Here is a 72089-nt window from a genome sequence, read left to right as displayed (position 1 = left end):
TCTCATGGTCTGAAGGTGGACTACTCCAGGATGAAGCACAGACATTGGACCAGTTGCTGCTATAGTGACATTGGGGACTGAAATGTATCTTCCCCAAATTCATATGTTAAAACCATTATCTCCAAAGTGACTGTATTTGGAGACTTGGCTTGTTGGACATGATTAAGGTTAAATAAAACATAAAGCTTTGTCTGAGCCATACTGGTTTTGCAAGCTTACATGCACAGGCTAACAAGGTACATGTGAGGATGTAGTAAGGAGATAGCCATCCACAAATAAAGCAGAGTCATCAACACAAACAGCTGCATTGATTGTATGCTACAAAACCTTCAAAACATCCAAAAATGTTTCTATTATTTAAAAATAAAACAATAAATGGTATCTTATTATGACAGTTTCCAATGACTAGGACAAAATTATTAAAGTTGCAATCACATGCTCTTATTATTTTGAGTAGAAGCATGAATGAGATAAGCAATTGTGTCATGAGGAGAAATGAGCAATAATGTGGAGAAAGTGGGCAGATATTTTTGCTGCTCCATGCCTCACTCCCTGGGCCTCTCAGGTTCCCTGGCAAAATCCTCTTTCTAGTGTCTACTCCTTCTCACCACTTTCTACCCTGTATTTATCTCAAAGATGATAAAGGCTCAGACAGAACTAATGAGGTAGGTTTAGCAATGACTAGGAGGAAAATGATGCTTTTGGGCAAAACCTTACCAAGAGACAAATGCTTCAGACTCTTGACCTTCTATAGGAGCAATTCTAAGGCACATGTAATGGATCCTCACAAAGCCCATGACACAAAAGCAAAGTTACCTACTACTTGATTAACTACCTGAGTAAAGCATCCACTGTTATCTTCTTCCTTGTTATACACTCCATCTTCACACCTGTAAAAAAGCAAGCGCACAAACAATAACAAGAACTTACCTGCTTTTGCCTCCCACTGGTAAGAGTAACAAGTAAATATACTTACATCTGATAATTATTTTAAGCCTGAACATGTAAACTTAAAGGATACTCCACCAATGGCACTTTGGAAAAGGAAATGAAAGCAACCTGTAATTTGACTTTATAACTTCATCATTCCCTACTAATCTGAGCTCCACCAACTTTGGAGGAAGATTCCAATTGCTTGGTTGTGGTAGAAGTGGAGTTGAGGGCTTCTTTTAGAGCTTGGAGAATGCCAGAGAAGCCCTGCCATCACCAGAGACTGGGTATGTCTTCTTTCTTTGGAAGAAGGGCTGTAGTACCTCACTTGTTTAAACAATATGCAGATCTCTTTTTGGCTATGGCATCTAGCAGAAAGATTATAATTTTTAATAGTTGCCTAGGTAACCTGCATTTCTGTTCCCTACTCTGACCCCTCAGTTTCACAGCATGGCCATCAACACCTGACAAAAGGACTCAGCACTAGTTCTGCTTCTGTGGTATGGGAGAACTCTGATGTTTTCAGAAGATGTGTAAATATCTAACATAAAAACGCTATATATTATGTTGAGATTACAAGCATCACTAACATTCTTCTAACTCTTCAAGCTGAAATTGACAAAAACAAATTTGAATTAAAGGAATTTGTTTCTGTGCATCTCTGGTTGTCAACAAAGTAGCCTCTAATAAATTGATATCCCTTAGAAGTAATGCTAAAGTTTCCGTCTGTGCTAAACTGTCAGCCTTTTGATGACTTTGAATATGCATTATCATGGGAATATCCTTATCATTCCAAGTGTATTATCTGTAACTGATAGAAACAAAAAGTATTATCCAAATAGTCCCTTATTTTCTCATACACATATTTTATCTACTCTTGTCTAACAAAGATGTAAGTACAGTTAAATACTTGGCTCAAGTTGTCCTTTTGTAAAGATCCAACAGATACAATTTTGATATAGTAGTACCATTAGCCCGATTGACAACCTATACCTTACTTGATATCCAAAAACCAAAAGTCATCATTACATAAATATGCATGTCTTACAATGTCATGATCAGGACAAATGGGGATTTTTCAATCTCTCCTCTCTGGAAAGAAAACTGAAATTCAAAGATCACTGATAAAAACTGGGTCATTTTTAAAAGTTTCAGTTGACATCACTTTTTGCACATGTCATTTTTATTCTTTTTATGTTGTATGCTTAAGATATACTGAAAGCTTTTAATGACTATAGTTAAGCAAGCGTTGATTATGCTGTATCCCTTTCAAAAACATTGATTGTATAGGATTGTACATATGACATTGATTGCAGGTAAAATATTCATAACCATCAAGTAAATATAAATAGATAGATAGACATACAGACAGACAGATGATAGATAGAGAGATAGAGAGATACAGATAGATAGAGAGATAGATATAGATAGATAGATAGATAGATAGATAGATAGATAGATAGATAGATAGATAGCAGGCAGACAGACAGGCAGACAGAGAGAGAGAGAGAGAGAGAGAGAGAGAGAGAGAGAGAGAGAGAGAAATAGACTCTTTTTAAAAAGTAAAAGTATTGATTTTTGGCTGATAGAAAATTTCAGCTGTAGTTATTCCTATTGATCTTGCTATTATTCTTTGACATATTGGTCATACATGACTTTTATTTTTAGTCCTACCTAAATCATGGTCATGTGGGAAACACAAATAAAAGTTCCAAAAGCACTCAATAATCTCTTTGGAATTTCTTTAGTCATGGTGGACAATCCCCAATATTTCTTTCCAGCATTTACCCTAGCAATGATTATTCTAGGATGGGCCTCACAGAGTTCCACCCTGTGTAATTACAGCCTAGCCCTCACCCAAAGAAGGACCTGTGGGGATCCACACATCAGCTTCTAGGCTCTTGTTCTTCTTGCAATTTTCTTCTTCCATACTTCTACTCCAGAAATCTAACCTCTTCTTCAACTTAAATATTGATTCTCTGTCTCTTTGTTAAGAAGTTGGAGTCTTATAAGCCTCTTGAATTCATATCAATGCCCATGAAGGTAGCCTCAGAAAACATATGGTTTAGCACAGTTTTCTCTTCCCAGTCAAATGTTGTGTCCTGTTTCCAAATGAGAGAAAAAGAGTTGCCTTGTGAATGTTTTCTTCCACTTTTACCTAGTCATGTGAAGTGAAGTTGGTCATCCATAGTTCTTTCATTGAGAGTAACATGAATCACAAATATGATTTATTGGCATACAATTTTTCTCAAAACTAGAATTGGCTATTTAGTATTTGGTTAGAGTATCAATTTCTATGCTTTATGTTACTATTTGGAATCTTCACTCATTTGCTAGAAATTCATTTTGTCTAATACAGTACAAGGATAAGATTTAAATAACTTTGATGCTATGTTAACAATTTCCTCTCCCTTACTTACTCTTTCCTATATGGAGATCCTCCAGCTGTAATATGTCAGAATTTCTGCACCACCTTTGTTCTTTTTATCTTTCTTCTCCAAATATTTTTCTTGTCTTAGAGTCTCCCCACCTAAGTAAGTTCCTACAAAATGCAGTGAGAGTCAACTCAAGAAACCCTGTTCTGTTACGTTCCCATCCACAACCATAAATTTACTGAACATATTTTTGCTAGTTACTGCAGTTCATAGCAAAACTAATTAGCCATTATATGTGTGCACTGTAATTCAACCTCTAATACTAACTTTTCTTGTGATCATCCATCCTGAATACCAAAGTCATATAATTCATTCTTTCTTGTTGTCATTTCAGTCTCCCACTTCTAAGCGGTGTCAATAAGATTTATAATAGGATGTTTCTTTAGCACAGAAACCCAGAAATTCTTTTATCTAACAATAAAGTTTTCCTTTATCCAGTGTGTTCCAGCTCATGTTAGCTCCAGCATTTATCTGTGACAACTGCATTTTGATGTACCAAAGAGATGAGTGAGAAGGTAAAAGTCATACAATGGTTCCTTAAACTTCTGCTTAGAAGTAACAAAAGTCAAATATCCTTGCATTTGATCTTCTAAATCAAATGATATGACCAAGTCTGATATAAGTAGGATGAAAAGTGCAATCCAGACACAGCAGGGACCCTGAGGTGAAGGGCCTTGAGGGAAGGGCCCATACAGTAAGGCAATGTGTATTTCAGACATTACTTCAATGCATCACATCAGATTTCAGACTCAAAAGCATTTCTTTGATGTTTTAAGAACATACTTTAAAAAGCCAAAATAGAAGCAAGGGACTCTATTGAAAGAATATTTCAATAATCCAGGTTAAGAGACAATGGTGTCTTGAAAAAGAGCTGTGACAGGAACTAAAGCAGAGGTGACTTTGGGAGGCATCAGTAGGATGGACTGACTGACTGATAACATATAGGACATGAGAGACAAACAGATGTATTGACTTCAAGGTCTTTGCTTAAGACTGGGCTTCATAGCATGTAACATTAGCTGAACTGTGCTTTTTAGAGCACAGCTCTCAGGACTTCCCTCACTCTTCTATTAGCTGAAGTCTCTGGGGATAACAGCAAGGACTCACAGTCCTCCCTGGGAACTTACTGTATACACAGTGCTAGTTTGTTATACAGAAAAGAGACAGATCAAAATCAGGCAAATGGAAGAATTAGGACAGAAGAGGGGCATCCCAAACAACACTGTCATCCTCTTCTGTGGAGTTAGAATGTTATATTGCTAGCTAGAACAGGGAACAGCCAAAGGGACTGTTCTCCAGTGAGGAGGCTCATCTCAGCACTGGTACTCAGTGTTTTCCATTGAGTTGGTTTGGTGGAGGCCCTGTGTTCCTGCACATTTGACATGCATTTCTAACAACATATGAACAAAACCCTCCTGATTTTTTTTGTAGGTGGGACAGCCTTTCACTGTGCAGAAATACCATTGAAAATGACATAGCTTTCCTCATAGAAGCAAAGGATAAAGAGAAGACTGCTTTTCTTATAGATATGTATATATCCAAACCAACCATGAATATCAGGCAGATCAGATTATTCTGTACTTTAAAGCACTCATCCTCAAGGCAGAATGCACTGATTTTGTAAACAAAGTGCAAACTCAAACTAACCCTGCGATTCATCTTTTTAAGCTAAGTCCCAAAAATGCCTTCCCCCTACCCCTAGAAGGGATGTTTGAGTCCTGAAAATGAAAAGTGATGACAAGCTAGATTAAATATGTGGAAATGGATGGTTTATAATAAAACATGGCTACTCTTGCTGGAGTGCAGTCAACTAGGATTGAGTGTGTGAGATCTGAATGGAAACACACATGAAGAGTGGATAGTGAGGATTTGTACAGACATGACAAATGGCTGTATGTTTAACACTGATATGTTGTGGAATATTACTCTAACTAGACAAAGATGTGTTACATCTATTTATGCTGCGTTTGTTTAACTATGTAAAGATGTGCCGTTGTTTTACAATTTCTTTGTAATAGTTCTTATCAAAAAATCTCAACACTGTGTTCTATAAGATGTTCTTCTAAGAATTTGTTCAAAAATAACTAGGACACATTCAAACTTTTGCCTTGAGATGGTAAAACTTGAGGTTTACCTTAGCAAATGTTAAATCGAATTTGGAAGATATCATGATGTGATTCCTAGTTGTCATTTTATGTCAATAATGGCACGAATACCCACCCCTAACTCCATGCCTGAACCTCATAGGAATTATGACAAAATTGGAGTCAGAAATATTCAACTTAAAGCAGTCCTGGAAGAAAGAAATTATCAGGAAGCAAAGGGTCTTTGCTGATTATAAATTCCTGATGTTAATGCTGATGATGTTTCTTGAAGCTACATTCTTAAGCATTCTCATTTCTAACTACAATACAATGTGGATGAGGTCAGAAGACAAAGTTTTTGAAGGGTAGTTAAAACACTAATTGGCTATTGGCAATAGAGTTAACTATAAAAAATTGCAATGTTTGATTCCTCCTTAATTCAACATATGCTTCTAAAAATTGAAAGCATTAGTGAGTCTGTGGAGAATCAGTGAATGTGAGCTCTTCTTACTCAGACTTATCTTCTTGAAATAATCACTATGTAGCTCATATCTGAAAGCCACAGAGTTTGTGTTAGGTTTTAATTATTTGCTCTCAAATTGCCTTCATGTCTAAGCAAATAATAAAAGCTTTTAATGCACAAATATTTGCTAAACTGTTAAATTCTAGATATTCTTTGTCTTGTTCAACACTTAATAAATATTTATTGTGTGTTGTGTATACTTCTCTCAACAACTTGCAATTAAATTATTATTGTGAGACTAAACAAATTATTTTGACATACAGTTAATCTTTAAATTATTAAATACTTTGTTTCTGCTGCATATATAATTTATAGCTATGATTAAATATATTTGAACAAATAAAGCCATGGCAAACTGTTAATATTTCTAATGGCCACATCTTTTTCCTACACATATTGGTTGACAATGAATGGTTCCAGCATCATTTGTGCTCTCTGAATTAACATACAGAATCTCATTTAAATGAATCAATTTTATAGGTAAATGACTAATTTCTGGTTAATCCCACATAGGAGGGAAAATTTTAAAAGATTTGAAAAATTACATCTTCTCTTAAAGAGATTTCTATAGATCAGTTGTAGATAATTATTCCACATAAAATGCTCTTTTAAAAAAATGTATGTGTTCAACTGGACCCCTGATGCTCTCCCTCTCCCTCCCTCCCCAACTCAACCATCCCAATCCCTCATGTTCCCATCCCCAACCCTCCCCTGTCCCAGTTTACCCAGGAAATCTCATCTATTTCCCCTTCTCAGAGCAATCCATGTGTCCTTCTTAGGGTCCTCCTTGTTACCTAGCCACTCTAGGGCTGTGGATTGTAGCTGGATTAACCTTTGCTAAGTTTGTCTGTCTGGGTCAGGGTTACCTCACTCAGGATGATTTTTTCTAGTTCCATCTATTTGCCTACAAATTTCATGATGCCATTGTTCTTTGCAGCTGAATAATACTCCATTGTGTAAATGTACCACATTTTCTTTACCCATTCTTCCGTTAAGGGGCATCTCAGTGGTTTCAGGTTCTGGCTATTACAAATAATACTGCTATGAACACAGTTGAGCAAGTGTCCTTGTGGTATGATTGAGCATCGTTTGGATATAGGCCAAGAGAGGTATTGCTAGGTCTTGAGGTAGATTGATTTCCAATTTTCTGAGAAATCATCATACAAGTAGTTATACAAGTTTGCACTCACATTAACAGTGGAGGAGTGTTCCCCTTAATCCACATCCTCTCCAACATAATCTGACAACACTGTTTTTGATCTTAGCCATTCTGACAGGTGTAAGATGGAATCTCAGAGTCATTTTGATTTGAGTTTCCCTGATAACTAAGGATGTTGAGCAATCCTTAAATGTCTTTCATCAATTTGATAGTCTTCTGTTAAGAATTCTATGTTTAGATCTGTACCCCATTTGTTAATTGGATTATTTGGTATTTTGATGTCTAGTTTCTTGAGTTCTTTATATATTCTGGATATCAGCCCTCTGTCAGATGTGGAGCTGGTGAAGATCTTTCCCCATTCTACATCCTGGCATTTTGTCTTATTGACCTTTGCTTTACAGAAGCTTTTCAGTTTCAGGAGGTTACATTTATTAATTGTTGCTCTCATTATCTGTGCTACTGGTATTATATTCAGGAAGTCGTCTCCTTTGCCAATGCATTCAAAGCTACTCTCACTTTCTCTTCTATCAGGTTCAGTGTAACTGGATTTATGTTGAGGTCTTTGATCTACTTAGATTGAGTTTTCTGTGCGTGATAGATATGGATCTATTTGCAGTATTCTAAATGTCAACATCCAGTTATGCCAGCACCATTTTTTTGGAGATGTTCTCTTTTTTTCCATTGTACAGTTGAAGAGAAGGAGGAGGGATTATATAAACAATGGTGGTCAAGATCATGAAGGGCAACACACAGAGACAGATGTCCTGAATTCGTGGGAGCTCACAGACTCTAGACTGACAGCAAAGCAATCTGCATGGACCAACTTAAGCCATCTGCAAGTGAGTGACAGTTGTGTAGCTTAGGCTACTTGTGGGGCCACTAGCAGTGAGACCAGGTTCTGTCCCTGGCACATGAGCTGGCTTTTTGGAACCTATTCCCCATGGTAGGATGCCTCGCTCAGCCTTGATGCAGGAGGAGGAGCTTAGTCCTGACTCAACTTGATATGCCGTGCTTTGTTGACTCCCATAGGAGACCTTACCCTTTCTGAGGAGTGGATGGGGGTGGGGTAGAAAGTAAGTGGGGGAGGGAACAGGAGGAGAAGACAGAGGGGAAAGTGGTTGGTATGTAAAATAAATTTTAAAATTTTAATAATAAAAAACAGAAAACAAAAAGCAAACAGAAAATTATGTGTGAAAGTGTGTGTGTGTGTGTGTGTGTGTGTGTGTGTGTGTGTGTGTGTGTGAGAGAGAGAGAGAGAGAGAGAGAGAGAGTAGCACATGCACTATATACATGTGTGGGTATACATGCAGAGGCCAGAGACCTCTGAGTCAAATGTCTTACTCTACCACTTTCTGCCTTATTCATTTGAGGCAAAGCCTCTCCCTGAACCTGAATCAAGGCAGGCCTCCACAATCCTCTTAGTCCCTTGCCCTACATTGCTGGGATTTTGCAATGAAGCATACTCCTAGGCATGCCTAGACTTTTACAGTGGGTCTTAAGATCTGAAATCATGTCTTCTTGCAAATGTTTTGACAGCATGAGTGGGGGGTCACTTATAGGAGTACAAATGGCCAAAAGGCACCTGTATCACCAAAAATCCCACTTCAGCATCATCGTAAATCATGGGAGCTTCATCCTTCGTCCGCCCTGAATGAACTGCAGGCAGCTTGGTTGTTGGAAGAGTGTGCTCTCTCTAATAATTCTGTGCTGCCCACGTAACCTTACTGAAGTGCTTTCTGGGTGGTAAATATTGTTTTCTAATTGAGACTCATGGGCCTACCTTTAGGAGAGAAAGTTCAAGTTAGAAGAAATTACAACAAAACTTCCCTGATTTCTTAGCTGTTCCTGTTGTCTTGCTATATCACTACCCTGGAAGAAGGACAGTAATTTTACTTCACTATATTTTTTAACCCCACTATTAAGTTTCACTAAACATTAAACACTACATTTTGCTGTTAGCAATTATGCCTCTCCTTTACCCTAAATATTGAATCACTCTTTCCTGGAGTACAATAAACTGTGAAGTTTTTAATATTCAAGCAAGTTAATTATGTAGTCTACTGATCAATTCAGAATTACCTGATGCCCCTTCATGTTTTATGGCAGGTTGTATTTTATGAGTCTCCTGGAAGTGAGGCTGTGTTCCTTTGTGTCATTGTATCTTCATGAAGAGGAGAAATCAAATTGAGTATCTGCTGATGGTTCTAGTTTATTTGACTAAGGTGATGTCTATAAGACTGTCCAACTAGAAAGTGACTTTTGTTTTCTAGTGATAAGTAATAAATATTTTTGCAAAGAGATTGAAGTCAGGCAACCATTCCTGGCCAAACTTGCTTCATTTTTTTGTTCAATATAGACTAACATCCTATATCTCTTTTTAAAAATGAATTATGATCTAATATTATTTCAGTTAACTTGTTGCTTACACTGACCCAGTTAGGGATGAATCAGAACCTGTTCATATTGCTTCTGTAAACTATTTTTAATGCTTCCATTACTCCGAGCTCCCTCAGGCTTTCTTCCATGAGTCTAGGCTATTCTTATAACTTGTTTTGCTTTAATGTATATTTGAAAGCAAGATTGGGGTAGTAAATGTATTTATGGTTGTGAGATTGGTATTGCTTACATATCATTTTAGTAAAGAATTAAGGAATTTTTTATACCTATGGACATGTGTTGATATATTGACACTAATGCTTCCAATTTCAATCCAGCATTACAAAGTTAATTCAACTTCAGTTTTCCTGTTAATTACCTTCAATATTCTTAATTAATTGGATATTTTTAACCATGATCTATTTCTACCACAATTCTGTCTCTAGGAAATATCCCTATAACACACTAGGGTTTATTCATTATACATCAGTCCACCAGTTTCATTAGGGTAATCCACACCTCCTTTTCAGCTCTGACACTACAGTTAGGGTAACCATCTACATGGACACTCTACAGACCAGATCAAACTGTGAAAGCTTAGGCAAGTACAACTTCACAAGCAGCATTCACTTTTTTAGCACAGCTCTAAGAAACGATACAAGAGGACCCACAGGAGATAACCCCTCTGTTCTGTTTGGACTCCAAAGTTCCATGAGATTGATTCTTGCTCATAGACATCACATTTGTACACCTTAAATTCTAACATCTCACACTCATATTACTTATTGTCCCAAATCACCATACAAGAAATGACTATTTTCTTAATTGTCCCCAGTCACCCATACAATGAACGATTATCTTCTTTGCGGTGTTTGGGTTCTATAGGCTGTGCTGCCTAATCTTTACCCTGAACACCTTCCTTGCTCCACACAACCAGTACCTAACATTCCAGACAAGGGGACTGTCTTGTCAGGTACAAGGATTCTGACTTAGAACTGAATTACTCAGAAACAAACAAACATGTAAGTAAGAGCCAAGTATAACAGTCTGCAATTTCATGGATCCAGGAACAATCTACAAGACAGTAATGTATTGATTTACACATTAGTGAAAACCAATCATACAAAATAGAACAATAACATTTATACTGTTTATGATGATAGAAACAAAAAAAAGTACATAGGAAAAAGAAAAATCTAATAAGATAGTGTGATGTTCTTGAGGAATGCATAAAATTATATGGGGGGGCTAAAATATTGAAACAATTTTGTAGATAATTACTATTAAAAAACAAGGAAATGGAATTTGTCTTTTCATACATCAGCAAATGTTCTTTTCGGTAATTATTGCAATGGTGTCATTCTAGTTCAGTGATGCCTATATTTATTGTTGGACTTGAAGTGAAGGCTCAGAAACAGTCTACTCATTTCAGTCAATTTTATATATGCATAGGAAATAATAGAGGAGGATTTTATGCATTTGTCTAGGAAATATGAAGTAAGATTTACTGAATAAGATGCAAAAAAAGCATTAACAAAACAGAAAATAATTGACATATTTCTTCATTTAAAACTATAATCTATATAATAAAAGTCACTAACACAGACAAAAGATGATTAATAAAATGGGAAAAGATATTTTATTTACAATAATTAACAAAAGGTTAATATTGATAGGAAAAACCTCTTTCAAATATGTAAGAAAATTACAAATATACCATTGCAATAAATGAGCAAAATATATACTTTGGCAAGGTACACACAGGCAAACCTGAAGTTAGATAAATAAATATTTGTTTAACCTGATTACTAATGAGAAGGGGAGGGATTGGGAGCTGTGAAAGCACACATCCCGACTTTAAAAACTGCTGTCACTTCCTAGATTTGGAACTTTATGCTAAGAATTTTAATGATCTAGACTTCCTTAACCAAAGAGAAAGTGACAATACCACCTAACCTATAAATTTATTGTGAAAGTTAAGTGGTTTAATACTCATAGATGTTTTGAACAGCACTTAACATGAAGATAAAGTGCAGTAAGAGGTATGTTATCATTAAATAATGTCAGGCAGGTTCCAGGTAAGAGCACAAGGAACAGATTCTTGCTGACTTGAGACAATGCGATTCCCCAAAACTCTATTTTATGCTAGGTTTGAAGCAGTAATATCCAGGAAGAATTCCAAACAGTACATAAATTTAGAATTCATACATTTTGAAAATACATTAAAGTAGGTTTTGTTATATTATGTTTATAGCATATGTTGGTTATAAATTTACATTAGGAAACATATGTGCCAACTTCAAGACAAAAGTCAATGGGAGAGTATAGGGACAGAATAGGAGATGAACTCATTGGGTTTAGCATTACAACTCTTAATATAAACAAAAGGGCTTATGATAATTAAGTCGTGTCAACATTTATTAAAACCAGATGATATACACATGAATATCTATCATTCACCATATATCCTAAATATTTCATAAATTTGGACTTGTGAGAAGTATTTCTGATTTATTTTATGGCTTTGCATCTACATATTTTCTCTCTGATACTAAATAATTTCTTGAGTACACAAGTAAATCCATTTCTAAATTTTTAATCCCTCAAAATGTATGAATTCTAAATTTATGTACTGTTTGGAATTCTTCCTGGATATTACTGCTTCAAACCTAGCATAAAATAGAGTTTTGGGGAATCGCATGTATCAAGAATGTGATGACATTGTGATGAATGAATAAATGAACAGTTTGCTGTGTACCCTGTCATTTTAAAAATTCAATCCATATATCTAAATTATTTGTAGAAACACCTGCAAAAGAAATAAGCATTTTAGACTATTGAATAGCTAGTTAAAATATTCACAGAAATCATTTGTTGTGTATCTTAAATAGATTTCCAATATTTTCCCTTGCCTGTTTTTTACTTCAAAGTAAAAATTCTTTTTAAACTTACCCATTTAACTTTGTATCAGACTGAATTTTATATCATAAAACCACTTACAGAAATATAGGTAAGTACTCCGAATTTCTTCAACTTAGCTCCCTATCTAGAAATGAATATTGCAGAAAGAGAGTCAAGGGTCAGGAGCAACAAAAGGACTTTTAGTTAATTAGTGAATGATTCATCTTCTCAAGAAAAAAAATAGTGTGAGGTGCTGCACATTGAATCAGACAGCTGATTATTTCTCATTAAAAACATTTTAGTCTTCTTTTTTATTCTGTGTGCAAAGCTTCTCTTCATTTTATCCTCTTTCTCTCATGGTAGCATCAAATAAAACTAATCACAATGAATAGGTCTTCCAAAATGATGCTGACCTGGACCAAGGGCAATGCATGCACTCAATTGTTTCATATATATATATATGTGTGTGTGTGTGTGTGTGTGTGTGTGTGTGTGTGTGTGTGTGTTTCATATATAAAAATTATTGTATTATAGACATATAATTATATATTAGAATCAATATTAAAATGTATATATTAATTATATACAATTAATATATATATATATAAAACGTGTTTACAAATGTTGTAGCACACAAGGCATGGGATAAACCCTGACTACCATGTAGTTTCAGAAAGTAAGGTGGTTGCTAATGCAGTATTATGTTAAAGGGTCAGAGAATCTGTCTGATGGAGTTTCCAACATCCAAGTCAATGGTAAAAAAAAAAAGTATTAAATTATCAACACCAGAGTATAAAACAAATAAATATAACTCCTCACATCAAAAGACTAATAGAGGAAACAAGATTCTGCAGGGGAGAAAAGGAAAGACAAAATCTTAACATTTTCAATATACACCCTTCCTTAAAGGAAAACATTTCACTCAAATATGTATAATGACTGCCTTCCAGAGTGGAAGGAGGGAAGATAACCATCGCAGGAGAGAAAACAACCTTCAGCAAGGACTCAAAGGTAAGTGTGACATGCCATGCTGAGAGCATGCACCACTGATACGCCTTGGTGAGTGTTTGTGTCTTGAGTGAAGGGTATTGTCTAGGGGTACTGCTGAGTTAGATCTGTGGGATGGACAAAGATTTGTTCATCCTGGAGGAAGACTACTTAGACAGTTACGAGAAGTGTAGAGAGTGAGAGGCCACTGACAGACCATGACTGACACCATGACTGACTGATACCTGAGGCAGAAATGAAACCAGCAATGGGTGGCTGAAGAGCCCTTACAGAAAGTAACAGTTACGGATCTGCTGCAAGAATAAAATGGCGTCACCACTGCCCTGGGAGTAGAAACCCGGGGATCCCATGGATAAAGCAATGTTTGGGATGGAGAGAGAGAGGGAGGGAGGGAGGGAGAGAGAGAGAGAGAGAGAGAGAGAGAGAGAGAGAGAGAGAGAGAGAGAGAGAGAGAGAGAGAGCGCGAGCCAAAACCTAACAGAACAAACAGCATTAAATTTCATCTTCCTCCTGATTGGTCCACCACCACCATCACCACCACCACCCCCATCACAATCCCCACCACACCCCCATCCTCCACCCCCTCAGTCTCTTCTCCCTCAGTCTACTGTTTTATAACAGTTGCAGTCTCCTAGGCAAGGGTAGGATTCAACCCAGGACAAAGAACAGTCTTTCTAAGAACAGTCATTTCCTCTTTTCCAGATTAGCCCAAGTTCCTCTGTCACTTCTATAGTGAGGAGGTGGCTTACTATAGAAGATTTCTTCCCCCAAAACAAACTGTATCAGACAAATCCTAAATGAGGGGCTTTCTATAAACTGCATGACCAGAATCTCTCAAGACTGGGTAATCATAAGAATATTATAAGGAAGCTTTCCAGTCCAGAGCAGCTCAGAAAAAAAGGACTACAAAATGTAACATGACATTCTCCATGGAACCCTCCACTGGTAAGATGATAGCAGGAAAAGAAAACAAAGACTACCTGGGCCAAACACACCTTCACTTCAAATAGGAAATCTCAGCCTTTGAGATGCTCAATGGGTAGAGTACCTCCTGCCAAACCTGACTACTTGTTTCGAACCCAGCACCCACACTGTGGAAGGATGGATAGAACCAAATCCCATAGGCTGTTTACTAACCTCACATGAGCCCATGGCACACAAATGCACTCCAGAGAAGAAATAAAGAGGCCGCAATTTTTTTTAAAGGATCTGTTTTCATTCACTAATTGTAACAAATATATCATGGCAATACAAAATATTAATACTAGTGAAAATTGTGTATAAGAGAAAATATCATATTATCTACATTTCCATCTAAATCTCCAAATGCTCTTAAAGAAAGCATACACCCTCCTTTCTAAGAAAACACTCCATTTGAATGGGAGCTGAGCATAGTGACTGCCTTCTAGAGTATGGAAGTAAACACCATAGCAGTGAAGAAAGCACCCCTTCATGAATAAATAGTACACACTGTGGGTGGTACTCTTCCATGGTGGAGCACCCATTCATGAATAAATAGTACACACTGTGGGTAGTACTCTTCCATGGTGGAGCATCCCTTCATGAATAAATAGTACATGATGTGGGCAGGATTCTTCCATGGTGGATCTGTGCAGGGGACTGCTTGGTGCTAGAGCTCCTGATGAATCACTCTAATATTATGAATAATCCCCAGAACTCACTGGTTAATAATTCACTTGTGTTTCAACTAGTGCTGAACTGATGTGGGCATTTGTAATTATTGACTCTGATTCCCAACATCATCCAGGCTTGAATAGAAAAAGGGTGGAGGGCATTTTTCTTTTCTTTTCTGGAAAATGTGTCTTGATTTATTTCAAGGAGAATCTACACATACATGAAATTATAAGGTGCTGGGTCCTGCCCAACTCTCAGACAGTTTTGAATGGAGGAGTGAGGATTAAGAAATAATACATATGAAAAATAGAGACATAGATGATGTAAATGAAAAAGAGACACAGAATAGCATGAGGATGGCTCTAGGTCAATACCATAGTCACCCTGTGTTTATTTCTCAGAGCCTTTTTATATCCAAAGCAGGTTAGGCAAAAGACCTCCCCTTCTCAAGGACATCATGGTTCAAGGTACAAACAAGTGTAAACACCTCCATAATGCTCAAGATACCTGGTAACCATTCCTTTGGCCAAACATCCTGTAATCTAGCCTTAAAGAGCAAAGAGAAGTTTGAACTCTCTGACCTTGAGTCAAAATGGAATCAAGCCACAGACTGGAGTCCTTTGTGGGCTCCCACAGTGAGGATTAAATAAGGGCTCAGGAACTGTTTTAAAGGGACACAAGAAATTGGCTGTTCCTGAAAGAAAAGGGTTGGATAAGATGGGAGACAGGGTATCCGTGGTACAGAAGAAAATCCAGCAAAGCTGAGTATTGAAAAAAAAATGTCCTTTTTTAAAACCAGTCAGTTCCACCTACTCTTAACAATATCTTCTACTTCAGAACCACCCCTACCATCACTATGCTGCAGGATGAAGTACTGAAGCAATAAGATTCTAAGATACCTGTCTACTCGGGACAACCTAGATTCCAAGACCAGTCAGTTTTGTCCCAGGCATCACACTGTGAAATGCCAATGCCATCATTTTCTATACTGCCATCTGTGGAAAGACTGAAGAAGGAGATCTTTCTTGGGACAATGGGCTCATTAGAGTTGGTGTTTAACCTGGGGGTGATTCAGTCATAGTTTCATGCTGAGGAAAAATTATCCCTTGTCATAGCTGAATTACTATTTTATCAATTAATTAAACCCCACATCCATGTTAAAACCTACAGAGAATATATTTGCTAGCCATATCTCAAACTTAAGACAAATTTCAATTCATATAAGGGTGTTTATCTTTATGAATGAAAGGAATAACTTTTATTAGTATTGTATATTTTCATACAATATGATGTAATTGACAGAATCTTGGTAGACTGTATACCTAAGGCTCTCCTTGCAAATGAAATATTAGGGGTGTGTGTGTGTGTGTGTCCATGTATGTTTAAAATTTGTCTCTAACACAGATGCTTATTCTTCAAACTTGCCATGCTGCAAAGTCCACAGGCTTTTGAGTACTTCAGTCATCCAAAATAAGTGTCTGCCATCTGGAGATAGGCTGTAAGAGGTTGCTCATAATATGAGATTAGCTATGGGGTCTTGATTTCAGGGCCGTAATGAAATAGATTCTCTGGAGTCCAAGTTAACAAAAAAGAATTTAAGAATCCAGCAGTTCTTGAGTTCTGGAATAAACATACAATAGGCTAGACAGAAATTGTCAGGCTGTCATTATAACACAGGCTGTTAACAACCACAATTAAGGCAGACTACATATCAATTATTATTTGTCTGGAACATCAGCTTCCCTAAGCATAAAAGGAAGTGAGGCAGCCTGTGTTGCTGTCTCCTCTCCTTGGCTAATTAGTACTGTTTTTAATGGCTTCATCTGCCCAGGATCAATTGTCTAATAGGAACAGGGCTCTGTCAGTTAATAAGGTGAGGAACTACAGAATGCAATTATGTCTGGCTCCAAAATAGTGCTTCAAACACACTGAAACAATCCTGTGACAGAATAAACAAACTAATAGGCCAAGGCAGGATCCTTTGTCTAATGTCCATGCACAGTGTTCCAGGAACATTTATGGGAAAAATTAAGAAGGGGAAAATGAGAAGGAAAAAAAATAAAAACAAATGGAGACTTAAAGACAGTCACAGAAACATTCTTCTCCCCCCACCACACACACACACACTCTGGAGACTTCAGTTAAAGAAAAGCCCAACATAATTATGAATTATGCATGGATGCTTAATGAATATTAGCATAGAAAATGTTGATGTGACAATGAACTCTATTCTCCCAAAAATGGTTTCTGAAAAAAATAAACTATGTTGTCGTTTCCTGGTTGTAATATCAGCTGTGCTCATTTTCCAGTCACAGAATAAATCCAGTTTAAAAAAAAAAAATGAGTACTGGGAGAGTCATTTGTATTCAACTGGCTTTTAGCAACTGTTATCAAATTTTTATAGCACCTCTGATCTGAGTAAATGTGCTAAACGTTAGCCTGCCTGGCAACGAGTTAGCACTCATGGATTCACACTTTGCTTACTAAACTGAGATGGAACTGGGCTTGTGAAATGAGTCAAGAAACAGTGAATCACTGACAAGGACAAAAAGCAGTTGTTTGGAGAGGTCATATGAGGCAATTCGGAAGAGGCATGGGCTCGAGTTCAGGGGCTGAGTCCTGTCCATGGATTCCAGCATCAACTCTCGATAGCTTTTATAACAAGGACAATGTACTTTACATTGTTCACTTTTCCTTGTCTGTAAAATGGGGGCAATAAATAGTTACTACACTCGCAAAGAAAACTATTCTGCTAGAAATGAAGAACAGTCAAATTATGGAAAATAGGATTTTAGTGCCATGCATCCATCATATAGAAACAATTTCTACTTTGAAACGTTATATGGGATGCTGATGATGTAAAGCATGAGCTAGTTCAGAGGCTTTTGGGGTCCAGCTTTTTCCTTTTGTTAATTCCCCATTGTTAGTCACTAGTTCCCTAATTACATCAAAGTTTAACTCTCTGAAGCTTTTGTGAAGATATTTGACATTGCTTTTAGTGGAGTACAATGTAATACACAAGTGTTCATGATAATAAATAGTGTATTTGTTGACTCCATCTCCCTTGCAGAATTACTTTAAAAACAAAAAACAAAGAGAATTTCCTTTAAAATATGAAATTCAAATTGTCCTTTAAAAGTCTTTAACTTGACTTTATGCTCCCTACCACGCATTATCACCAATGATCTGTCTTGCAGAGATATAAAGAGGCAGGTCTCTGGGGTTCTCAGCCTTTGTAGCTTGGACACTGCATTGTCCTACTGCACTGAAAGACAAGTCTGGCACAAAATCCCTCAGTAAATACCAAGACTCTTCCAAACCGTCTGTCTTTTCTGTTCCTCCTGTAGTGAAATACTACAATCTACCCCAGCAGAAAATTTCAAACAGCTTATTAGGCAAGAACAAAGAAATATAAAGCCAATAATCTATGCACTGCGCTGCCTTCGTTCCCTTCTCAAAACTCAGCTGAGAAAGCAGTTATATCTCTGTAGAACACGGTAGGCCTAGCAGAGAGGAGAGGCCAGTGTAAAGCTGGAAGTGCTTTCTGCCTCTGGACCAACTGTGAGAGTTAGTGTGTTAAAGTGAAAGCCTCGTTGTGACCCCTTCCAAGCTGGAATTTTAAAAATTAGGTCATTGTAAAAAATACATCAAATCAAAGGTGTTAAATGTAATGTACAGAATAGGCTATTTCAAGGGATTCCCAGCCCCAAAAGAGGGTTATTTTCTAGAAATAGCAGTTTAGTTATCTCTGGAAACTTTGGTTTTATGCCTAGTCAAGCTGTGCGTGGCTTTGTGGATTTGAGTTAGTCATTTAACCTCTCAGGTCCTTCGGGTACTTTTCCACAAAATGAGGAGGCTGGGCTCTGGCCCCTTCCAGCTCTCAAAGCCTATTCTGTGGTTCCAGGATGCTGGGGCAGACAATTCATTTCAGGGTTTTGTATAAATGGCATCCAGTGTCATGAAATAATGTATCAAGAGCAGCTGCAGGGTCTTTCTATCCTGCATCTGGTTTGAAGCCAGCAGATAAGGTTGCTTGAATTCATTTCTGTTTCTTTGGTGAGGGGATAGGTTTGACGACCTAATGGGCCTTTTCCATCTCTTATATCTTTGATGAGGCCACAGGCCTCTGAGTTGAGAACTGTAAAGAGTTACTGTAGAGAATTCCCCTTTGTAGTGATTTCCCCTTTTTGATCATATTTGACAGTTTTGCAATTGTGCTTTGATTCAGTTTTGTCTACCACATAGCTCAGTGTGATAGTGAGCACTGACTCTGGTAAGATACAGGCACACATGCAGAAATTAAATGCAAGACACGGCATCACTGATATATATGTATAAGTATTATTTTATATATATTCAAAATAAACACACACACACCACACACACACACACACACACACACACACACACATATATATATATATATATATATATATATATGATAGGTGGTTGTATCCCAGTTAAGATCCATAATTATCAAATGGACTTCAACAAAAAATATATGTATGTATATTTTCCATATAGTAAGCTTACTTGGAATGACTGAAATATTCTATTTTATACAACTGTGCTTGTGTTCAAAATGAAAACTTAATTATTCTATAAAAATGGTTCAAGATAAAAAGCAACAAAATTTGTTTTATGTATTTCATTATTAGAAATAATCTCATGGCCTAACTCAGATGATGTCCAGACCCTGGAAAGAGACCTAGCTTCCTCCACTTCAACTCTGCCCTCTCTGGCCTGAGAACCTCCCTGTAAGCACCTAGCCCTGTGGCCTATGGCTCTCAATTAGAGACCTGATTCTCCTATTTTGGCCTCAACTACTCCACCCTGGGACAATTGCCTCAGGTATCCTGTCAAAAGCTCCATATGGAGACTATTTCTAGCCAATCCAGGTTACAGAATATTAGGACATAAAGCAAAATATAGGATCCCATCATTTAGTCAGTGGAGATGAGAAGCTAAAACCTCATGAACACAAAATGCAGATATATCAGGACACCACAACAAGATTACATTTATGAATTATGTGCATATAAAGAGACAAATTCCAGCCAGAGGCACAGAACATGCCTTCAATAAATTCATAGAAGAATGCTTCCCAAATCCAGAGAAAGAAATGTCCATTCAGGTATAAGAGACACATAGAACACCAAATAAACAGGACCAGAATAGAAACTGCTGTGGCATATTATATAGTTAAAGCACAAAAAATGAAGAACAAGCCGGGCAGTGGTGGTGCATGCCTTTAATCCCAGGACTTGAGAGGCAGAGGCAGGCAGATCTCTGTGAGTTCGAGGCCTGGGCTACAGAGTGAGTTCCAGGAAAGACGCCAAAAGCTACACAGGGAAACCCTGTCTCGAAAAAAAAAAAAAAAAAAAAAAAAAAACCCTGAAAAACAAAGGAAGGATACTGAAAGCTAAAAGGGGAAAGACTCAACCATATATAAAGGTGGGCTCAGAAGTATCACAACTGATTTCTTAATGGAAAGATTAAAAACAAAAAGAGCTTGGAGAGCTTGGAGCAATATATTTTGGGTTCTGAAAGAAAAAATATATCAACACAGACTAATTAACCTGCACAGCTATTAACAATAATTGAAGGAGAAAGAAAATTTTCCACAATAAACAGGCACCAAATCAGCCATACAAACTAGTAGAAGGAATATTTCAAACGGAAAAGAAGGATAAGCATTCCAAGCAGCCATGAAGACTGTGAGATAAATAGTAATGATGCTAGAATAGCAAATATACAAAATAGGAGTAAGAAAAACAAACACCACAGAAAAACAAAATGACAGGAATTAATACAAGTTTTAATTTGAATATTAATGACAGTAATTCCACAGTTAGAAGACACAGTCAATATGATTGGAATAGAAAACAGGATTCACCTTTTTGTTGCCTACCAAAAAAACACATCTCACTCTCAAGGATAGGCATTATCTCAGAGTAAAGGGATCAAAAATCTTTTCCAAGAAAATGAGACCAGAAAACAAGCAGGTGTCACTATTTTAAACACAAAAGAGCCTTCAAGCCAAAACTAACTAGAAAAGATAAAGAGGGTCACTTCATTCTGATGAATACAGTAGTCCACCAAGAGGAGAGTACAGTTCTCAACATCTACGTGCCCAACAGTTAAACACATCTTCATAAAGCCAACACTACTAGATGTTAAGCTACAGATAAACTCCAATACAGTAATACTAAGTGACTTCAATATCCCAGCAAAGTATGGGTCACTAAAGAAAAAAAATAAATAGAGCACCATAAGAGCTAAACCTTACAGACATTTACAGAATATTCATTCCAAGCACCAAGAATGTACATTCTTCTCAGAAGCATATGCATATTTACCTAAAATATACTACATATTAGACCACAAAGTAAACCAGCAGATTGAAGAAAATTGAAATAATCCCATGTACTCTTTCTGATAACATTGGAATAAAACCTGAAATCAATAATAAAAGAATCCACCGAAAATACACAAATTGTTAAGATTAAACAACACTCTTTTGGAAGAAAAATGAATCACTGAAGACATAAAGAACTCAAAAACCAAAGGATCAAGTAAACAAGCAACTCAATTAAAAACAAATGGGCTAGAGATACAGATGGAGGGTTCTCAAAAGAAGAAATATAAATGGTTAACAAACACTTCACACAGTGTTCAACATTAGCAGCCACTAAAGATGCAAATTAGGTGCTTTGAGATTCCATCCAATTGAAGTAAGAATGGTTATCACTAAGAGATTAGATAAAAACAAATGCTGGCAAGGATGTGGGGAAAGAGAAACCCTCAGGAACTCTTTGGGGGAGTATAAACTGGTGCAGACACTAGGGAAGGCGGTGTGGAGAGTCCTTGAAAAGCTAGTGATAAAATCCATCTACCACTACCAGGTTTATTTGGTTTACAATTACAGTCCATCATTAAGGCTAGCCAACACAGGAATTCAATGCAGGAATTCGGAGACAGGAACTGCAGCAGAGACACAGAGAAATGCTACTGGCTGTCCTCCTCTCCATAACTTGCTCAGCCTGCTTTCTTATTTTACCCAGGACCACCTGCACAGGCAACCTCACAGTGGGATGGTTCCACCCAAATCATAATTAGTCAAGAAAATGCTCCACAGATATGCTAACCATCTAATCTGGTGGAGAAAATGCCTCAGTTGAGGTTCCCACTTCCCAGCTAACTCTAGTTTGTGTCAAGTTGACAAAAACTAACCAGCACAACTATGAACCGAAAAATAGATGTTGCATGTTTTCCTGAATATGAAGTCCTTACCTTTGAATCTCTCATCATGTGTGCTCAACTTGGAGTTCCTATAAAATCTAGAAATCTAGAAAGAGGCCAGTGAGATATGGATGCTTTAAAACAGAGAATGTAGGTTATATGAAACTAGAAAGAGGTTGGAATGCACAAGCAGGTAGACAGTAGCCCATGTGGGACAAAGAGTTACCCAAAATGAACAGGGTGTGAAAAAGCCATAAGAGAAGTGCTGTGGGATGTTCTGTATGTCAAATGTGTTGCTGATTAGTCAATAATTAAAACACTGATTGGCCATTGGCTAGGCAGGAAGTGTAGGCGGGACAAGGAGGAGAATAAAGCTGGGAAGTGGAAGGCTGAGTCAGAGAGACGCTGCCAGCCGCCACGATGAGAAACAGAATGTGAAGATACCGGTAAGCCACGAGCCATGTGGCAAGGTATAGATTAATGGAAATGGATTAATTTAAGCTATAAGAACAGTTAGCAAGAAGCCTGCCACGGCCATACAGTTTGTAACCGACATAAGTCTCTGTGTTTACTTGGTTGGGTCTGACGGCTGTGGGACTGGCAGGTGACAGAGATTTGTCCTGACTGTGGGCCAGGCAGGAAAACTCTAGCGATAAATGGCGCCCAACGTGGTGGCAAGAGTTTCCACCAAAAACCTGAGAAAAGATTCTAAAACGGAGCTAAAAACAGTTCCTAATTGTCTCTCTCAAATGAGTGGCAGCTGCTGGTTTGAGCTACTGGTGGATTCCTAGCGTGCGTGCTCGACCTGCCTGTGGCGGGAATGAGGCCTTTGCAAGTGGCACTTTGAGCTGCATGGTGGATTTAGCCTTTGCTAGTGCAAAACAAAAAAGGGTTTCTGGGCTACTTGCTGCTTGGATAAAAGCATAGACCCAAGATAGCTCCCAGAGCTGGCGGTAAACCACTGCCATGTTGGGAAGTTGAGGTGGGTTGAGCCAGCAGCCACAGCTGCTGCAGTTTAAAGCAAGAGATTCACAATAAGACAGATTCAGATGTAATAGTTTGCAATGTGTGTAAAAGATACGTAGGCTTGAAAGAGACAAAAAAGATGATATATAGAGTTATAGAAACAAATACATAGTTTTAAAAAATAAAGTCTTTAAAGAGACAGTAAAGGTAGTATAAAAAATAAGCCACGTAAAAATGGATATTACACAGAGAATCTGCATTGTGTTGTCTTTGGGACTTTTAACTGCAGAAAAACATTTGATTGTAAAAGCTGTTGAGTTATGCCAAAATGTATATTTTAAAGGTACCTTGACTTCAAAATTTGGATATAAGGATATGTTACTTTGGAAAGGAGACTCTGCTTTTGTTTCCACAGAAAGCCAGAGGCTATGGATTTGTTCCAGATTAAGACACATCAGTTTTGACCAGCCAAGACCCCCTGAAAGGTCTCCGATGACACCATGGCCCAGATGATCCAACATCCAGAATGGTTTGAAGGCAACTGACTCAGACGATACACCCTCATGGACTATTCCATAATCCTAAAATTTTCTGTTTCCCCATAAGATACAGCGCCCCCCTCCAGCAGGAAGTAGTAAGAGAAGCTACGCCCAAATTCCCAAATTGTATGTAATTTTACTTTGTTAAGGTTAAAACCTTCCTTTTTTTTAAAAAAAAAAAAGGGGGGGAAGTGCTGTGGGATGTTCTGTATGGCAAATGTGTTGCTGATTAGTCAATAATTAAAACACTGATTGGCCATTGGCTAGGCAGGAAGTGTAGGCGGGACAAGGAGGAGAATAAAGCTGGGAAGTGGAAGGCTGAGTCAGAGAGACGCTGCCAGCCGCCACGATGAGAAACAGAATGTGAAGATACCGGTAAGCCACGAGCCATGTGGCAAGCTATAGATTAATGGAAATGGATTAATTTAAGCTATAAGAACAGTTAGCAAGAAGCCTGCCACGGCCATACAGTTTGTAACCGATATAAGTCTCTGTGTTTACTTGGTTGGGTCTGACGGCTGTGGGACTGGCAGGTGACAGAGATTTGTCCTGACTGTGGGCCAGGCAGGAAAACTCTAGCGACAGAGAAGTTTGCAACCAACTGAAAAAAACTTAATTTATACATATACAAAAATATCATATACATATACATCATATACATATAGTGTGTGTGTCTACCTTTTATTGATAGAAAATAGCTTTTCTTAAAAGTTATGGGTTAGCCGGGCTGTGGTAATGCATGTCTTTAGTCCCAGCACTGGGGAGGCAGAGTCAGGTGCATCTCTGTGAGTTCAAGGCCAGCCTTGTCTGCAGAGCGAGATCCAGGACAGGCACCAAAACTACACAGAGAAACCCTGGCTCGAAAAACAAAACACAACACAACAAAAAAAAGTTATGGGTTATTAAACAGAACCTCAATGCAAAGTGTGGGATGTCTTCTTCATAAACGGTGGTATAGGACACCTAGAGACCTCCAAAACTATACAAGCTTTTGTCATTCAATTTGGTTAGCTACCAAAATTAGATGATGAGACTCTATTAGCTTAAGATACCACACAACTTGGGTGTATGATATAGAGAACTCAAGCTGAAATGGAGCTGGAAGTGTCTTCCTTGCTGGCCAGCTTTTATTAGTGACAGAAGGACCTAGGTAGGCTGCTGGGAGAGAAAAAGTGTCAATGGTTTTACCCAGATGTGAACCCAAAGGACTACAGTACTAGCCTGTCAGGCAAGATGTGAACAGAGCACTTAGGCAACAGCAGCAACACAGCTATAAGGGTGCCCACCCTCCCTCTGGATGAGAGGTTAGCTTTAGTGGAGGGCATCTGCACCTCACACTGTAAACCTGCTCAAAAGCTGTGTTGTGCATTAGGTAGTATGGACTGGGCTTTCCATAAAGTCAGACATGAATGTGCAACTCCTTTAGCACTCATGCTACTATTGCATCTATGGACATCTTGCCAGACCAGTTAGTACTGTGTCTCACAGTGCTCACAGAAAATTAGTATTGTTGGTAACATTTCTCCCCCAGAATACATAACACCTTCTGTAACAGTGAAACCAGACAGTAAACAGGAAAATCCTAGTCAGTACCAACTTCCTTTCTGAAATTCTCATGACCAAAGCCTATGGTGTCTTCAGCAATCACATTTATTGTCAAGTTCTTGTGGGCCAGCAAGAGCAAACACAATAGTCCATGTTACTTTGGTGTTTTGAAGGACACTTCTGACCAGTCTCCAGAGGAGCAGTGTGCAACAACTGGCACTAACCTTTTTGTTTGACAATCTGTGGCTTCTGGGAGATGCAATATCCCATTTGTAGGAAAACTCAAAGTAATCTATTTTATGTGAAGATAGATAGATAGATAGATAGATAGATAGATAGATAGATAGATAGACAGATAGATGATAAATAGATAATGATGATGAAGATAGATAGATTATAGATAACTAGTCATATATATATATGCATAGTTTATAAAATAGTATATTTCCACATAGAATTTTCAAATATCCTTAATCTTACTCATCCCTAACTCATGCTGTACTGTAAATCTACCCAAGAATCCATGTCAAAGGAGCTCATAAACACCAGGAGTGAACCTACTATCATTTTGTTAAATGGACATAGTATCAAATTGTCTTCTACTATCATATCTCTATACTCAGAGATTAGAGCTGTTTTCAGAAAAGAGAGATGTTTCTTTGCACAGTGAGCATTTTTAACATAGGACCTCAAAACTGGTCACAGTGTAGAGAGTAAGTGTCTATTAAGTACTCAGACATAAGTGGAACATTTGTATTCCAGCTGCGTTCCCATTCCGCAAGGATCTTGTCAGAAGAGGAGTGGAAAGGTTTTAAGATAAAGTAGTGGTAGACAACATAAGGGAACACTGTTGTCCAAACACAACAAGGCAGCTGACCACAGGAACTCTGAGCATCTTGAACTGAGAGCATGCCCAAGGCAGGTGAAATTATAACATGGGGACTACAAAATCCCACCACTAGCTAAAGAACTGTTGGAAGTTGTTAGTGGCTATGAGAGGGAGGGTGGATTTTCTTTAATGGTGTGACCCTGGATCATATGCCAGGGCAGTCTCCACACCCAAGACTTGTCTCAATGGGAAAAAAAAAAAAAAACTCTCAAAGCTTAGTTTAAAGGGAGGTAAGGGTGGATTGGGTGGTTATAGGAAGAGTTGGGGTGAGGGGGGTATATGTTCAAAATATGCTGTATGAAATTCTGAGTGAATTAATATTTCTCTAAATGATAAGAAAATATTGAAGTTTGGTAAACTAAGTTTAACCACACAAATGGGAGTTTTGAAAGCAGCTGTAATAAGCAGATAGTAACATTTACAAGGAACCTGGCAGTTTGCACTAGAACAAGAAAGGTATCTTGAGGGTAAGAACCCAACCATTGAAAGTTTCACCTCCTGAAAAGCAAATTAATTGAGAAAGAAAGAGACTAAAGCATAATAGTCTTTGAAGGAAACCCTTTCTCCTCAAAAGCAACTGTTTAGGAATGTTTCCCCAGGGACAGCAAACAGAATCTGATGCAACATCGTCCAAGGGGTCAGGGTCCAACTCAAACTGGAAATCTACTGGAAAAGTACTGAGTAGAGATGGCACAAAAGAAAGGTTAATTGTGCTACAGGCAGCAGAGAGGGAGAGGTGGGGCCTCCAAACCCTTTTGGAAACCATAAGCTTCCATCACAAGCTACAAATGTTATATATGATACTTCAGCATTTAATGCTTCCCCTGTTGAGTTTCCAAATTTTAATCGGAAGTGCCCTCTACATTCCCATTAGGTAAAGTAACAAAGTTTAGAGATACAGTCTGACACACTTGGCTCTTGTCCTCTCATATTCTGTGCCTCCCTTGGTGCCTCTAATCAGTACTATTTTTAATATGCTAGTCCTGTCCCCATAATGTGGCAACCCTGAAGAGCACTCATTTCTCCTTGGTTGAAGCCAAACCCCCATAACCCATTGCTTCCTCCTTTTCTGCATTCTACAATATTTGCTTCTGCTTAATGCTTCATTTTTAAAAATACTTCATTTTTTAATTAACTTACAAAGTAACACGTTTTCAAGCGGCATTTTTACACGTTTTTCACTCTGGTTGATTTTCTCCGACCTCCGCCCTTGCTCCCTTTTTGTCTCCATGCACCCCTCCCCCCAATGAACCCTTCCATGCCCAAGATTCCTGCTTCCACTTGTTCTATTCCTGGACACCATATCTTAACTTCCTTTCTCACACCAATATCACTCCACTGTTTCTAGTTTCCCGCCCCTTATTTACGTATTTTCTTCACCAGGATACATACATTTAACAGAAGCTTTGTACTCTGTTTGGACTTGCTGTGTATTTACAGCCACATGGATGAAACATCTGCATTCCAGGGGACATGGGTTCTTCCTCAATGGGCAAGCCCTTCTGATACCCTAAAGTGAAGAATAGATTAATTTCATATTGAGCAGCAAATTGTTCTTGATTGTCACCATTGCCAGTGTATTTCTATTTTAATCACCATCATCTTCATTACCACAGCTCTTCCATCATCAATATCATTAAATAATTGTCATGTAATTCCAAATAGTCATGCCAAATTGAGTGTTAAGTACTCTGAGTACATTAAATGAAGTGATATAATTACCTCTTGTGATTTTATTGTCAGTATTTTATAGGAGTTGAACAGTCTCAGATTCACAAAGGTTTCTCCAATACCCAGTTACTGTTGGAACCAGAATTCAAACAGCAATCTGGTGTAGGGGTCTCTGTGACCATCAGGGCCAGCAGAGTATTGATTCATAAGAATGATGAGTTTTAGGCCTCCTGAAGGGCTCTCCACTGTCGCAACAAACCGAATTAGAGCAAATCAGGGAAAGGCCAGGTTTAATGGGTAAAGCTCCACTGGATGATTCCCTGGTCCCTCAGAGAGGAGACTAGAAAAACCACGAGTCTGTTTTCTGGGATGCCTCTTATATATCCCCTGTGGGAGTCGTCCTGAGCCTCTCTGGGGGAGGAGCTGTGGTTGGTGGGCTTTGAAGGGGCAGGTTTGGGGAAAGAGATGAGGAGGGGAGCCAAGGTGGATCTTCCACAAGACTCCTTCCAAACATTCCAGACTCTTTGGGTATAGGGATGCCAGGGTACCAGGGGTTGAGGTGGAGCTCCCACCTAATGCCAGTTCAAGTCTGACTACTTCCTGTGGGCATGGGACGACATGGGGACGAAGAGTCGGGAATTGATGAGTTCACACTCAGCAGGAGGTGTGAGTGGAGGAGCATTCTGTTCATTGTCATCCTGGAGACCTCAGACATCTGTTTCTTGAGGAAGCAAAGAAGGCAAGTTTCTACAAAAAAAAAAAACAGATCATTAACATCTCCCCTAATTGTACTGTAAAGATGAATGTACAGAGCAGAAGAGCAGATAGGCCCTTTAGTGGGAAATCTTGGAAAACTGGAGGGTGGAGGGTTCCAGCTGCCGGACAGACCGTGTATCCTGAATAGGTGCCTGCTTGAGTCTGGAGAGATGGTACCAGCACGGATGTCCCAGGAGCTTGGCAGCCGAGGGGGTGGTGAGGATCACAGTATTAGGTCCTGTCCATGGGGGCTCAAGAGACTTAGGAGCTAGCTGTCTGAGGAGTACTCTGTTCCCTGGGGAGAGTGGGGCAGGCTCAGGGGCAGTTGGGTCTGTTGGTGTTGCAGCAGGGAGATAGCTGTCAGCATGTTAGTGGAGAAGGGACCTCAGAAGAGAGAGGTAAGGGAGGTACCCGCCAGTGGGGGAGTTTGGGCTGGGAGGTGGTGATTGAGGAGGAAGGACCTTCCATAAAGGACCTCAAAAGGGCTCAAACCTGTAGGACAGTGTGGGGTGGCGCAGAGGTGGGTAAGGGCAATGGGGAGAAGGGAGGGCCAAAATAACCTGAGGTTAATGGAGAGCTTGGTAGGCTGTTGTTTGATGAGTCCATTGGCCTTCTCAATCTTTTCTAAGGATTGTGGGTGATAGGAAATGTGGAGCTTCCAGGAGATATTGAGAGCATCTGAAATGAGCTCCATGACCCTGGAAGTGAAGACTGGCCCTTCGTCCATTTGTATGGTCTGTGGCAGACCAAATCTATGAATAATGTGCTCCTGGAGTATTTGGGCCACCACGTCTGCTGTTTCCCTGGAGAAAGAGAAAGCTTCTATCCATCCCATAAAGGTGTCAACCATAGTTATGAGGAAATGGAGTTTTTATGTGTGGGCATGTGAGTGAAGTCCAACTGCCAATCCTCGCCTGGTTGGTGTCCTCAAAGCTGGGGTAGAGGTTGACTTATCTGGAGAGCTCCCTGTGGATTGCCCTTGGAACAGTTTGGCAGGAGGAGGGAACCTGTGAAATACAAGCTTGAAGATGTATGGGGTCAAAGAGGGACTCTAAGGAGTGGAACAAAGCTTTGGGGCCTATGTGTAAGGTCTGGTGGATGTCTGAAATGATGGACAGTGCCTGGTCTTGAGGGAGGATGGGCAGTTATTTAGGTAGAACCATCTATCCTTAGTCTGCATGGCCCCCTTTTTCAGGAGTTCGTTCCTCTCTTCTGGTTGATAACAGGGCTGGTAGGAGGGTGTCAATAACAAAATATGTTCTGTTGATCCAGAGTAGCTGGAGGCCAATCCCCAGGCTACTGAGTCAGCCTTGGCATTGCCTAAGGCCACTGGGTCCTTGGAGGACTGGTGTCTCCGACAGTGAATTATGACTACCTCTGCAGGGAGCTGGAGGGCCCCCAAGAGCTTGGCTCTAAGGGGTCTGTTAACTATGGGAGTGCCCTTGGTAGTGAGGAAGCCCCTTTCCCTCCACAGGACAGAATGGGCATGGGCTATTAGAAAGACATATTTAGAGTTAGTATAGATGTTAGCCCATTGACCCTTGGCTATCTGGAGCGCTCTAGTCAAGGCGATTAATTCAGCCTTTTGTGTAGATGTTCCCATAAGCAGGCAGGTAGCTTCAATCGTTTTAGTGAAGTAACCACTGCATATGCCGCCAGGCGGTTTCCTGATCTGTCTATAAGAGAACTGCCATCAACAAACAGGGTGAGCTGGGGGTTTGTGAGTGGTTGGTCTAAGAGACCAGGCCAGGGTGAGCATAAGGCCTCCACAGCCTCTGGGAAGGAGTGAGAGGAGGTACCCGAAGGAGAGGGGACAGGAAGGAGGGTTGCAAAGTTTAAGGCAGGACTGGAGGCCAAAGTAATTTAAGGGTTTTCTAGAAACAGTAAGTGAAAGACTTGGACTCTTGAGGTCCAGAACAGTAAAGTGGAAGGTGGCAGGAGGAATGTTAGACAGGAGGTTGTAGGGTTGTTAACCCCTGAGTGGGTTGGAATAACTGCCTCATTGATGAGGCGGAGGTTTGAACTAAATGGTAAACACTGGAGGGTTTACGTACAAGACTGAGTGTGTTTCAGGGTGAGTCAATAGGTATTAAAAGTCCCTGAGATAAAAGGCAGATGATAATAGGCTTAAGGCCTTGGTGATAGGTTGCAGAAATAGGAAACTGGGACCTGAAACAGAAGGAAGAAGGGTCCTTAAGACGAATTAGAACTGTCTGATGGTGAGTAGCCACCACTGGGGTGGAGATACCCTATACTTGGGGATCCACTGGATAAGGAAAGGACAGTCTGGTGTTGGAACCTATGAAGCTATTAAGAGGAGAAGAAAATGGGACTCAGGAGAGGTTGTGGAGGCCAAGGTAAGGGTGGCCCCAAAGTGGCTGAGAATATCACAACCAAGCAGAGGTGCAGGGCAAGCAGGTATAATCAGAAAAGAGTGTGAGAAAAATCTCCCTGCAAGAATGCAGAGAAGTGTCAGAATCTTAAGTGGGAAGGAAGGGATCCCATGCACCCCTGACAGAAATTGGTGAAGGAACTGTAGGACCCAAGTGAGATGTCAAAACAGAATAAGTAGCTCCCACATCCAAAACAAAGTCAATGGACATAACCACTACCTGCAGCGTCACCCAAGGCTCAGAGAGGGCAATGGGAGTCACCAAGTCTAGGCTGCATCAGTCCTCTGCCAGGTTTACGAGTTCAAGGGCCAGAAGAGTCTCAGTTGCCGTTGTTGGTGAGGCTGGACCCCCATGGCATTGAATAGAGGACAAGCCTGTATGGGGCATTCCGATTTCCAGTGCCCAGGCATGGCCTCCTGGGTGGCTGGGAGTCAGGGCAATACCGTGACCAGAGGCCCTGTTTGCCACACTTGAAGCAAATTTCTGGTGGAGTTGACTTGGGCCAAGCTCCAGCAGGATGGAGCCTCATGGCGGACTTCCTTTGTCCCCCTTATGGGGGCCCTGGTGGCCTCAGGGCAGCTGCTGAGGCTTGAGCTTAGAGCATATTTTGTTGCAGCCTTGTCTATCGGGATGACTCGGCTATCTCTTCTCGAGCATTAAAAGCTTTAAAAGCCATTTTCACCAATTCCTGTAGGGGAGTTTGAGGACCCTCCTCAACCTTTTTTAATTTTTTCCTATTGTCTGGCGCTGAGTGACAAATGAAATGAGTGGCCAGGACCGTGGCTCCCACTGGAAAGGCTGGGTCAAGGTGAGTATATTGAACCGTGGCCTCTTGTAACAGGTCCAGAGAAATAGCTGGGTTTTTATCAGCTAGCTGTGTAATCTCTCGGAGCTTATCAAAATTAACAATTTTGTCTGAGATCATTTCCATACCTTGAAGGAGGCAACGAACCATGAGGTCCCTTCTCTGGCGACCATTTTGACCTGGTTGGTAACCCTATGGGGTGAGAGCAACACCACCACCTCACCCACAGGGACTGTATTGTCCACTAGGTGGGTTTGGTCTGCATACTGCCTAGCTGTTGCCTGAACTCCAGTTTGTTCCTGGGAGTGAGGGTGGAGGCCTGGATCACATAAAGTTCATGCCAGGTCAGATCGTAGGCCTGGGACAGATAACGGAACTCCTTGATATAAACAGGATTAGCAGAGAAGGAACCCAATCACTTTTCTATTTGTGAGAGGTCTTGAAGGAAGAAGGGTGCGTGGACTCGGACAATTCCTTCAACTCCAGCTACCTCTTGGAGAGGGCAGAGAAGGGCAGGAGTTTGGTGAGACTGAGTATGACAAGAAACTGGGGAAAATTCAGGGGCATTAGGCCAGTGTGTAGAAGGGGACCAGGATGTAGGTCAAGGCATTGGGTGATAGGGAGGAGCAGTGTGGGGAGGAGAGGACCAGAAGGTGGGTAAGGAGGAGGGATTTGGCCAGTGAATGGAACAAGTGGCCCCCTAGGAGGGGGTTGAAAAAGTAGAGGTTGGGGAAGTGGGGGAGGGGCCAGTGTCTCCGTTGCCATGGTCAGGGCAGAATTTTCAGGGTCCCAGTTCCCAGGAATAGGTGGGAATCTGGAGGAGCCACGACCCTAGCCAACAAGACGGGTGCCATGAGACACAGGCTGCTGTAGGGAGGGTGGGAACGCAGAACCCAAAAACCATGGACATAGGGCAGTTCTGTTTATCTCTGCACTAACAAAAATTTTCAAGATCTGGGAGGATGGAAAATTCTAAGGTTCCTTCCAGAGGCCATCTTGATTGGTTATCAAGGGCATATTGTGGCCAGGCCTTAGTGCTCAGAGAAATCAAGCATTCAGGACAGATCGTAATAGATAGCCCCAATTTGAATATGTTTTGTAAAAGACAGCACAGGGGTGTTTGGGGATCTGGCTTCAAATTGCAAGTGCCCATTTTACACGTCTGTGCTGGGGACCCGGAGCCTAGCACAAAGTGTCCACTGTGGTCAGTCTTGGGTCAAAATGGGAGGGTGTGGAAATTTACCTTCAACAGAACATCTTCTGGAGAAAGGGTCCCATGGAATAAAGGCAGTCCTCTGCACCCAAAGAGGTCAGGCTGGACTAAAGGCAGCCCTGTGCTCTGGAAGAGGTTGGAGTGGAGCAAAAGCAGCCCTGTGCTCCGGAATGGGTCGGGGGCCTGACATGGCTGCATCTTTAGCAAGACACCCTGAAAAATGAAGAGGCCCTGGGCCTCCTAGGCAAGGACTTGGAAAGGGTAACTTATCTAGCCTAGAGCCAATCTTAATCTGGCAGAGAGCAGGTGTCGGGGGGAGGGGTGTTTTCCCATTACATGGCCCTCAGCCAGTGGGGAAAACTCAACCCCCCTTGGTGGAACCTCCAGATGATAAATTTTAGGCCTCCTGAAGCCCTCTCTGCTGTTGGAACAAATCAAATCAGAGTAAATCAGGAAAAGCCTGGGTTTAATGAGTAAAGCACTCCTGGGCAATTACCTGGCCCCACAGAAAGGAGACTGGGACATGAGACCAGAAGAACCAAGATGAGTCTGTTTTCTGGGATGCTGCTTATATATCCCCTGTGGGAGTTGTCCTGAGCCTCTCTAGGGGAGGAGCTGTATTTGGCTGGCTTTGAAGGGGTGGGTTTGAGGAGGAGCTGTGTTTGGTGGGCCTTGAAGGGATGGGTTTAGGGAAATAGATGGGGAGGGGAGCAGAGGTGGATCTTCCACCAGACTCCTCCCAAACATTTCAGATTCTTTGGGTAGAGGGATGCTAGGATGCCAGGGATTGAGGTGGAGCTCCGACCCAAACAAAAAAGCTAGAAGGATATCAGGTTCAATATGACTTGGTAGCCAGTGCTGGTTGAAACTTCTGGAGTCTAATACTGGATAGTTTATTTAGGGAATATTTAAGTACTACACAATTTTGTAAAAATGTTTCCTGATGACAATTAACTCAAACCCATGTACACAATTAAACTTAATGCATGACAACATCAAAACTCTTTATAAAGTACACATGACTTCTTCCATAAAGATGGATTCTATTGAATGAGAAATGATGTTCAAGATAGGGTTCAGAGAGAATGACTGAGATAAATGTAAGACTCTGGGAGAACAAGTTGTTGCCTGGGTCATAGAGTTAGCACAGAGGTCATCAGGCTATAAACCACCTCAGCTCCTGCTTGTAAGACTGTCGGGGAGCCATCATGGGCTGGCCACACACAGAGCACAGAATTCACCAGGCTATGTCCATTCCTTGCCTTCTGGGTGGAAAACAGGCTACACATCTTTCTTTAAAGAGATAACCCTATATGTTTAGCATTCCTGACTTCCTAGTGCTTATCTGTGAGCAAGAGGACATTGTGCTCTCAACAGTCTGGTTGGTTTCAAACTAGCCAACTAACCACTACATTAAATATCCTCCATTTATCAAGATTTGTTGTTTCATGGTAGGGTATAAGCTTAAAATTACATTATTTTGACTACATACATTAAAGTTACAGAGTTAAGGAATATAAAATCTCTTGGTAAGCTTGTTTGGAAACATTAAATATATAGTTAAAACCCAGAAATCCATAACTATTAAAACAGACTATTATCAAATTAATTACTTTCCTGAAATAAGAGAAGGTTGTGAAAAAGAACAAAATAATTTTCAAACAAACATGCTTTGATGTTATAAAATAAATCCAACTTTTTAAGAGAAAAAAATGGAAAACTGTAAAGTTCAATTACAGACTTTAATACAGGAAGTAGTAAGAGGAGAATATTCTGAGTGCCCAAGCCTTCTGAGCAGGCAAATCCCACTTATTTCCTGTCTATCTCAGACCCACTGAAACTTCCAAATCATGGTTAACTTCTGACCTACTTCTGAAAAAGCAAGAACATTGTTCTTGCTTTTAAAAAAAATGTCTGTTGTTCCTTCAGAATTAGAAAATAAAATAAAATAATAAAATAAAATGGGAACCCTAAACACTATTGTAAATGTTGTATGTCTACTCAGTATAATTACTAATGTGACCATTTATATGAAAATTCAGAGACTCCTTACTCTTCCTCCACAAGACTCAGACCACTGGAATACACTGGATTCAATGCTTTACTGTTCATTGTTGAAGACCCAACCTATAAATTACTCTTTCTAGACTATATATTCATTCTGTAGCCTATATCATGTCCCTTCCAAATCACAAACAATAAGTTATACACTTTCATGGTATTAGATCAAAAAGCTTGATCTGAAATACAAGTGTGGCAAGAAACTGGAGAGATGCCCAAGTAGTTAAGAATATGTACTGTTCATCCAGAGCATCTCTTGAACATGGGTTTTCCTTTATTTGTCATTACTAGGTGTAGAGATGAAGCCATGTCATTGTGTGAGATGGAGGACTTCTGTTCACCAGACTCCATTAGGTAACAACTGGAGTAAACTAAAAGAATGCTTAGGTGTATATTACATTCGCATGGAAGAGAAATATTTTAAATAAATGTTTTATCTTATTCCAATTACAACCTTGTAAATTCTTGAAACCAATAGAACTGCTGATGTTCTTGAAATCAACATCATAGTTACCCCATAATCTGTCTGCTACTTCTCAAAAACACAAACAATAAAAATCTTGAGGCACAATAAAGTTTAAAGGTCTTGAAGCACAAAATTATTGTTGGGTATATAAATAAATATGCTATAATGATTTAAGAAACTATGATAATCATTTGTAAAATATGTCAAAAATGGAATATGTACATCAATAAATACCAGGGTTGGGCTGCAGAGATGAATTTCTTGATAAAGTGCTTACCATAAACAGAGAGGACCTGAGTTCATAATGACCTACACACACACATGCACACACAAACACACACGCTCACTCAAACACACACACACACACACACACACACACACACACACACACACACATACACACATACATACACACACAATTTAAAAAATAAACAAAAGTAAACACTGAGATTAATATAAAATCCCTGACTGGAAAAAAAAGAAGAAGCTTCAATTTTATTTATTTTCAAATTAGTTCCTGTAAATCTTAACATGTGTAAAATCAATTCCTAATCACCACAGACACATGTTTATCTGGCACAGAAAAAAAAATTGCACATATGGAAATGATAACTTCCTTTAACAATGCAGTATATTAAATAATACATTACTAAATGGCCCATACAGTGTCAGCGTCTAGACATCACACCAACTTAAAACGATACAAATGAAAACAACATATTTGGAAAGCATCTGATAACTACATTTAGCCATAAATACAGTGGAAGATGTTAATCATTTTCAGAGAATAAGAGAAGATTGCAATCTAGCATGTTTTCTCACATTACCACAAATGACACTCACACTACTTCAGACCCAGACAGCTCTACTAGACACAGCTCTTGGAATTATCACCTTGCACACTGAACAAAGACACATAGTCTGTTCATGAGCCTGTGCCCTCCATTATAATCTAGGTTTTTTTCATTCCATTTTTGTTTTCATGAAACTCTAGAACAGTCAAAACCAATAAACCTCGATGTTGGCTCTGATATCAGATTTGGCAGGAAATTTTTAACACACGTGTATCTGGAAGTACACATGACGTGTATGTGTAAGTGACATTTGAAAGGAACATGTGAAACTTTAAGTCGCACAGCTGTTTTGTCAGCTTTTCTACAGGGAGAAAATCTGGAATTTTTCCATTGATAATAACATATATGCCATAAAGCTTCAAAAACATTGTTCAAATTGTCCACATGTGAAAATACACATAAAACACAAAATAACTCTTTTCAACATATGAAATTAATCAAAGGACTGAACATATGGAGAAAGGTGAGCAGAGCAGATGGCACTCTCCTTTCCCTAAAAACGTTCAGTCCCACGTCAGTTTCTCAATTTACACGTTACAGGAAGAAATGAAGCCAAGTTGAAATTTACTACAGCATTCTCTGTATGCTTTTGTTGCTGTGAGGAAAACACATGAACATAACACACATACATGAGCTTTTAAAAGAGACTAACATGTATGTTTTGTATATGTGTGAGAGTTATGTGTATGTATGCCTATATGCATACAAATTGCAAATTTAGGAGACCCAGAATGTAATTAGAATTAATGTTTTATCTTCCTATTATCAATGACAACTCCCTAAGTGTTGAACACAGGGTTGCTTTCTTCCCTGGTTCATAGGATCACTCGGTCAGATGAAGCAGAGCTGTGACATAAAGGTATTATGAAACTAGGTTTACTTTGTTGTTTCTGTTTTCTTCAATAATATGAAAATTATGGAAAAAAGAAGGAATAGACTAAATAAGGTAGAAGAAAATATTGAATAAAATAGATAAAAGAAAAGCTTGGATTCTCATTTCAGGATGTATATTACTTTCAATGCTTCCCATTATGAATGATTACTGAGAAATAAAGTTTAAATTTACGATAATATATTTTAGTATTAAAACAAGGAAGGCTTGTAGATCATCATAATCTTATAGAGATAATTTAATGCCTGTTTTGTATTCAAATAAACTACATTAAACTACTAATGAAAATACTAAATATGAGATGATAAAAACCAGGAAATAATTATCAAAGGTTACTTAAAAGGACTTTTGCCTCAAACTGGAAATACGTGACTAAATGTCTATTGTAAAAAAAGCTTCAAAATGTTATTTTAATTAACACTTCAAATTGTATGTATTTGCATTTGTATAGTTGGCCAGAAGACTTTTAGCCACCTCTGCCAGAATGCATTTTCCAAAACGCATTTTGGAGACGCAGTAAGGCACATTTACATTAGAAATGTGATGCAGGCTGTAGAGGTGGCTTAGTAGTCAAAACTGCTTCTTGCTCTTGATTAGTGGCAGGTTCCTTTCCCAGCACTGAGTTTGTTTTTTTGTTTTTTGGTATTGTTTTTTCGTTTTTCGAGACAGGGTTTCTCTGTGTAGCTTTGGTGCCTGTCCTGGATCTCGCTCTGTAGACCAGGCTGGCATCAAACTCACAGAGATCCGCCTGCCTCTGTCTCCTGAGTGCTGGGATTAAAGGCGTGCGCCACCACTACCTGGCTCCAGCACTGAGTTTGTGTGACTCATAACCACCTGTAACTCCAACTCCAGTGTATCCACTGCACTCCCCTGGCCTCCCTGGGTTCTGCATTCAGATGTGAAAACCCAGACACCCACACACAGATGCACCATTAAGAAGTAAAAATAAAATTAAAAAATTAGGTAAGACCTAGATCTGCATTGATATGATTATGGAAGAATGGATGCTATGTGGGGTCTGAGGCTTCAACATGAGCTGTTGATTCCCTTTGCTCCTGCGCTGAGGATCTTATTCTTAGAAATGTCCCATTATGATAGGATAAATTTTCAGCTTTATTGTGAGACCTCCTGAGAAAGAATCACCAAGGAGACAGAGGCAGACTTCTCTAAGTATAGGGAAAATTTAAGATCATTCATTGAAATAAATGATTGCTTATTAAATCAAGAAAGTTGGATGTTTTGTATATGTAAATGAATTAGCTGGAACTTCAACATACTCAAATGCTTTAACTTTAATAAAGATTTAACTGATTTAAAAATGTCAACCTGACAACTAGTATAAGGGGACAACAGTCATCGGTACTTAGAATATTGACCAAGGTGTTGGTTCAGACCAGGTGGTGCTCTTGCAGGAAACCGCCGGTTAGTTCCCAGCAGCCAAATGGCAGCTCACAATTGTAAGACAAAGTGCTGAATGGTCTTATTAATAAAAAACCCGGAGCCAGATATTGGAGTTAAAACTGAGAGATCAGAAAAGCAGAAAGAAGCCAGCCATGTCTCACCACTTGGAGATCCTCAGCCAAAGAGACCTACTTCCTGTGTACCCACGCCTGTATGCCTTTCTGTTCTGCCATCTCATTTCCTCTCTCTACCCAGCTACATCACTTCCTGTTCCTGCCAAGCTCTGTCACTTCCTGTTTGTCTGTACAGACCTCCAGACTTTTATGGTTAGTGCTGGGATTAAAGGTATGTTCCACCATGCCCAGCTCTGTTCCCAGTGTGGCCTTGAACTCACAGAAATCCAGACAGAACTCTGCCTTCTGAGTGACAGGATTAAAGGCGTGTGCTACCGTTGCCTGACCCCTGTGTTTACTATAGTGGCTGGCTCTGTCCTCTGATCCTCAGATAAACTGTATTGGAGTACACAGATAAAATATCATCATGTTTCCCCTTAGTGGTTGTGGGACAGGCGGGACACAGGAAAACTTCTGACTACACACAACTGTCTGTAATTCAAGTTCCAGAGGTTTGGATGCCTCACTCTAGCATACCATTGTGCACAGACATCCATCAGGTAAAACATCCATATACCCAAAGTTATAAAACAATAAATTAAAAAATAATGACCAAATAAAAATGAGACATGACAGGAAGGAATCTCTTGGGGTAATAGCAGCAAAATATGTTCCATACAGAGAGATCCATAATGAGGGGGAATGCTAAAATTCAACAGTTAAAAAACTATAGGTACCTTGGGGATGTGAGAAGCCACACTATGAGTATTTGTGGATGGCATACTTAGTATTTTGAGTGTTATTCTCTAAGCTATTAATGAAGCTACTGAGTGAGTAATTGTATATGGGAGATTAAGCTCTTTATCAGGAGTGAATTAAACAAAGATTGAGACAAAAAGAAAGCAGAAAACTTCTAAAAGCAATTTTTCTTTCATTTTTCTTTATTGAGAAATTTTCTACTCACTCCACATGCTATCTACAAATTCCCCCTCCTCCCTCCTCCCTCCTCCCTCCTCCCACCCCCCAGCCCTCTTTCCCAAGCCACCCCACATCCCCACATCCCCAAAATCGAGGTCTCCCATGGGGAGTCAGCAGAGCCCAGCACACTGAGCCTAGGCAGGTCCAAGCCCCTTCCCACTGCACCAAGGCTGTGCAAGGCACCAGGTTACAGAAGCCTGCCCATAGACCAGGGACAGATGCCGATGCCCCTGCCTGGGTGCCCCCCAAACAGTTTGATCCAAACAACCGTCTTCCGTATCCAGAGGGCCTAGTCCAGTCCCGTGGGGGCTCCACAGCCACCAGTCCACAGTTCATGGGCTCCCACTAGTGTGGCCAGTTATCTCTGCACGTCCTCCCATCATGATCTCCACGTCCCTCGCCTGCAGTATCTCTCCTCTCTCTCATCAGTTGGATTCCCAGAGTTCAGTCTGGTGCCTGGCCGTGGTTCTCTGTATCTGCCTCCATCAGTCACTGGACAAAGGCTCTACGATGACAGCTAGGTTATTCGCTAGACCAGTCACCAGAGTAGACCAGTCCAGGCACCCTCTGGACCACTGCCAGCAGACCAAGGTAGGGTCATCCTTGTGGATTCCTGAGAGCCTCCCCAGCACCCTGCCACTTCCTATTCCCATGATGTCCTCATCTACCATGGTGTCTTCCTCCCTGCCCTCCCACTCTGTCCCTATTCCAGCTTGACCCTCCCATTTCCCTATGTTCTCATCCTCCACTCCTCGCCCTCTGCCATTCCCCCACACCCAGTCCACTCATGTAGATCTCATCCACTTCTCCTTTAGAGGTTCATCCATGTGTCCCCTACTAGTGTCTTTCCCTGTTAGCTAGACTCTCTGGAGTTGTGGGTTGCAGTCTGGCCATCCCTTCCCTCACATCTAGTATCCACTTATGAGAGAGTCCATACTATATTTGTCCTTCTAAGTCTGGGTTACCTCACTCAAGATGATATTTTCTAGTTACATCCATTTGCCTGCAAATTTCGTATCATTGTTTTTTACTGCTGAGTAGTACTCCGTTGTGTATATGTGCCATATTTTCTTTATCCATTCTTCAGTTGAGGGGCATCTAGGTTGTTTCCAGGTTCTTGCTATTATGAATAATGCTGCTATGAACATAGTTGAGCACGTGTCCTTGTGGTAAGATTGAGCATTCCTTGAGTATATGCCCAAAAGTGGTATAACTGGGTCTTGAGGAAAACTTATTCCCAATTTTCTGAGAAAGCACCATAGTGATTTCCAGAGTGGCTGTACAAGTTTGCATTCCCACCAACAGTGGAGGAGTGTTCCCCTTGCTCCACATCCTCTCCAACATAAGTTGTCTTCAGTGTTTTTGATCTTAGCCATTCTGACAGGTGTAAGATGGTATCTCAGAGTTGTTTTGATTTGCATTTCCCTAATGACTAAGGATGTTGAGCAATTCCTTAAATGCCTTTCTGTCATTTGAGATTCTTCTGTTGAAAATTCTCTGTTAATCTCTGTAGCCCATTTTTTTAATTGGATTGTTCAGTATTTTGATGTCTAGCTTTTTGAGTTCTTTATACATTTTGGAGATCAGCCCTCTGTCAGAGGTGGGGTTGGTGAAGATCTTTTCCCATTCTGTAGGCTGTCATTTTATCTCATTGACCATGTCCTTTGCTCTACAAAAGCTTCTCAGTTTTAGGAGGTCCCATTTATTGTTTCTCTCAGTGTCTGTGCTACTAATGTTATATTTAAGAAGTGGTCTTCTGGGCCGGGCGGTGGTGGCGCACACCTTTAATCCCAGCACTCGGGAGGCAGAGCCAGGCGGATCTCTGTAAGTTCGAGGCCAGCCTGGGCTACCAAGCGAGTCCCAGGAAAGGCATAAAGCTACACAGAGAAACCCTGTCTCGAAAAACCAAAAAAAAAAAAAAAAAAAAAGAAGTGGTCTTCTGTGCCAATTCGGTCCAGACTACTTCCTACTTTCTCTTCTATCAAGTTCAGTGTAACTGGATTTATGTTGAGGTCTTTGATCCACTTGGACTTGAGTTTTGTGCATGGCGACAAATATGGATCTATTTGCAATCTTCTGCATGTTGACATCCAGTTATGCCAGCATCATTTGTTGAAGATGCTTTCTTTTTTCCATGGTACAGTTTTGGCTTCTTTGTCAAAAATCATATGTTCATAGGTGTGTGGACTAATTTCAGGGGTTTCAATTCGATTCCATTGGTCCACATGTCAGTTTTTATGCCAGTACCAAGCTGTTTTTATTACTGTAGCTCTATAGTAGAGCTTGAGTTCAGGGATCATGATGACTCCAGAGATTGCTAAAAGCAATTTTTAATGGTATACAAGGCAAAAAAGTAAAGGTAGCCTCAAGAAAGTGATGGCCCAGTGCAAGAAGTCACAGACAGGTGCTAGATGGTTAAAGACAGGAATACAGCCTGAGATATTGGGGGAAGGGACAGAAGACAGAAGGCTTTCCCTACTTCAGATAAGGGACTACATTATAATTGTCATTAAAGATAATACAATGTAAAGGAGCATATTTAGAAAAGAAATGCAGCACAGACAATATGTAGCTAGGGATATAAAAATATGAAAAGCTTATATAATTGTGATTTTTTTAATTACATGAATAAACCTGAGGCTCAAGAAATAAATATATGTAAAACATTCTGATATCTTTTTTCTCAGACAGAACCATAGCTGAGAAATTGTTTTTTTCTATACATATATATAATTTTATCATTGTATATGTATGCATGTGTCTGCATTTGTGGATATGAATGTGGTAGGTATATGTCGTGGCATGTGTGTGGTGGTCAAAAGACAGTCTGGACTTCCACCTGTGTGAGACAGGGTCTCTTGGTTTCTTTATTTTTTGTTTTGTTTTGCTTTTGCTTTTGTTTGCTTGGTTTGGTTTTGGTTTTGGTTTTGGTTTTGGTTTTGGTTTTGGTTTTAGTTTTGGTGGGTTTGGTTTTGGTTTTGGTTTTGGTTGTTTTGGTTTTTGGTTCCACTGAAGATGATAGGCTAGTTGGCCTGTGAGCTTATGGGAATTTCTCCCATTTCCTGTCTCTGTGAAATTACAGAAGTTTGTTATCACATTTGGTTTTTACTTAGTTCTGGAGATTCAAACTCAGGTTGTTGTCATGATTGTGTATGCCATCTTTGCAGCCACCATATTTATTTAAACTCTTTTTTTTTTCCACATCTGTCTTAGTTAAGGTTTCTGTTGCTATGACGAAACACCAGAACCAAAGGCAACTTGGAGAAGAAAGGGTTTATTTTATTCAAACTTCCATATAACAGTTCATTGTCAAAAGCAGTTAAGGCAGGAATCTATCAAATAGGGCAGGAAGTTAGAAGCAGGAGCAGATACAGAGGCCACAGAGGTGTGCTGCTTACTGCCTTGTTCTACGTGGCTTACTTGTGCTGCTTTCTTATGTAACCCAAGACCACCAGTCTACAGTGGTATCACCCACATAGGCTAGGCCTCCCACATCAATCACCAATTGATTAAGCTGATAGACTCCTGACAGCAGTGGATGCATAGCCTGAACTGACTATCCACTATGAAAGGATTGGTGATTTCCCCAATTTTCATCAGAGAGCCTTCATCTGGTGACTGATGCAAGCAAATTCAGTGACCTATGTCCAAATATTTGGCCATGTTCAGGGAGTCTTGCTGAGGATAGGGAAGAGAGATCATAGGAAACAGGAATTTGGAACTTCGAAGGAAAACCCACAAACATCACTAGCCTGGCTCATGAGAACTCACAGTGTCTGAACGAACAACAAGGGAGCATGCATGTGACCAATCTAGGCCATATGTGTGACAGTTGTATAGCTTGGTATAGCTGAAGGACTTCTGGCATTGGGAGCGGGAGCTGTCCCTGGTGCTTTGCCTGGCTCTTGGGAACCTATTCCTCATGCTGGATTGCCTTGCCCAACCTGAATACAGGGGGAGGTACTCGGTCTTATGTCAGCTTGATACGTCATGCTTTGCTGATGCCCATGAGAGGCCTGCCCCTTTCTGAGTAATTAGGGAGAAGGTGTGGATTGAGGGAGGGCTGAGGAGAGGAGGGGAGAGGGAAGGGAAGGAGGGGGGAGGTGATGATACAGTCAGGATGTAAAATAAATAAAATAACCAGTAATAAAAAAAATAAAAAAATCCAGAGACTCTATAAACATTCAAAATCTCTTTAAAAGTTCAAAATCCATAATTGTGGGATCTAAAAAAATTTTTTAAATAAATTAAATATTTTCTTATCCCAACAAGGAATAGCCAGTGCACAGTTGCAATCAGATCAAAGCAAAACCAAACCCTAACAATACAAACAACTCAATGCCCATGACTGGGACTTACTCACAGTTTTCTGGGCTCCCCTTAATGGCTAGGGTCATTTCTCTGGCTCCATCATCTGCAGTACACACTGCTGATCTTCTAGACTCAAGTCAGCTCCACTCAAGTGCTATTGCTACTGCTGTTCTTGCCATTAATAACACTGTACTAGCATCTCCAAAATATTAGGGACTTCTACAGAAACTGGCCTGCATTTTCACCAATAGCTTCTCCTGGGCTCTCTTTATCATCCCAAGCCTCAACTTCTCTCCATGACCCCTTTATGCCTTCAATACCAGTACCACTGTGAAGACCCTTCCACATGACCAATTTCAGCTGCCAGCATGAGTTATCCTAGTTAGCTCTGGAACACAGCTTTTGTGTGCTGACTCTGAAGAAACACTTCTCAGAAAATCTCACCTCAAAGATACTGGTCTCTTCTTAATCACTGGAAATTGTTTTCTGCTTCAACTGGCCAGCATTAATTATCCCAGTAAAGCAAATGTTTTGCTTCAGTGGTTCTGATATCTTCTTAATCACAATTATTCAGTCCAAGCTAGCACAAAACACAGATTCTTAACTCAAAGTATTCAATGACTCAAATAGTAGTAAGCAACTCTCAGATCTCCCTGTGGAACTTCGCAGGTCATGTCTTTGTCATCTGCATTTCTCTCAAAATTCTTATCTTCCAAACTCCCACAGAACTGATCATCAAGCTTTGGACACCCAATGACTTTTTTAGAACAAAGTTCCAAAGTCCTTCTACAGTCCTCCCCTCAAAAAAACACATGGTGAGGGCTGTGACAGCACAACCTCACTATCTTGGCACCAATTTCTATCTTTGTGAAACTTGCCCATGGTCATACCACCCACAATGGGCTGGGCACTCCCACGTCAATCACTGATTAAGATAATGCTCTATAGGCCTACAGACTGATCTCACAGAGGCATTTCCTCAGTTAATGTTCCCTCATCTTGGATGACTATATCTTGTGTCAAGTTGGAATAAAAATAGCCACCACAACATCCCTGTTTACTCTTTTGTACCCTACTATTTTTAATTGAATTTACCTTTGTCAACACACGGAAACATAAAAGCTGTGTGTAATGGGATATCATTGATTTATTCTTACATATATTTGCTGTGCAATACTTTAAATCAGGTTAAGCATGTCTATCTCCTCAAAAACACCTAGTTACCTTTATGTGAGGACTTTCAAGCCAGATGAATCAAGGCTAAAACTCTTCACTTTATCTATTTAGAAATAGTTGTCAGTCAAATATTATGACTCAAATACATAAAAATTAATAATAGTGAAAATTAAGTACTCCAGAATTAGAAACAATTCTCTTTTTTAACATAACAAAACAAAATGCACTAAGATAAAACAAAAATAAGCACATCAAAAGTGGACAAGGCAAATCAACAGAAGGAAAAGAGCTCTAAGGGAAGACACTAGAATCAGAGATCCACTCATTCACACACTCAGGAGTCCCATAAAAATACTAAAATGAAAGTGATACTAAATATGCAGAGAACATGGTGCATACCCATGTTGGCCATGTACTTGCTGCTTCAGTCTCTGTAAGTTTCACATGAACTTTGCTCAGATGATTTAGGGAGCCTTGTTCTCCTGGTGTCCTCCATCCCCTCTGGCTTTTACACTCTTTCCACTTCCTCTTCTGTGGGGTTCACTGAGCTCTGAGGGGGAGGGATTTGATGAAGATTTCCCATTTAGAGCTGTGTGTCCCAAAGTCTTTCTCTCTGAGTGAAGTCTGACTGTTGTTGTCTATATTTGTTCCCATAAGCTGTAGGAGGAAACTTCTCTGATGATTGCTTAATAAGGCCTGATCTATGAGAATAGCATAATACCCTGAGAAGTAATTTTACTAGATATTTTGTTTGTTTGTTTTAGAACAGTAATATTTGGTTTTACCCTAGGCCTCTGGCCTATCTAGTCTCTGGTTCTTGGTCACCAAAGTAGCATTTAAAATAAGTTCCATATTGTGGAGTGTTCTTAAATCCAATCAGACATCAGTTGGTTTCTTCCAGTTTTGTCCCACCATGGCCCTAGCATATTTTGCAGGCAGACAGATTGTAGATCAAAGGGTTTATGACTTGTTTGGTGTTAACATTTCTTTTTAGATAGCCTGCAGAGTACCTTTCTGTTCCAAGGAAACTAGAACATAAGACTAAAGGTTCTATGTAGGTATCAGCTCCACATGTTCAATGAGTTAGTGACTGTTGTCTTCTGCAATGGGGCCTTGCTGTCCATTCATGGAAAGCACCTATTAACTTGGCAATTACCTATGTTGTTTGGGGATTTCCATGGGACCCCTTTGGCTAACAACTCAGTTGGATGTATCCTGATACCAGCACTGGAAGCTTCTTTTGGTGACAAAAAATGGCCAGTTGGGACTCTGTCCCTCTCCTTATTTGGAGATTGCATTAAGATTCCCCTCATATATTTTAGGAAGTTTCCACAGCATTGGATTTCCATATTACCATTCTAATGCCTCTCAATTCTAGATGTCTCCCCCTGCCTTCCCTTGCTCAATCCCAGTTCTCTTTCCACTCCTGACATGATCCTCCAATTCCCAAACCTCCATCTCTGGAATTCCCAGGGGCCTGGGGGTTTCACTATATCCAGTGTGGGATATCTGATGGAAAAATATCCACATATACTGTGTTCTTATGTCTGTAAACTTTGTTTCTCTAAGACAAAATTCTATCAACACAACTATGGCTCCATCAGGCATTCAGGACAAAAATAAATATAGATACACCAAGCTCTTTATCCGTCTACTTTATTTCTCTGGAATGAAATCCTATCTACATAGTATCAGTTCTGTCCAGTTCCCTAGCCCATAGTCTTGCTAATGACTAAACTCCTATGCTTCCAGCCTCATCTTCGTCCTCCATTTCCTCCTTCTCCATTTCCACTACTCTACTCCTGGAACTCAGAAAACTCTACCTGAGATCTGCTTACCCTCTACAGAACCTCTGTCTTTCTCTCTTTTCTCTCTGTTCTGGTTCTGTCTGTTTCTACAGAAAATGCCTGCCCTTTCTTTCCCTGGGCATGTGGTTCTCTGCCTCTTCAGGAATGTTGTTCCACCTTACACCTTGATATGTAAAAACCTCTTTTGTTCTCAGTCAATTGCTCTGGAGAACCACTAAGCCTCAAGGCAAGATGGTCTGAGCTTCATTTGCATAAGAAGCAAAGCTATGCATCTCCAGTCATCTTGTCTCCTAGGCTCAGCTGGGGGAGTCAGTAACCTAGAAGTTCAGTGGGTCTGAAAATAGTTGGGCATGCAAGAATTTCATAGCAGAAGACAGCTGAAATAAAGGCTAGATAGCACCAAATATTCATAGTAAGTGGCTTGCCTCTTGACAGACCTTTGGCCAGTCAAAGTATAGCTTTAATACACAGCTGAATCTCTATGATATAATCTTGTGGCCCACAAGATCCATCCTCAGTCCACTGATAAAATCTACAGGATTTTTCCCTTCCCAGGAAGATCCATGTGTCTTTATTCCTAGTCTTTCTTTTATACCTGACCTCTCTGGGACTATGAATGTAGTTTGACTATCATTCATTTAACAGCTAATATCCATATGTAAGTGAAAGATACCACATTAATCTTTCTGGTTCTGGGCACGTTGCTGGGGATGATTTTTTTCTAGTCCCAACCATTTGTCTGCAATTTTCTTGATGTCATTTTTTCACAGATGAGTAATACTCCATTGAGTAAATATATCACATTTTCTTTATCAATTCTTCAACTGAGGGACGTCTAGATTGTTTCTAGTTTCTGGCTATTATAAATAGAGCTGCAATGTACATAGTTGAGCAGGTGCCTTTCTGGTAGAATGAACCATCATTTGGTTATATGCACAAGAGTGGTATTGCTGGATCTTGAGGTAGATCCATTCCCAACTTTCTGAAGAAACATCATATTGATTTTCATAGTAGCTGTAGAAGTATGCACTCCCACCAGCAAAGTACTGTTCCCCTTAATCCATGTGTGCACCACATGAGCTGTCATTTGTATTATTGATTTTGGCCATTCTGACAGAGATAAGATAGAATCTCAAAGTAGTTTTGATTTGCATTTCTCTGATGACTAATGATGTTGAACATTTGTGTTTCTCAGCCATTTGAGCTTCATCTGTTGAGAATTCTGTTTATTTCTGTATCCTATTTGAATTGGATTATTTGGGTTTTTTGATATCTAGTTTCTTGAGTTCTTTACATATTTTGTGTGGTACACGCCTTTAATCCTAGCACTTGGATGGCAGAGGCAGGTGGATCTCTGTGAGTTCAAGGTCAACCTGGTCTACAGATCAAGTTCCAATACAGTCAGAGCTACACAAAGAAACCTTGTCTCAGAAAAAAAAAAAAAAAAAAACAGAAACAAAAAATATACCTATATATTTTGGATATTAGTCCTCTATTAAATATGGAGTTGGTAAAAAAATTTTCCCATTCTGTAGTCTATTACTTTGTCAAAATGACAGCATGCTTTGCCTTACTGAAGCTTTTCAGTTCTTGGAATCCCATTTATTGATTGTTTCTCTTAGTGCCTGTGCTAACAATATTGTGTTCAGAAAGTCTTCTCCTGTGGCAATGACCTCAAGGTTATTCTCCACTTACTCTTCTATCAAGTTCAGTGTATCCAATTTTATGTTGAGGTTGTTGATCCATTTGGTGTTGAGTTGTATGCAGGGTGATAAGTATGGATCCATTTTCATTCTTCTACATGTAGACATCCAATTTGACCAGAATCATTTCTTGAAGATACTACCTTTTTTCCATGTGTATTTCTGGATTCTTTATCAAAAAATCAGGTGTTCACAGGTTTGTGGACTGATGCTGCAGTCTTCAATTTGATTCAGTTGATCAGCATGTCTGTTTTTATGCCAAATACCATTTTTTAACTATAGCTTTGTAGTACAATTAGAAATAGGGAATGGGGAAACCTCCAGCAGTTCTATTATTGTTCAGGGTTGTTTTAGATATCCTGTATTTCTTGTTTTTCCATATAAAGCTGAGACTTGTCCTTTCAAGATCTGTGAAGAATTGTGTTGCATTTTTATGGGGATTGCACTGAACCTGTGTGGTGATATATTGTGTACACTAATAAACTTGCATGAGGATCAGAGGACAGAGCCAGCCACTAGATTAGACATAGAGGCCAGACAGTGGTGGCACACAACCTTAATCCTGTCACTAGGGAGGCAGAGATCCATCTGGATCTCTGTGAGTTCAAGGCCACACTGGAAACAGATACAGGCATTGGTAGCACACACCTTTAATCCCAGTACTGGGAAACACACATGCCTTTAATCCCAGGAAGTGATGTCTGGACAGAGAAAGGTATATAAGATGTGAGGAAACAGGAACTCACTCCCTTGAGGCTGAGGATTTCATAGAGGTAAACTAGTGGCTGGCTGTTCTGCTTCGCTGATCTTTAAGCTTTCACCCTGATATCTGGCTCTGGTTTTTTTTTTTCTTTTCTTTCTTTTTTTTTTTTTTTATTAAAAGACCATCTAAGATTCGAACAACAAACCTATAGATTGCTTTTGGTAGAATGTCCATTTTTACTGTGGTAATCTTACTGAATCATATGCATGGGAAATATTCTGATGGGATATTCTGCTATCTTCTTCAATTTCTTTCTTCCAAGACTTGAAATTTTGCAACATACAAGTCTTTCATTTGCTTGTTTAGGACTCCCCCAAGATATTGAATTTTTTTGAAAATTTTGTGAATGATTTCTTTCCCTGATTTCTTTCTCAGTGAATTTCTTCGTATACAGGAATTGTGATGTAAATATCTGATATGAAGAATAACTGATATGCAACCCCCAAAAGGGTCTCAACCCACAGGTTTAGAACTACTGTAATGGAGGCAGAAACCTAATCTTGAACTCTGGCCCACATGGGTGCCATTTGGTGAGCATACTTGTATACACAGATATAGAAATACACACACACACACACACACACACACACACACACACACACACCACATCACACAAAGTCAGACATAGAGAGAGAGTCTTTACACATTATTTGTATGTGGATCAGAAAGTAAAGTTATGTAGATATATTTAGAGTCAGTAAAATCTTGATTTATGAAAATCTGCTTATCACGGGAAAACATAATCAGTATATTTCCTACAAAATTGATTCATTTTCTCCTTAATTAAAATTGATCCAGAAACCAATTATGAGACAAGGTCTCAAATTTATAGTGTTTTAGAAAAAAAATATAAACATGGCAAAGTACGAAGAGAAAATAGGACATTATGAGATAATTTTAAATTCAATATTGGGCATAAATTAAACTCAAATGGAATAGAATGTCATTTCTGATGCCCATGAACACATACTATAGAAAAATACAAAAAGAAGAGAGAAAAAAAGACAGGAACTGTCTTATAAACAAAATGCAATGAAATATTAAAAGAATATTGAAAAACTTTAGATACCTGCTAGAAGGTCATACTATACATACATTGTGACTTGTGTTAAGATGGTAATTGTGTGATGGGATATAAATAAAAATATACTAAGGAAGAGGGGGAATCACTATTATAACTGAAACACATTGATTTAGGTAAAGAATTATTAGCCAGAGAAAATGAGAAATACTTTTTGCATTTCTGCCTGAATAATGAGTTACTAGGACCTTTTTGGTTTAAAAGGCAGGAACCCAAGTCAATTCATTTTAAATAAAAAGGAAATATATTGGTTAACACAACATGGAAGGAAAAACCAAAATAGTTCAGAAAACACAAGGTATATCTTCTTTTCCCCTGTTTTTCTCTGAAAACTTGGCTTATTTTCCACAGCTACCTATAGGCACATTTCATATTGGAGAAATCTGGCTATTATAATCCCAGGTCATCAACATCAACAGAAAGAAAATGTTTTTTAACTCTTCCTTCAACTGTACAGTATCCCTAGGAAAGCATTCTGAATAGGCATCTGCATACATAATCATTTATGCAGGAAAGAAACAGTTCATTTTTGAACTTGGTCACAGAGGCAACTCCTCTCAATAATCACTGTAGCCAAGTAAGCAGGCTATGATTCCATGTATCTACAAGTCCATCCTCATAGACATGAATTAATCCTAGATATATTTAAAATTCTCTACACCAATCTTCATATAAAATAATAAAGTTTTCCTATCTGAAAACTAATGCCCATGTCCAAGCTGTTGTATTTGTCAAGATAAAATTGTCAAGCTTTATCAAAAGTTAGCTTCTTGGCTATTATCGAATTTTTACACTGTTCTCCTACATACCCAAGAGATTAGTTGGCATGTAAGCTTGTTAGCTACAAATTGCAAAGGAATGTTACTGAGGGCATCCTTGATGGACATTTGAATCACCTAATTATCAGCTACACAATGAGAACAGTGATTTGTAAATAATTGAGCATAGTATAAATAATTCTAAATAATAGCAAAGGCCCAAGAAAATTTAATTTGATTCCCACATGTGGATTACATGGGGATTTTTGTTGTTTCCACAGTTAGCACACATAAAAGTAAAGAGAAATCAAGGCTGAGAACAGGGTCTTGAGAAATATCAACCAGGGGTTGTTTAAATGAAATTACTGAGAGTAAGATAGAATTAACACATTATGGAACTCAAGCAGCAGATGACAGAGTAAGCGACAGGGTAACAGGTACTAGACTCGCATTTTTTTCTCATGAAATCAAGAACGGGACAGATCTACACAAAACAAACATATCCAGACTTTGATTCTTCCCTTCATAACACATCATACCTCCTTTCCAGAAGACAGACTGAGCAAATCTCCCTCATAACTGCAATTGCTTGCTGTTTCCTACAACTTCTGAAACCACAGTCAAGTGGAAACAAACCCAAGCAGATTCAAGATGTCTAAGGTTCACACTGAGAGTGGAGGAGACAGAAAAGTAGTGAAGAGAGATAAAACAAAGTTCTGAAAAGGGAACCATCTCTAGCCTTAGAGCTCTGGGATTTTGCACATACTCCTTGTATCTATTGGCAAAAATGCCATCAACCTGAGCAAAGAACTGCAGGACTCAGTCACCTAAACCATTATCAGAGTTCACAAGGGAGTAGGAGGTACTAGAAAGAAAACTAGTGACAGCAAATAAACCGTGGGTGCTACAGCATGGGTCTTGGGTGTCTTTCAAGGCCCACTTGATAAAGGCTTGGTCCTTAGGTTGGTATTCTTGCCATATGGTGGACCTTTAGAGGGAGTGTACCCTTGCCATATGGTGGACTATGTAGGGGCTACTCACCACTCCCACATTTCCCGAGTGCTCTTGAGTAGGAGAAGCAGGAAATAATAGTTAGATGGATATAGAGAGGGGAGATAAAGAGAGAAAATACAGGATAGCTTCGAGAGGGTCTGGATCCTATTCCAACGGGGCACCGACTGTCTCTGCCCTAGGGTGTTATTTATAGGAATGCCAAGGGGTGGAGCAAAAGACCTCCCCCCAGCACAGCCAAGTGCAGACCATCTCAGACACCTGTGCTCAGGCCTGTGGTCCAGTCATCCTCTCTATGCAGACCTGCTGGGTAATGCCACTAGGAAACCTGAAAATGGTCTCCCACAGTGGACTTTTGGAAGGAGCTTCTGGGATACGGTGAGAGGTCTTTCAGTTGATGGAGCATGCCCCAGGAGGTTATTGCACGACCCTGATCCTGACATTTGTCCTTGTGCTCTTCATGTCAGGCTGTAGGAAAAATAGAGCAGTTCCACCTCTTTCCTCTCTCCTTCCTGTTGTGCTGCCCTGTCACAAGCCCAGTGCAGGAGAGCTAACTTAGCCTGTGGTGAAAACACGGACACAGTGAAGCCAAGTAAATATTTTCTTTCTGTAAGTCATCACAAGTGTTTATTAAAGAGCAAGAGAGCTGGCTAACACAAGGCAAAGATAGGCCTTTAGGAGAGGACCCGAACATCTGGTTCTTAATCCAAAGGCTGCAGTAACCCAAAATCTGTGTAGATTTATATCGACAGAACTTCATGAAAAATCAGTGAATTCCACCTCACATGCTAGTATGAGAACAAGAAAGACAACAAACACATAAGATACTCAACTATGCCATTCATCTCCTAATCATGTGTTACTTAGCCCTAGGAAAACCAACTCAATATTAATGTTTACAATGTTTCCAATGTCAATATTTTGTTATTGCTCTTTAGAGACAAGACTTTGCTTTTGTAGCTCAGAATGGCATTAAGTTTGCTATGTATCCCAAGTTAACCTTGAACTCACACTCCTCAAGCCTTAGTTTCCAAAAACTGGGATTATAGGAATATTCCACTACATCCAGCTCCAAATATGAATTTTAATGAAGACAAATATAAATGAATAAAAACAGACCTATAAACAGCAAAGCTTATAAAAATTCCAAACACAAAGCTACTTATTTAAAAGACATATGACTACATTTTTAAAAAAGTCAATAAGAAGGGGATAAGGGGAGGGTTCAAAGGTTAAGAGCACTTTCTGATGTTCCAGAGGACCCAAGTGCAGGTCCCTGCATCTGCTTTGGGCAGCTCACAGCTGCCTGTAACTCGAGTTCCAGAGGATCCAGTGCTTTCTTCTGTGTTGTGTCTAATCTGTGTCTGCAGGCGCTACACTCATATGCACATGCTCCCTCATAGAAATATAAGTAAAAGAATAAATAAATCCTCTTCTAAAGGTAGAAAATATTTAAATAAATTTATGACATAAATTTAGAACATAATATGAACAATGTACTTGTACTAAAAAGTGCTAATTGAGATTAGGATTCAAGTCTGTAAAAGTGAAATATCATATTCCTTGATTGCTGTGGCAATTCTGTATGTGTATGCTAGCTTCAAAATGCAACACAATATTAGGTGGATGTTTTGTGAGTAAATTATTTCAGAAACAATATTCTCTCATGAATTTACTTACCAAAGGGATGAATTGTGTATATTCTTAAACTTAACCTTTGTGCCCAGAAACCTAAAAAAAAATAGATCAGAAATAAATCATTTTTCTCTCCTCTCTGGAATGCCAAGTAAATGTAGGTTCTCAAGAAAGCAATATCAGTGTTTAAAAAGAAATAAACATTAAATCTCGTTACTCATTTGCTAGCACTAGATGTTCAAGGTGGTTCTCAAGCGCACTCCAGGCAAGTTTCCCCACATCCAACCTATGCACCCACTTTGTTCTTAGATGAGATGATGGAGTCATCCTGGTAGGTTGAGAATAAGCTGCACCTTCTAAATTTTTATAGAACTACATTATAGTGTTTGTATTACAAACATAAGCCTCGTCTCACAATTCTGCAGTGACAAAGGCTGGGTGCAAAACACCTGAAGAGTTTCACAGAGAGCCCCTGAGGACACAGGGCATAGAGAGACTATCTCAAAGCAAGAATTTCAAAGGTTAAGGGAGAGGTTAGCATGATAAAATAGGAAAAAAAGATGAAAAAAAAGAGACAAAAATGATAGATCTGAAATAATGTTTCTATAAGTATCTATAAATTCTCAAATGATACAGGAGAAAGTAAATAAAGGAAGGACAGAAACATTAACAAAATTTAAACCAAACATGAGGAAAAGCAAGTTCTAAGTTTGTAATTTAAAATAAGTTTCATTTAACACAGCAACACACTGCCTTCAAAATACCTATGCTTATGCTCATAAACGAAAGAGATCCCATCCTTAAACATATCTGCCTTTCTGTACAATAGGGACAGAAATGAGTGCATGCTGTGGATATTGCTCTGTATGCTGTGAAATGTTGCTCTGATTGGTTAATAAATTAAGTGCTGATTGGCCAGTAGCCAGGCAGGAAGTATAAGCAGGATAAGCAGAGAAGAGAATTCTGGGAAGTGGAGGGCTGAGTCAGGAGAGCCACTGCCAGCTGCTGCCATGAGAAGCAACATATAAAGGTACCAGTAAGCAATGAGCCACATGCCAAGGTATAGATTTATAGAAATGGGTTACTTTAAGAGATAAGAATTAGATAGCAAGAAGCCTGAGCCATTAGGCCAAACAGTTTAAATAATATAAGCATCTGTGTGTTTATTTGGGTCTGAGTGGCTGCAGGCCAGATGGGACTGGAGAAAACTCCAGCTACAAGTGCAGGATTCCTGGGTCCCCAAGATGCAGAAAATAAGCAATGGATGTGGGCCCAGCCTTAAAAAAGTTACTTATATAGCATGCCATCTAATGCTCAAGGAACAGTTCAGACATGAAGGCAAGAAATATGTAAGAGTCAGAAGAAATAATGAAGGGCTATGAACACTTTTTTTTCTAGACTTGATACAATCATTATGCTACAGCCTCTATAATCATAAACTCTTATATTTTTGGTTGTGAGCCTAGCCTTTAACGGCTGAGCCATCTATCCAGCCCTATAATCATAAACTCTTATCAACTGTAGTTAATGGCACTGGGCCCATACAAAAAGTAACCACTTCAAATAATCACTCAAGGAAATGGGGAGGGTCTCATGAGGAAGTGCTACACTTTAGACACCAACTACTGGCTATTGAAATGAATATGAAAATGGCCCCATAGGTTCATATATTTGAAAGCTTAATTCACAGCTGATGAACTGTTTGAAATGGATTAAGAGGTGTGGCCTTGTTGGAGGAGGTATGTAACTTGGAGTGGACTTTAAGATTTCAATGGCCCAAACGAGGCCCATTGTCTCTCTGCCTGCTGCCTATGGATCAGAGGTAACTCACAGCTATTTCTCCACCACCATGCCTACCTGCCTGCCTGTCTACTACCATGCTCCCCATCATGATAAAGTTGGATTAACACTCTGAAACTGTAACTAAACCCCCAATTAAATTCTTTCTTCTAAAAGAGTTACCTTGGTCATTGCATTGCTTCACAGCAATAGACCAGTAACTAAGACAGAAATCCATAGATTTTAAGAGGAAAAAAATCACTGTCATTTGGTGTGTATCCTCTGTTGAGCTCACCAGCTCCAACCAATAGCTCTAAACCATAATCACGCAGATGCTCATAATTAAACTGATGAGTCACAAAACAAAACTAATACACATTCACTCTAAGGAGGAGATTTGTAGAGAGAGTCTAGGTGAGGGTGAAGAGGAGTCTAGGGATGTGGGAAGTAAGAGCAATCAGTATGTAAAATATACATATGTGAAATTGTAAAAAGTTTAAATTGTTTTAAAACTTTAAAAAGAACTTTATATTGACTGTGTGTAGTGGCAAATACCTGTAATCTCAGCTCGTGTGTTTAAGACAAGAAGATTATATACCCCAAGCCACCTTATATTGTACAGAAAAGGGAAGAGAGAGAGGGGAAGAGGATTGGGGGATAAATAATAACAAAAGTCCCAAACCTGAAGGTTAATGCTACCATAGTTTCCAAAATACATGTAGGAGAATCTTTTAAAGATAGTACAGAAGAAACACTTGAATGCTTGATGATGAAATTTTTTTTCAAACAAGTAGTAAGATAAGGATCCTCAGGTTGAGGTAACCCATAAGTAGCAGCATGTAAGTATAATGCAATGGTTTTCATATATACAATACTAAAACTGCAAAACAACAAAAATAATTTATAAATCCTAAAAAACAAGAAAATGTTAACCCCAAGTTCTCAGAAGAACAAGTTAATTCACTGCAAAGTTAGGTAATTTTTAAAAATCTGCAAGGAGAAAGATTAGATCTTAAAATATTTTGTTCTTGTTCTGATGTCTTTGAATCATAGAGATAGTAGCAAAAACTCAGAAATAAGTAAGTCAATCAATACATTTTACAGGTGTGATTACATGTCATTTCAAATTAATCTGTAGAGTTAATGAAATGTCAATCTAATACACAAAAAGACATTTTACTGATTTTAATGAGGCTTTTAAGGAAAAATGACATGAAAATTGAAGGAAGACAAGTTGAGAAGACAATTGATATTAACAGGAGTAGGGAAAGGAAAGAGAGTGTAGTGAATATGATTAAATTAAATAATATAAATGTATGACAATGTCATAGGGAAACCAATTACTATATATAATTAATATGTACTACTAATGATAAAAAATGTGGAAAATAAGGGTCAAATATCACCAATATATTTCTGAAGGATCACAGACTTATTAGCTCCATACCAATTTTATCAGAGGGGGCTTCATGAGACAAAAGCACTGCTAATCACTAGTAGTTGTAGATGAATTTCTAAACAATAAGAAACACAGAGCCAAATACAGGGGTGAAAGTCCTAGAGATCACAGTGATAACCACCAACTAACCTTAGTTCACCACGTTGCCATAGCTTCCCAAGAGAACTGAACCAGCTTCTTCCTGTCTAACCTGTGCCTTTATTGCCTTGCTGTTCTGCCTTCTCATTGGCTCTTAGCCCAGTCACCTCACTTCCTCCTCACTGCCTGTCTATAGAGACCTCCAGGTCTCTATGGTTGGTACTGGGATTAAAGACATGTGTCACCACACTTGACTGTGTCCTTGAACACACAGAGACCATGACTGCCATGTGATCTGATCAAAGGCATGTGCTACCACCGCCTGATTTCTGTTTATGGCTGGCTATGACCTCTGATCTCCAGGTAAACTTTATTTATTAACATACAAATAAAATATCACCACATTTCAGCACAAATATCACCACAAGTAGTATAAGTTGCAATGTAAGCAAAATTTAGGAAAGTTACCAGAAAATCTATATAAAGAATCTAGAAATATATCTTCAAATAATCTCAAATTTCTAGCAAAATATTCAACTTAAATACTATAATAGTACAATCATGGAATTCAATTAATAATTCACTATGTAAACACATTTTGGTGTGTTGCCACCACAGGTTTGTATTTGTGTCTGAGATATGGCAGTTGAAAAGGCGATGCTTTGGTCACTAGGAACTTACACATGGGATGCTAGGAGATGGACAATAAAGTAATATAATGACAGAAATAATGAAAGAAGCCTGAAGAAGGCAGGATGCTGTCCTACATAAGGTAGTCAAAATGATATCTTGGAGAAAGTTACTTTAGTGAATAATTTCTTATTTTAACTTACTGTTTCACAATTATGCACATGTGTATAAACTGTCCCTCAACCATATTCCCCTCTCCAGAATCCTCTCTTTTCCCCTTCTACTTCCGTAGAATCCCTTCTTCTTCCCCGCAAGCCCCATCACCACCACTCCTACCATGATGTCCTTTCTATGGGCCACTATATTTAATTAGGGTTGCCTAAATGAGCACACTGAGGAGATTATTTTCTTAGGCAAGGGCTCAAGCAAGTGGCTGCAGCACTGATGAATATGATTCACCTCCTCCAGAAACATTAACTGCATGTGGCTCCTCAAGGAAGCATGAAGATTAAGCTTCTCCACCTATGAAAGAATGTTGATAGTCTCAGTTTTGTGTGCTCTTGTTCAGGAACTACTATGGTAGGCTATGTTCTGTTAGTAGTGGTGAGAATAATGTGTTGCATTTATTAATGACAGACTGCATGCTCAGCTAGCACTGAGTTGAAAAAACCATTACCTATTGTCTTGTTACCATGGGGAGTTGCTTCAGAAACAGACTAAAGGGCTTAATATTCTCACCTTAGTCCATTTATATATACTACTTGTTTTCTCTTTATTGAAAACAGATATTTTTATCACATAATATGTCCTGATTAGAGTTTCCCCTTCTTATACCGTAGTTTCTCCCCAAATATTCTTCCATCTGGATCCACACACTTTATCTCTCTCATTAGAAAACAAGTTTCTAAGAGATAAAAATAAAATAAAATATAATAATAAACAAAGACTAATACATCAGAACAGGACAAAACAAATAAACAGAAGGAAAAGAGCCCAAGAGAAAGCACAAAACTAGAGACCCACTTATTTGCACACTAAAAACCCTTAAAAAAACTAAATGAACCATAATACATACTGTAGGGTAAAAATATTTCATATGTACATATATATACATATATATATTCTCTAGATATATCAGTGTCTAGATATATAAATTTAAAAAATAAAGGAAAAGCCCTTATATGACATTATAAGACAATGAACTTCCAAGATATCATTGACTTTGTTTTCTGTTGGCCATCTACTCCGGGGCATTCAGCCTACCCTTAAGAGTAGTTTGTGTTGCCAGTGAGATTCCCTTAGAGGTAGCTAAATTTCCTCTTGCGTGTGTTTATCAATTGGAGAAGACTTCTGAGTTAGGGATGGGAACATGTGTCTGCTTCTCCTTTCATTTCTAGGACCCCATCTGGTAAAGGTCTCTCACTCACTGCATAATGTCTGGCTATGGGTTTCTGTATTTGATCCCCTCTTCTGCAGAAAGAAATGTCTCTGATGACGGCTGAACAAGGTACTGGTCTATGAGTATAGCAGAATGTCATTAGGAGTCATTTTATTATTAATTTTTTAAAACAGTCGTATCTGGTTTTACCCTAAGTCCCTGTGCTATTTAGTCTCAGGTTCTTGGTCACCCAAGCAGTATTTGGTATGGGTTCCATCTCATGCCCTGGACCTTAAGTCAAATCACACACACACACACACACACACACACACACACACACATGCATAAATGTAATATAATATATATGATATAATATATATATGATGTTTTTCCTTTGCCATGCAGAAGATTTTCAATTAGATATTGCTTTTTAGATAGATAGTGCTTCAATTTTGCTTTATTATGGAATGACTGATTTTCTCCATCAATTGTTTAAGTTTTGCTTGGTATAGTAGTCTGGGCTACCATCTGTGGTTTCTTAGAGTCTTTAGATCATCTGGCCTGGCCCTTCTGGTTTTTGGTGTATCCATGAGAATTTAGATGATAATCTGACAGGTCTGCCTTTATGTGTTGATTGTTCTTTTTCCCTTGAAGCTTTTAATAGTTTTTCCTTGTTCTGTATTTTAGTGTTTTATTATGTGGAGGGTGAAATTTCTTTTCTGGTCCAATCTATTTGGTGTTCCATAAGCTTCTTGTACCTTTATAAGCATGTACTTTTTTAGATTGGGAAATTTTTCTTCTATGATTTTGTTAAATACATTCTCGGTTTTTTAAAGCTGGGATTCTTCTCCTTCCTTTATTCCTATTATTCTTAATTTGTTCTTTTCACAGTTTCCCAGATTTCTTAGATGTTTGTGGTGGGATATTTTTAGATTTAACATTTTCTTTGATGAATGTATCCATTTCTTCTATTCTCTGAAATTCTCTCTTCCATAGCTTTTTTTCCGTTGGTGAAGCTTGCCTACGTGGTTCCTATTTGAATTACTAAATTTTTCATTTTCAGATATCCCTCGTTTGGGGTTTTCTTTACTGATTCTATTTTTATTTTCAAGTCAGTTTTATTCATTTCCTTCAACTATTTGTGTTTTCCTGTTTTTTTTATAAGGAATTTATTAATTTCCTCTTTCAGGGCCTCTATCATATTCATAAAAGCCATTTTAAGGTCTTTATCTTGTGCTGCAGCTATGTTGGAATATTTGGGGTCTGTTGTGTGGTAGAGTTGCTAGGCTCTAGTGGAGACATATTGTCCTGGCTGTTATTGATTGTCTTATGCTGGTATCTAGACATCTGGGTTCTGGTTGCTTGTAATTCTAGGTGCTCTTGTCTTTGTTGGGTGGATGTTTTGTTCCTTGGTTTCTGTTACCCTCTCTGGTTCTTAGGAAGGTTTGGTGGCTGTTTGTTGCCTGGTAGGAAATTCTTCTAGGATCCTGATAGGTGTGACCACTGGAATTCTGGATAATTTGTTTCTAGGTGTTGGGATCTGACCACCTGGAATGGGGCTGGGCTGTGCCAGGCCTTCACAGATCCAGAGGAGGGAGGAAACCAGGTTGTCCCACTGAGATCTGCTTAGTTCCCTGGAAATGGGGGCTGAGTGAGGCAGGACCACAGCAGGCAGTCTGCTACAGAGCTGATTGTGAGGCTGGGGGTTTGAGGATTGGATATGGAGGAGAGGAGGGAGGGGAGAAGATTTACAGTTAAGACTACCTGTTCCCCTGCAGAGTGCATGCCGATTCCCAGGTGATTCCAGCTGTTATATATTATTGATAGTCCAGTTAGTTACTATGTGTATTTTTCTAGATTGTTTCAGTTATCTTTATCCAATATGTATTTATGAAATACCAATTTTTATAAACCATATTGAATATAAGTCTTTTAAATTAATAACTTACAATTTTATCATTCTCAAAGAATTATTAAGCATATATATATATATGTTATTCTATCTTTTTTTTCTGAAATCAATGCAAAATGAAAAGCTAGCAAGAAACATTACCCTGTATCTAAATAAATAAATTGGAAATGCCATATTTGAATTTTTAAATTTCTGTTTTACAAGTGTTTGATAACAGGGTTGATGGAGGAAGGGTGCAATATGAAAAGGGCAGCTTTCAAATGGCAGTACTGTAGTTGTTAATTCCAGCTCAGCTGTGAGAGGATATTCAGTACCATCCCAGATTACCATGTGGCCTGATGACATCATTTCCCTGCTATCCATATGATCAGGAAAACCAAAGATTCTTAGAATAATAGAATTTTCAAAATAGGTTAATTCATTTTAGAAGTATATTGAAAAAAAAATGAGCCACATATGCATATAGTACACTACATAACTTATTAAGAGGTCCAAAAAAGAGTTAAATGCAGTTACTTTGCACTATAAAAATATATTTTATGTTTACATAATTCTTTTTTTTTTTATTTTGCAATACAATTCAGTTCTACATATCAGCCACGGATTCCCATGTTCTCCCCCCTCCGGCCCCCCTCACCTTCCCCCCAGCCCACCCCCCCAGTCCCACCTCCTCCAGGGCAAAGCCTCCCCCGAGGACTGAGATCAACCTGGTAGACTCAGTCCAGGTAGGTCCAGTCCCCTCCTCCCAGGCTGAGCCAAGCAATCCTGCATAGGCCCCAGGTTTCAAACAGCCAATTCATGCAATGAGCACAGGACCCGGTCCCACTGCCTGGATGCCTCCCACACAGATCAAGCCAATCAACTGTCTCACCCATTCAGAGGGCCTGAGTTGGGGACCCCTCAGCCATTGGTTCATAGTTCATGTGTTTCCATTCGTTTGGCTATTTGTCCCTGTGCTTTATCCAACCTTGATCTCAACAATTCTCGCTCATATAAACCCTCCTCATTCTCGCTAATTGGACTCCCAGAGATCCCCCGGGCCTAGCCATGGATCTCTGCATCCAGATCCCTCAGTCGTTGGATGGGGTTTCTAGCACGACAATTAGGGTGTTTGGCCATCCCATCACCAGAGTAGGTCAGTTCGGCCTGTCTCTCGACCATTGCCAGCAGTCTGTTGTGGGGGTATCTTCGTGGATTTCTGTGGGCCTCTCTAGCACTTTGCTTCTTCCTATTCTCATGTGGTCTTCATTTACCATGGTCTCCTATTCCTTGTTCTCCCTCTCTGTTGTTGATCCAGCTGGGATCTCCCGCTCCCCCAAGCTCTCTTTCCCTCGACCCTCGCCCTTCACTACCCCCACTCATGTCCAGATCGTTCATGTAGATCTCATCCATTTCTCCATCATTGGGCGATCCCCGTGTCTTTCTTGGGGTCCTGTTTTCCAGGTAGCCTCCCTGGTGATGTGAGTAGCAGTCTAGTCATCCTTGTTCCACATCTAGAATCCTCCTATGAGTGAGTACATACCATGTTTGTCTTTCTGAGTCTGGGTTACCTCACTCAGGAAGATTTTTTCTAGGTCCATCCATTTGTCTGCAAACCTCATGGTGTCATTGTTTTTCTCTGCTGAGTAGTATTCCATTGTGTATATGTACCATATTTTGTTTATCCATTCTTCATTTGAAGGGCATCTAGGTTGTTTCCATGTTCTGGCCATTACAAACAATGCTGATATGAACATAGCTGAACAAGTGCTCTTGTGGTGTGGTTGAGCATTTCTTGGGTATATGCCCAAGAGTGGTATAGCTGGATCTTGGGGGAAATGGATTCCCAATTTTCTAAGAAAGCACCATATTGATTTCCAAAGTGGTTGTACTGTTTACATAATTCTAATTTGTGTTAATGTCACTACATGGGCTAGTGTATGTGTGTACGTGTGCACATACATATGATATATGTTATATATGCATATGTTATTTTCTGCATTATTGTAAGCAACTTAAGGAAAGAGTATTTATTTCAGTTTACAGTTCAAGAGGATAATCACAGAATCATGGCAGGAAAGGTATGGTGGCTGAACTAGAAGGCTGTTGGTCACATTTCATTCATAAGCAGGAAGCAGAGAGTAACAAATTGTTATGTTTAACTGCCTTTATTCTTTTTATTCAGTCTTGGACCTCAGATTATAAAAGGTGCCACCCATACTAGAGAGGGTTTTCTAAACTTAAAAAATTTAATCCTTCATAGACTTGTCCAGAGATTTTTTTCATCATAACCATAAATTCTATCAAGTTGACAATCAAGATAAACTTTCACATCAGGCAAACAGTCTTTGAAATGCTAATATAGTATTATACACCTTAAAGTGTGGGGATATTGGTTGATTTATCTCTTCCTTCTTTATCTTCTCATTGGTAAAAATATCCCTTCTTGAAATACATTTACTCATTATTCAATTTCAACTCCCCCTGCTTTCTTTTTGCTAACATACTTTCTTTGTTTCTTGTAGCCAACACATGCACCATACCTACACTTACCAGGCTATGGAGCACTAAAGTGCCCAGAAATGGCGTCAAGGTGTTCTACAGCAAGCTAATTCAGGAACAGCAGTTCATACTTCATATACAGGTTCTGAGAATTAAAGTACTTCGGAAACTCTGTTCTGTCCATTGCAAATTCACAGATATGCCAGCTTTCATTTTTTGGTTTCCTGATTCTATTAAGTCTTATGAGGTAATACAAGTAATACATAATAATTTTCAAGCATTCGTGGTTCTTTGATTCTTTGACCACATTTTTGTTGAATCTCAGCTGAAGGGTTAGACTCACGTTCACCTATGATACATAGACTAAAAGGAAACTTTGCAGTTGATATTAGAGTTTCAACAAACATCATCATCAACTCTCACACATGTTTAAGCAGCTAACCTCCTAATAGTCATAAAACTAAATGTTATTAGTGAAAAATAAATAGTCAATTGGTATTCTGTGGATAGATACCTGTTGTATCAACTAGTCTGCCTCTTACGCAAATCACCAGAAATTACCTGTTACAAGTTTCACTCTTCTGTGATTTCATTATGGAGGGTATAAAACTAAATTTCAAATCATAAGCCTTCCTATCTGATATAGAATAAGCAAGGTGACACAATGTGGGACAATGTGACATAAGTAAAACTCATAAAATTATTCATTTTTCTGGGGCTAAGAGAAATTACTTGAAAGTCACAGAGCTGTCCAGGCATCAGTGACTAAAAAGGAAAACCTCAACCTCTCTACATCAGAATGTGCCCCTTGCTAAAACTCCAAGCAGGTACGACATTTATTTTTGTTAGTAGATACTGTGTTTGAATTTACAACTCTCTTTGCTTGGCATGGAGTAAGTTATGCTTTTTCTTTTTCTTTATAGAAGTGATTTCTAACATTAAATGGAATGTAATTTTCAACAGTGAATAATAGAAAGACTAATAGAATTTCTAAATTCTATTATCTGCAAAGTCCTTGTAGGAGCAGGTACAAGGTAAACCTAGAATCCATTGGCAGTCAGGCTATGCCACTTTACTTGTGTACCAGGATTAAGGAGGAGCCATTTAAGGATTTCCAGGTGTTACAGAGAGGATATCATCGCAAAGTCTGTACTTATAAAATGATGCCTTTAGTTTCAGTGTAAAATGTGCAATTGAAAGCATTCAATGGAGATACTCCCACAAATTAAGCACAGTCTACTTAGAAAAAATGATGAAAATTTGTATAGAGAAATATTGGACAAAATTGAGGAAAAAATATTAAACTGGATGGCTACAAATGAACATAAAAATAAATATGAGATATAAGGAAGAGAGATAGATTTATAGCTGAATCTTTACTTGTGAATGACCAGGAGCAAAGAAAAGCATTAAGTTGTAAGTGGGGAATGAAGCTCCTGAATGCATTGACACAGAGAATTAGAGATACTAACAGAAGATTTCGATGGAAATGGGATACATGTGTGAACTCAGAAGAGATTTGACCTTAGAATGCAATATAATGCAATCAGCCTTGAAAAGTTGCACATGTGTTCTATCTTGGAGGAAAATGTGTTTGCAGCACAAAGAAGAAATATGAAATAAATAAAAATGGGAAAAATAAGAGTATTGAAATCATGTAAAGATTCCCTAGAATAATGGAGTGCGTTACAATGCCAATTGCTGCCTAAGGGTCACGTGAGTTGAGACCTAGAAGAGAGCTGTCAAAGGGATTAATCATTTATGTCTTTGATGACCTAAACCGGAGCTGCTGTACCAGTGAAAAAGGAAGACAACCGAATGAAGCCAATCCAATAAGAAAGGTAAAAAGAGGAATGCAAATAAAACTCATAAGGCTAGACAACCGGATTATATATGTCTTTGTGAAGAATGTAAAATGTCTAGAGAGATAGCGTAAGAAAGAAAGAAAGTTTTGGTAGCCATGCTTTCCTTCTAGCATGGAAGAAGTAAGCATTGAACATCAACACACTCATGTATTTAGCTTACTAGCTACTTTTCTTTGGCTGTAACAAAATACATAACAGAAACAATTTAAATAATAATTGACTTAGTTTAGCTCATATTTGAGAAGGACAATCTGTCAAGGCAGAGATTTCAGAACACTGACATCAAGAACAAAGAGAGAAAGGCAACGGTCAGGGAAAGATGTTCCTAAACAGCCATCTGAGTGGTGGATCCTATCAGAATCATCTAGTAGCTTTGCTCACAATATTATGACATTATTGGTCTTATTCCTAATTCCTCCCATAAAACAGTTCCAACAACATCATTTAACCCTAAATTTCACAACTTGCCCAAACAGCACCGCCATCTGTTTATAAAATTCTCAACAAATGATTGTTTTCAGGGAACATTAAATATCCAAATTAGTGCCCATATTCTTCAATCCTTCTTTCTCCCCAACAAATTATGAAGTTACTATTACAATTATTCATATGAGGACAGTGAACTGAAGAATAGTTAAGTATATTTTAAATATGTGAGTGAAAGTTCCCAGACAGACATTGAACTTTAACTGAACCTTCTGCAAGGCTGACTAACTGATTAGAGCATCAAAGATTCTGGAGAAGTTGGAATGCTACAGATCTAGAGCCTAATACAATTTAATCTTGGGTTATCTTTAGCCCCTAAATAAACACTCCTTGTCCACTTCCATGTCTGACCTACTATCCTATGATTAACAGACAGTGGTTTTGGAATGCATTACCTTAAAAAAATTATTTCTATCAATCAAAGAAAAGCATGTTATCATATAGAATCTGAGACCTATAGCTGGAATTTCTCCAGTTGGTATCTCTTTCATACTTCATTTTGATGAATATGCAAAACTTTTATTCATAAGTAAGATGAGAGCATGAATGTTCATTTTTAATCCATCATTCAAAAGAATTATAATATACAGTGGAAATATCAATGAACACAAAGGACAGTAGAAGTGATATATATATGTGTGTGTGTGTGTGTGTGTGTGTGTGTGTGTGTGTGTGTAATCAACAACAGCATTTTCTACTTTTAATTGATACAAAGGTAAAGTTTCCGAACTATGATAATACACACCTCTTAGCAGTGGGCATTTTCTTCATTAGTGATTGATGTGAGAGGACCCAGTTCCCTGGGGAGAAACCACACCTGGGAAACAACAATATAGAATGTTTAATTACAACCAACAATCAAATTGGCCTAACTGACATTCATAAACAAATACCTAAGAACAACATAGGGCATATTTTTACATCCAACATTGACCCATACAGACCAAATTCTCTGCAACCAATCAAATCGCAAGCACTGGAAATGATATACAGTATGTTTTCCTGTTCACAACAGTTTAAAAAAAAACAAACCTAATGCAATATAACCCTAAATATTTAGAAATTTCCATAATCACAATAAACTCTAAGCAAGCAGAAAAATAGTAAATAAAAGTATAAATTAATTAATTTAAAATATATTAATGACAACAAACCCATAAAGTCATTTGTGGAACTCTGTATCCTACAGGTGCCATAGCCTTTACCTATCTTAAAGTCAAAGCTACTGTGCTTGTGCCCCCAAAAATCCTTGTGAGATTTGGGTAAGTGCTTTTCCCTCATAGCAAGGAAGGAGTAGTCACAAGGCTCAGTGACTCCATGCAGCCTTCTCTCTCCAGATAATATATAACAATACACAATTGCTGGGGAGAGAAGAATGATTCTTCAGTGGTGTAGCTGCCCGTAAGTGACCCATGTTCCGAGAGATCAAGAATGTCATTGGTTCATGCTGTTTTCTTCATGGCTTGGTCCTAGAAATCTGACTGGGACACACAGGAATGGAGAAATGACAAACACTGAAGAAACAGTGACAGATACACACACAGAAAAGCTGTGCTGGGGTAGACTGTACTCCGTAGGATGGAGGATAGGTATTGAGCTAAGAGACTCAGCATGGCTATTAAACAGCACAAGAACGGGAGTTTGTCTAGTCTTGGCAGAGGGTCTTTGCAGAGGAGCGGTCTCAGGCTGTAAACATCTAGGAAGAGGAAGCTGTGGTTGATAGTTTCTGTGTACACTGGTTTCAGCTAAATGTCAATCATTTTTAACGCCCATGCTCCAAAAAGAGGAAGGTTTTGTCTTTTTCTGAGCTTCAGCCAGGGAAGGTTTTTCCATTTCCACGCATCCAAAGCATTGGGGTCCTTGACACAGCTATATCTATTTCAACAGTGCGTATTCGACATTTTAACGCAGGACTTCATCCACTCTCCACAGTGTGCCAAGCTAATGGGTACAATCATTTCTGTGGTCTATTTTTCACAACTATCCAAGCAGAATAAATACTTCTCTACATATTCCCAAGAATAGACATGTAATATCAATAGCATGAGATGGTAAACTCTTTTTCCCTTAGTTGAAAGAAATGGTATACCATTAGATAGAATGACTGGAGAGAGAGAGAGAGAGAGAGAGAGAGAGAGAGAGAGAGAGAGAGAGAGAGAGAGAGAGAGAGAGAGAGAAGCAATTTCAGAAATGAAAATAGGGCATAGATATTAGAATCATGAGTGATGAGTGAGAAGTAAAGACTGTGAAATGACTGTTGTGCTGTGAAATGCAGTTTAACTTGAACTCCCAATTTTGATAGTAATTCAAAATTAGAAAGAAGCCGTATAGTCATCAATGAACAGCTAAGTCAATCATAGTCCATCCACACAATGAAATTATTGGCAAATAGATAACTAAACAGTAAGCAGACCAAAAAAACTTGATTCATGCCATCAACATGTTACTCAGAAATGCTGAGGTAAGTGAAGACAGGAGGTATAGAGAGCTATAAACTTTGCAAATGCATCTATATGACATTCTATAAAAGTCAAAATGATACAATTAGTTGAGGTAGGACCAAGCTCCCCCGCATCTAGGCTGAGCAAGGCATCCCACCATAGGTAATGGACTCCAAAAAGTCAGCTCATGCACCAAGGATAAAACCTGATTCCATTGCCAGGGGGCCCTCAAACAGACCACGCTACACAACTGTCTCCCATGTGCAGAGACCCTGGTCCAGTCCCATGCCTGTTCCACAGCTGTCGATCTAAAGTTCCTAAGTTCCCACTAGCTTGGTTCAGTTGTGTAGATTCCCTTTTGAAGGGATGGGGGGTGGTTTGGGGAGGGGGAAAGGTTGAAGAGGAACGGTAGGAGGGATGAGTGGGGGATCTGTGGTTGGTATGTAAAATGAATAAAAAAAAATTCTTAAATTAAAAAAAAATAGTATAATATTCCAGTAAAAAAATTTTAAATGATGGGCTCTGAGATTGGATAAGTAATTTTTGGAAATAGATTCATCTTATCTGTTTTTTACTTTGTATGTACAAATGCCAAGAATATCTATTTTGGTAAAGACTATGTTTGTGATCCTCATCCACATTATTGTCTGTAGCTCCAATACTTTTTTCATTCATTATTTTGTATTTTCCTGCTACAAGTCTGTCAAAACATACTTATGAAGTTGAGTATTTCTGCCACACTCACATTTCAAAATTATAACTTAATCTAATTTAATAAAAAATTTATTTAAGTTTGGATTATGACATAAAATCTATGTGGTATTTTCCTTTAAAAATCATCTCTTAAATAGACACCCAAACCAAGTATCTTTCTGTAAAATGAAAAAAATTAATTTACTTTCATTATTTTCCATGTTTGAGTTTACTCTGAATTATTATCATATCCATCACCACCATCCTGAACTCAAATTTGTTTTCTATAGAATTTCTTTTCCTTTCTTTTTTTAAATAAATTTATTTATTTATTTATTTATTTATTTATTGTTTGTTTGTTTGTTTGTTTGTTTTATGTCCCAGCCAAAGTTTCCCCTCCTGCCTCTCCTCCCAGCCCCTACCCCAACCCCTCTGTTCCCACCCCCCAATCCACTCCTCCTTTGTTCTGTTTAGGAAAAGGTAGGTCTCCCATGAGTATTAACAAAACACAGCATGTCTAGTTGCAGTGAGACTAAGCACCTCTCCATGTATTGTCTGGGCAAGGTGACCCAGTGTGAAAAGTCAGGTTCCAAATGTCAGTAAAAGGTCAGAGACAGCCCCTGTCCCCACTGTTAGGAGGTCAGGGGTTTCTTTTTCTTGATTTATCATCTAAGTTAAAGTCCAAGACACTGTCATTTTTCCCATTTCTGAAATCCAGTGGTTTCAAACCCTTAATCTTTTATACCACAGCATCTTTGAATTTCACACACACACATACACACACACACACACACACACACACACACACACACACACACGTACACACACGCACACACACATACACACACACACACACACACACACACACATACACACACGCACACACACACATAGAAAGATTATGTTTCTATTGAACAAAGAAAAGGAGTTTCCTCTCCCTTCAAAAGGAGTATAGATGATAAAAAATTCTACCAAAACACCAAGTACAGCAAATAACATCACATTCTTGAGTATATTGTTTTCAGTTGTTATGGGAAACATAGTCTTATACATGTGAGTTCACTTTATATTTGTTTAATTTTTTGAGAGTCATATATGAATACTATTTTATATCATTTCCACTCTTCCCTCTCACTGCTTAATTCCCCACATAGGCCCCAAAACTCTCCCTCATATTCATGACTGCTTCTTTAGCTAATATACATAATATATATTTTATATAACACATACACAATATACATTTTATATAATAAACATACACCCATAAGATCTGATAAGTCCATTTAACATTACCACTATTTATATGTGTTTAGGAATGACTGCTTGGCATACAATAACCTATTGGGGGCATCATTTCTAGAGAAGACTGATCCTTACTCTTACAGAGGCCATTAATTGTCTGAGCTCTTCAATTAGAGGCAGGGTCTTGTGAGATTTACCCCCTTCTATATTGGCATGTCAGCGATGTCTTCATTGTTCAGGTCTTTTTACGCACCATATTGCTGAGATTTCTTGGGTGAAACTTCCCTGTCATATATAGAGGATACACTTTCTTGAACAATACTTAACTTTTATGGAAAAACAAAAAACCTAGGATAGCTAAAAGAATCCTGTATAATAAAGCAACCTCTGGAGGCATCATGATCCCTGACCTCAAGCTCTACTACAGAGCTATAGTAATAAAAACAGCTTGGTACTGGCATAAAAACTGACATGTGGACCAATGGAATCGAATTGAAGACCCTGACATTAATCTGCACACCTATGAACATATGATTTTTGACAAAGAAGCCAAAACTGTACAATGGAAAAAATAAAGCATCTTCAACAAATGGTGCTGGCATAACTGGATGTCAACATGCAGAAGATTGCAAATAGATCCATATCTGTCACCGTGCACAAAACTCAAGTCCAAGTGGATCAAAGACCTCAACATAAATCCAGTTACACTGAACTTGCTAGAAAGGAAAGTAGGAAGCAGTCTGGAATGCATTGGCACATGAGACCACTTCCTAAATAAAACACCAGTAGCATAGACACTGAGAGAAACAATTAATAAATGGGACCACCTGAAACTGAGAAGCTTTTGTAGAGCAAAGGACATGGTCAATAAGACAAAACGACAGACTACAGAATGGGAAAAGATCTTCACCAACCCCACATCTGATAGAGGGCTGATCTCCAAAATATATAAAGAACTCAAAAAGCTAGACTTCAAAATACTGAACAATCCAATTAAAAAAAAATGGGCTACAGAGCTTAACAGAGAATTCTCAGCAGAAGAATCTCAAATGGCTGAACGACATTTAAGGAATTGCTCAACATCCTTAGTCATCAGGGAAATGCAAATCAAAACAACTCTGAAATACCATCTTACACCTGTCAGAATGGCTAAGATCAAAAACACTGATGACAGCTTATGTTGGAGAGGATGTGGAGCTAGGGGAACACTCCTCCACTGTTGGTGGGAATGCAAACTTGTACAGCCACTCTGGAAATCAGTATGGCAGTTTCTCAGAAAGTTGGGAATAAGTCTTCCTCAGGACCCAGCTCTACCACTCTTGGGCATATACCTAAGGAAAGCTCAATCTTACCACAAGGACACATGCTCAACTATGTTCATAGCAGCATTATTCGTAATAGCCAGAACCTGGAAACAACCTAGATGCCCCTCAACTGAAGAATGGATAAAGAAAATGTGGCACATATACACAGCAGAGTACTACTCAGCAGTAAAAAACCAATGATATCATGAAATTTTCAGGCAAATGGATGGAACTAGAAAATATCATCTTGAGTGAGGTAA

This window comes from Peromyscus californicus, unplaced genomic scaffold, assembly GCF_007827085.1.
Source record: "Peromyscus californicus insignis strain IS unplaced genomic scaffold, ASM782708v3 Scaffold_5__1_contigs__length_169319896, whole genome shotgun sequence".
In the NCBI taxonomy this organism is placed as follows: domain Eukaryota; kingdom Metazoa; phylum Chordata; class Mammalia; order Rodentia; family Cricetidae; genus Peromyscus; species Peromyscus californicus.
Note: the sequence above shows the minus strand (reverse complement) of the source record.